This window comes from Phoenix dactylifera, chromosome 3 (genome assembly GCF_051530095.1).
Source record: "Phoenix dactylifera cultivar Ajwa chromosome 3, Ajwa_hap1_PhDact_Kaust_v1.1, whole genome shotgun sequence".
Taxonomy (NCBI): Eukaryota; Viridiplantae; Streptophyta; class Magnoliopsida; order Arecales; family Arecaceae; genus Phoenix; species Phoenix dactylifera.
In genome coordinates, this window is record NC_143192.1 from 13,932,484 (window position 1) to 14,004,572 (window position 72,089).

The 72,089-nt window shown below is 37.6% G+C and overlaps 4 protein-coding genes across 8 annotated transcripts in view; 1 reads left to right on the forward strand and 3 right to left on the reverse strand.

Annotated features, from left to right (window-relative positions):
- YLS8 (mRNA splicing factor, thioredoxin-like U5 snRNP) overlaps nt 1-571 on the reverse strand; it is an 8,078-nt gene extending 7,507 nt beyond the window's left edge. Inside the window, exon 1 of one of the 3 annotated variants that reach the window (XM_039120260.3) lies at nt 298-571. In XM_039120260.3, the coding sequence (XP_038976188.1) occupies nt 298-417 (120 nt within the window). In that variant the 5' untranslated portion in view covers nt 418-571. The remainder of the gene's footprint in view (nt 1-297) is intronic. The other 2 variants (XM_088717814.2, XM_039120261.3) reach the window with 2 other exon arrangements.
- A 15,261-nt stretch (nt 572-15,832) lies between these two features.
- LOC103697359 (nicotinamidase 2-like) lies at nt 15,833-40,323 on the forward strand. Of its 3 annotated transcripts, none has more exons than XR_015976149.1 (3): nt 15,833-16,545; nt 31,930-33,458; nt 40,046-40,323. XR_015976149.1 is itself a non-coding variant. In XM_039120262.2 (2 exons), the coding sequence occupies exon 1, from the start codon at nt 15,942-15,944 to the stop codon at nt 16,542-16,544; it is 603 nt and encodes a 200-aa protein (XP_038976190.2). In that variant the 5' UTR covers nt 15,837-15,941; the 3' UTR covers nt 16,545; nt 40,046-40,323. The 3 variants fall into 3 exon arrangements, 1 of the variants encoding a protein (XP_038976190.2); XR_015976148.1 differs by having other exon boundaries at nt 33,380-33,458; XM_039120262.2 differs by lacking the exon at nt 31,930-33,458 and having other exon boundaries at nt 15,837-16,545.
- Nucleotides 40,324-50,098: 9,775 nt separating this feature from the next.
- On the reverse strand, nt 50,099-55,953 carry LOC103711936 (serine carboxypeptidase-like 34). The gene is made up of 10 exons (XM_008798260.5): nt 55,512-55,953; nt 53,233-53,340; nt 53,008-53,103; nt 52,807-52,899; nt 52,630-52,718; nt 52,163-52,468; nt 51,854-51,990; nt 51,498-51,590; nt 50,602-50,707; nt 50,099-50,517 (listed from the first exon to the last, which is right to left on the reverse strand). Exons 1-10 carry the CDS (start codon nt 55,783-55,785, stop codon nt 50,368-50,370), a joined length of 1,452 nt encoding a protein of 483 aa, XP_008796482.1. The 5' UTR covers nt 55,786-55,953; the 3' UTR covers nt 50,099-50,367.
- Nucleotides 55,954-67,062: 11,109 nt separating this feature from the next.
- LOC103711937 (uncharacterized) overlaps nt 67,063-72,089 on the reverse strand; it is an 18,726-nt gene continuing 13,699 nt past the window's right edge. The window contains exon 4 of the mRNA XM_008798261.5: nt 67,063-68,050. Within this exon, the coding sequence (XP_008796483.3) occupies nt 67,233-68,050 (818 nt within the window). The 3' untranslated portion in view covers nt 67,063-67,232. The remainder of the gene's footprint in view (nt 68,051-72,089) is intronic.

Genomic DNA, 72,089 nt, shown 5'->3' on the forward strand with positions numbered 1-72,089 from the left:
AAAAGAAACACAAATCATACCAAGAAGGGATCGATGCCAGAAAACAAAATCGGGCAGAGTAACCATTTCCATTGCTATAAGTTCCCAGCCGATGAAATCATAAAACCCCTAATCCAAATATCAAGCCCCTTAAAACCCTAATTTCGTGCGAGAGAGAACCGGTAGCAAGGAAGAGGACAAATCAAAAGGAGACTATATCTATAATAATACAACACGAATCCAGGAAATAAAATTAGTAAGAAATTAAGGAAGAAGAGAAGCGGTAGAGGAAGGAAAGGTTGAGAGAGAGAGAGAGACCTGCATGCAAGTTTCGTCCCAGTCGTGGCCGAAGCGGATGATGACGAGGCGCTCCTCCTCGGCCAGGATGGCCTGATCCACTGCCCACCCTGAGTGCAGATGCGGCAGAAGGTACGACATCTTCTCTCTCTCACGCACACACCCAGCAACCGCTAATGTCGCTCTCTTCTCTCGCCGCAAGGCAAACGGGGAGGACGGGGAAGGAAAGAACGAAATATGGTATGGGCGTGGACGGGAGAATAGAATAGGCTAGAATAGACTGAATAGTAGATCGTTGATGATTGGATGGATGAAAACGCCTGTGACTCGTTCGCTTATATTTTTTCTGTAGAATAATTTTTCAGACTAACCGATTTCTTAAAGCTACAAATAAATAGGCCCGATTGACCCGGTCTAGCCTGCTTAGATCCTATTCGATTTATTTTGGAGGATATGTTTTATCTTACAGATCAAATCTGGATTTTCTGAATTCAGATCTAACCCAATCTGACTCAATTCATTTGAAACTTGAATAATTTTGGATTGCCTATCATACGAACCAATCCGATCCGATCCGAATATGTAAAATTATTTAGGCCCATGAGGGTGCAAATAAGTTCTAAAGCCATGGATGAGTTGACACGAACTAGACCTGCATTTTTTTGGATTGGGTCTGAGTTACACATGAATCCGACCTGACCCGAATGACCCGTTAGGTCAAAATTATAGCAGTGGATCCTATCCGACCCAATTTTTCATCCGATTGGGTTTGGGTCCAAAATTAGCAAATGCTCACTCATGACCTGACCAGTCCCATCCCGACCCATTTGCACCCCTACCGATGTCTGAGCAAATGATGTCTAAAAAAATAATTTTTATATATTTTCTTGGTTATAATAAAAAATAATATATTTCTAATATTTGGCTGGATATTTATTTTTAAAAAAAATATGTAAAAATATTTATTATATTTTAATAAATAATAAGATTTTTTCTTAGTAGAAAATAGGAGGGGAGGGGGAGGGACAAGCCCACCCGCGTAGCAGCCCCCACTGGGCCCTCCTTCCACCACGGAATGTTCAATACAGGTCGCAGGTTTCGCGTACCTTCCTCGACCTATGGGCTCACCCCACTTGGCTCATCGTGTCACGTGTGGATATGTCACCCCAGCGCCACTTTGGTACAAGTGGAAGGAAAGTATAACCGCCAGCAAATCATCACGGGCGTGGAGCATCCAGTTTCTTAATTTAATCGACGCCCGCGCGTTTCGAACCCGAGCAACTTGGGCGAAATATCGCCCCCTTACCACCAGGCTACCATTTTGGTAAAAACAAAAAAATCTTAACATATTCTATCTAAAAGCTTAAGGTTATTTTTGGGAAAAAAAATTACCCTAATTCCTATCTGATGGAAATTAAATATTTTCATGTCTCATATAAATTTTTCTTATAAAATTAAAAAAAATTATTTACATAGAAAACCTATTTTTGTATTTTTTTTTCTTTTTTTCTTTGAAAACTTTAATGGAACATGATGCACCTCTTCATTTTTCGGTTGACTCCACCTTCCATCTTTTCTCCATGGACTAAAAGAGTCCTACCCGTTACCATAATCAATAAAGTGACCAACCACGTAAAACCCGAACCTAAAAATAGAGGCTGGTTTGGAATCTACGAACTGGAGTCAGGCTTGATCATGACTAGCCACGATGAGCACATACTAGGCTAGGTTCGAGCCGAACGATTTCTTTTAACATCCGGGCATAAAATGTTAGCCTAGATGCACAAATATAATTGATAAATTAAATATTTCTAATATTCAAAAATAATAATTAAGAAGAATAAACTAGCAAATAATTAACTTGACAATATAATAATAAAATGAAGAAAGAGAAAGAAGATGGCCTGTGGATCGAAGCACGCTGATGCACTGTCCCAGGAAAGTTTATGCCCTCACGCACGGATCTGCTGGCACAGATCTCCTAGAGATACGACGATCCAATACAGAACCACGTCTTCCCCGTCAGTGCGCCTCCAGGGAAGAAAGTAGAGCATGTTCACACTTGCAGATACCTCAAAAGAAACTTAAAAAAAATTATGAAGAAAAGAAAAATTTTCTTTATTTCTTTTCTCCCCAATGATCCCTAGAGCCCTTTTTATCTAGACTCTTGGAATTGGGAGAAGAGAAAATTTTGATTGTCTTTTGAAATGATCCCTAGAGCCCCTTATATAGGCTCAGGCGTGTCAAAAGAAGAAAATTCCTCTTCCGCGGATTGATGACGTGTCTTCTTGTGCTCTTTTGATCCTTCGACTTATTGCATCTTGGTCATCCACGTTTTCTTCCTTCTTCGAGGGGCCTTTCCATGCTTGCTCTTGCGCTGGATGCATGACATTTGTCATGGTTTGCTTTCTTTGGGAATTTTTCCATATTTGCTCTTGCGCTGGATGCTTGCCACTTGGTCGTTGACTAATTTAGTTTTCAAAATTTTAAAATATTTAATTTAATTCAACAATCCCCCACATAAATTAAATATTTTAAAAAAAATTAAAATCAAAATAAAATAAATAAATAATAAAAAAAATAAAAATAAAATGCTGAGTATCTTATATTATGTAATAGGTGTAGGTACCTTTCGGTTTGAACCTTCACTTAGTGACAATTGATTACCTTTGTAGAGCCAGGTGGACTATGCCTTGAACCTTGGTCCATGGCTCAGATTTCATCAACAGCACACATAATATAGCGTGAACATGCTCGAAGCGGGTTTGCGCTTTACGGCCATGCGCAGGTATCTCTTCATGTGTATTATTAGGGAACATCCCACTTCCCACAGTCGCGGCCTCACGACTACACGCATATATGTGAATCTAAAAAGGGTACGAGCAAGTAGGTACCCTGCCTCATGGGTCTCGGATTCATTAAGAGTAAAAACTCAACCTAACTATTGCTTTTTATGAGCACTGTTGCCCTAGGGATGGAAAAAATAAATAGTGCTACTTATTAGTCACCTATCTAGCTTGTTTCTACCCATTGAACCTTTTCAGGTTGGGTTACCACCGTGGTGACTTTACTTATGGGCTTAACCCCATCCCCCTCGACAACTCTAGAACCACTGTTCTAGACAATCCTTTGGTAAGCTGATCAGCTAGATTTCTTTCGGATCTTACAAAATTTAGTGCAATCAAGTTATTCTTTAATTTATATCTTAATGATTTATGGCGCACTTTCAAGTGCCTATTCATTTTCACATTTGCATTTTATTGACTGCATTTATCTATAGTAGATCTGCAGTCACAATGAATAGATATAGAAGGTAATGGTGAAGTCTCAAGAGGTAAATCTATCAGTAGATCTCTAAGCCACTCGACCTCAATGCTAGTGGTATCTAGGGCAATCATTTCAGATTCCATGGTGCTCCTAGCCACTACAGTTTGTTTGGTAGACTTTCATGATACAGCTGCACCTCCTAAAAGAAAGATAAAACCAATGGTAGATTTAGTATCAACTGTATCACCGATCCAGTTGGCATCACTATAGCCTTCCAGAACAGCAGGATAACCACAATAGTGTAATCCTAGAGATATGGTACCCTTAAGGTACCTGAGAATTCTTTCTAGAGCAGTCCAATGATTATTATTAGGATTGTGAGTATATCTACTCAGTCGTTTCACAGAGTATGCAATATCAGGTCTGATATAATTTGCAAGAAATCCTAAAGAACCAATGATCTGGGCATACAAGCTTTGATTGACTGGATCACCTAAGCTCTTCTTTAGATGAAGAGATGGATTATAAGGAGTAGATACAGGATGACAATCAGAGTAGTGAAACTTTTTAAGAATTTTCTCCACATAGTGGCTTTGGGACAAAGTTATTCCATTTTCATTCCTCATAATTTTAGTATTAAGGATTAGGTCTGCTTCTCCTAAATCTTTCATGTCAAATTTTAGAGATAAAAATTGTTTTACTTCATTAATAATTTCTAAGTCTGTTCCAAAAATTAGGATATCATCTACATATAAACATAAGATTATAATTTTGTTATTCTTCTTTTTATAATATACACATTCATCTGTGTTATTAATTTTAAATCCATTAGTTAGGATTATTTCATCAAATTTAAGGTGCCATTGTTTGGGGGCTTGTTTTAGACCATAAAGAGATCTAATCAACCAACATACCTTTTTCTTTTGACCTGGGACAATGAAACCTTCGGGTTGGTTTATGTAAATCTCTTCATCTAGGTCTCCATTCAAGAAAGTGGTTTTAACATCCATTTGACGTATAACCAGCTTATAAATGGAAGCCAATGCAACAAGAATCCTAATGGTAGTGATTCTAGCTACAAGGGCATAAATATCAAAGAAGTCAATCCCAGATTTTTAAGTAAAACCTTTGGCTACTAACCTAGCCTTATATTTGTCTACAGTTCCATCTGGCCTAAGTTTTTTTTTCTTAAAGATCCATTTACACCCTATGGGTTTACTTCCTAGGGGTAGGTCTGCCAATTCCCAAGTATGGTTTTGGATTATGGATTGCATTTTATTATCTATTCCTTCTTTCCAGAAGGGGGCATCTAGAGATTTTAAGGCATCCTCTAAAGAAGTAGGAGAGTCTTCTATTAGGAATGTGTAGTAGTCTTCTTCAAAGTTCTTTTCAACTCTAGTTATTTTACTTCTTCTAGGTTCAGTTTCTTCTTCTTCTTCTTGAGTCACATATATCACTATGTATGAGTTTAAGAAGATCAGAATCTCTACTTACAGAGTGGAAGGGTCTTTTGAAAGTGAATCCTAGGTTCTTCGGTGTTAAGCATGCTGATTTTTTTTTTTTTTTGAAAACCGTGGCTGAACCTGATCGGGTTGCCTACGTACCCCTTCATAAGGGGGATCAAGCCATACGTAGTTCTTTTTAAGTTTTAAAACGCAGCGGAAAAATCGAATCAAACAATTTAATTCATGCATGCTTACAAGATCAAATCTAGAAATCAGCACCTTAAGAACACAGGATTATGCCGGAATCGTTTAAACAATTATGCTAAAACTTTCATGCATGATTAACTATCAGATCTGAAACTTAAGAACTCTATTCCGATTAATCTCCGAATATCCATTGAATGGATTCTGGAGATATCTCCGTGAGGAGCCCCAAAAGAGGGTAAAACCTCGGGAAATCAGACCTAGATCTTGACACCATAATAAAAGATTAATGTAGGATTAATACCTTTTATGATGGATGAAACTTGTGGATCTGATCCTCGACTTCGCAGCCACGCACACGAATGGCCTCTGTGAGAAGTCCACGCGAAGTTCCTGAAGAGATCCAATCCTGCGGAAGTGCTAGCTTGCGCAGAATTTCTTGAGGCTGAAATTTGATCTTCCAAACGCTATCAACTTTTGATCCGCCTTCTTGGAAGAACTTGGAGGAAAGGTTTAAAGGGATTGAAGAGGACTTAGATCTGATCTAAAGACTCTTATCAGGGACCCCTAACACTAATGGCGCGATGGACTTAGAGGAGGAAGAAGTCAGCTAGATTGAATGCAGAATTTTTCCATGCATGAACTAGGGTTCCTCTCTTTTCTTTTCCCTTTTTTCTTCTTCTTTTTCTCTCTTTTTTCCTTGAATTCGACCACCAGCTGATGGAGGTCCTTTTAATGTTGCTCTCCCACCTAACTTCATGCCAACCATCCCATATTTGTGGAGGATTTTGTGGGGTTTTGAATTTTGAATTCAAAATTCAAGTTCATGTGCCATTACATGATGAAGCTTGATCTAATCTAAACCATTCATCATGTTGCCACTTCCCTCTTTCAATTTCGAAATTCCCATGCCCCCAATCAGATTAGAGGGTCACGTGGTGATTTTGTGGTGATTAAATTCGAAATTCAACCTTAATTAGAAGTGAGATAAAGATAAGGATGACATATGTCATGAAGAGAGAGAATTTGATCTTATCCAATTCTTTTCATGAATTTATCTCTCCATTTCGACCCATCTAATGATGAAAGAGGTCCCTGATGTTGCCAAGTGTCCCATGGCACCATTAAATAAATTAAATTAATTTTTAATCATATTAAAAATCAATTTATGGCGCCATGCATGGATATGTGACAAGTGGATTTCAAGATCCGAACAGTTTCAGATCAAACCCATTTAATTTAATTAAATCCTAACAATTAGAATGATTCAATTACCATGGGTTGAACCTAATCCAATTAGGTCAATCCCTAATTAAGCACAAATTCAATCTAATTTAATTTGGTCAACCTAAGTCCTCTTGATTCAGACCTAATCCAATCAGGTCAAAAACCCTGATTGAGCCCAGAATTGAATCTAATTCAATTTGGCTCATCCTTAGTCTAATTACTCAATCCAATTGAGTTCATTAGCAATCTAATTACTAATTAATCCTCTAATAATTACTTTAATTATTTTATAAGATAATTTGCCAATCGAATTGACCAAATTATCCCTGAATGATTCTTAATCATTCATCAGCCTTCTTGATCAATCAGGAATCTTCTATGCGTGTGACCTCATAGGTTCGAACCTAAGCCGGTAGTATAGGAACGACTTTCTACACTAATCGATGTGACCATCTAGCAATGGTACCCGATGTCCGAATAGGCCGAATATATGCGAAGCAAATATTCTGGAATCCTGAACTATGGTTACTGTATAATTCAATCCCTTTGACTCTTAATGCCAGGATGACTTAGAGCTCACTGTCAACCCTATAATTAGTACATCCATTATGTGATTAACTTTAGATATCCCGTGACTCCTCACTGGGATTACTCTGGCCAAGGTTTTGCTAAATTAATCACAAGACATTATCTCCTGTTTCCAGGAGGGGTCAATTCCATCTCGACTCACAACTGACTCGCAAGTACTTGACTGCACCCAGTGACCTTCCGTCACTGAATTAGAAATCCAGGTAGTCCGGTACCAAAGTACAATGAGTTGCTTGCTAGTCACAAGTTGCGGTCTCAGGTTAGAAGGCCAAACTTATACCCATATCCACTCGGAACATCTCTTGACAGTAGAGCGTTCCGGAATTGGTCACGTTCAGTGAAATATACTCCTACACTTCACCTGTGTGGCATACCAGTGTCTCCACACTCCTTGGTTAAGAGAACAACCAACGTATATATCACACAACGACCTAATCTTGATAATGCTGTCGTCCTTGTAACAACATATCATTTGGTCGCGAACTAGTTTAAGGACTCGAAGATAAATCCTTCTTTATCATTAATAAGTCCTAAGGACTTCATCATATAAGAGTTCATTTGAAGATGTAAAATGATAAATAATGCCAAAAAATACTTTATTGATTTGTCAATTCATTTAATCATCAACATGCTGACGATTGATATTTAGGATACAATTCCCAACAACTCCCACTTAGCCTAAAGCCAATCGGCACAGTATCTAATACCCATCTTCGACTTGTGTTCGTTGAACTCTTTAATGCCGAGGACTTTGGTAAATGGGTCAGCCAGATTTTCTTTTGTGTCAATCTTCTGAAGATCAATATCACCTCGTTCTATAATCTCTCGAACCAGATGACAGCGTCGCAGAATATGCTTGGTCCGCTGATGTGCTTTAGGTTCCTTTGCCAGAGCTATGGCTCCAGTGTTATCACAAAATATAGGAACTGGACCATCAATGGAAGGTGCCACTCCCAGCTCGGTGATAAACTTGCGCAACCATACGGCTTCCTTGGCTGCATCAGATGCTGCGATGTATTCTGCTTCACATGTAGAATCTGCCACTGTATGCTGCTTGGAACTCTTCCAGCAGATGGCCCTACCCTTAAGAGTGAAGATATATCCCGACACACTCTTGCTATCATCTTGATCTGACTGAAAACTTGAATCGGTATATCCCTCAAGTTTTAAGTCAGAATCACCGTAGACAAGCCACTGATCTTTAGTATTTCTCAAATACTTAAGGATGGTTTTTACAACCTTCCAGTGGTTGCTACCTGGATCAGACTGGTATCTACTCACTACTCCTAGTGAGTATGCCACGTCTGGTCTAGTACATGTCATGGCATACGTTATAGATCCCACTGCCGAAGCATATGGAATTCTATCAATACTCTCTCTTTCTTGAGAGGTTGTCGGACAATCCCTTTTAGAGAGGTTAATTCCATGGCCCATTGGAAGATAGCCTTTCTTAGAATTAATCATACTGAACCTTTTCAGTATAGTATCAATGTATGTGGATTGGGATAATCCAAGCAATCTTTTAGATCTATCTCTATAGATCTTCATCCCTAGGATGTAAGATGCTTCTCCCAAATCCTTCATGGCAAATTGAGATGATAGCCAAACCTTTATTCCTTGTAATGTAGGAATGTCATTCCCGATTAAAAGAATGTCATCCACATACAAAACAAGAAATATAATAACTGAACCATTTGCCCATTTATAAATGCAAGGTTCCTCTTCATTCTTAATGAAGCCATATGATTTGATCACCTTATCAAATCGTATGTTCCAACTCCGTGAAGCTTGCTTTAATCCATAAATGGATTTTTGAAGCTTGCACACCTTAGACTCATCTGCAGATATAAAACCTTCAGGTTGCATCATATACACCTCCTCTTCTAAATCTCCATTTAGAAAAGCGGTTTTAACATCCATCTGCCAGATCTCATAATCTAAGTGTGCTGCTATCGCAAGCATAATCCGAATGGATTTGAGCATTGCCACAGGAGAAAACGTCTCATCATAGTCAATACCATAATGTTGACGATATCCCTTGGCCACCAGACGGGCTTTATAGGTCTCTACTTTTCTGTCTGCGCCCCGTTTTCTTTTGAAAATCCACTTACACCCTATGGGTTTAATCCCTTCGGGTGGGTCAACTAATCAACTAATGTCCATACATCATTGACCTTCATGGATTCCATTTCAGATTGCATGGCTCCAAGCCATGTATCAGAGTCATGCCTCTGCATAGCATCCATATAGGTGATCGGATCCTCATCGTTTTCATCAAGTTCGACAGGATCCCCGTCCTGGACCAAGAAACCGTAGTATCTGTCCGGCTGACGTGGTACTCTACCTGATCGCCTTAATGGTGCATCTAAGATGGGTTCTGGATCTGATCTAATCAAATCCGACTCAACTAGTTCAGTAGATGGTGTCGGATCTTCTACATGTTGAACTTCCCTAAGCTCAACATTAGAGCTTTTAGTTCCTTCACTAAGGAATTCTTTCTCTAAGAAAACAGCTCTATTGCTTACGAACAACTTTTGTTCTTTAGCAAAGTAGAAGTAATATCCTTTAGTTTCTTTAGGATAACCAACAAAGAAACATTTATCAGACTTGGGTTCAAGTTTGTCTGTCTTCAAACGTTTGACGTATGCCGGACACCCCCAAACCCTAAGGTGAGAGAGCATCGGCTTACGTCCAGTCCACATCTCATGTAGTATTTTATTTACAGACTTACTTGGAACCTTATTTAGAATGTAGCAGGCTGACTCAAGAGCATATCTCCAAAAGAATATGGGCAGATCAGCAAACCCCATCATGGATCGAACCATGTCTAACAGAGTTCGATTTTTTCTTTCTGATACACCGTTATACTGTGGTGTACCAGGAGGAGTCCATTGAGAGAGAATCCCATTTTCTCCTAGATATGTCAAAAACTCACTGGTGAGGTATTCACCTCCTCGATCTGATCGAAGAGTTTTAATACTCTTTTCAGTTTGTTTTTCTACTTCATTACGATATAATTTGAACATTTCAAATGATTCAGATTTATGTCTCATTAAATAGACATAACCATACCTAGAAAGGTCGTCTGTAAACGTAATGAAATATGAATACCTACCTCTAGCATTTGTGCTCATTGGCCCACATACATCAGAATGTACAAGGGTCAATAAGTCACTGGCTCGTTCACCTTTTTCGGTAAAAGGTGATTTGGTCATCTTACCAAGAAGACATGACTCACAGGTTGTCAATGATTCACAATCATTAACATTGAGGATTTCCTCTTTACTTAACCTGTTCATCCTGTTCTTGTTAATATGACCTAGCCTATGATGCCAAAGGTAGACATCCGTGACATTATCTATTCTAAGACGCTTACTTGACGTGTACATTACATTAACAGGTTGTGATAACAAGTAGATGTCATTGCTCAATTGTCCATTCATTACAGTAACACCATTCATAATGATATCACAAGAATATTTCTTCATTGAAATTTCATAACCGTTCATGGCCAAAAGGCCTACGGAAATTACATTCAATAAGAATGTAGGACAATAGTGACAATCACTCAAGACAACTACATGAGAATTGAAAACAAGTTTGAGATTTCCTAAAGCTAGAACTGGAACAGATCTTCCATCTCCAACATTCAGGAATCTCTCGCTGTTTTCAAATCTCTCATTGACTTGAAGTCCTTGCAACGAATTGCATATATTAAACGGACTTCCAGTATCTAATACCCAGGTCGAATTATCACATATAGAGAAATTACAAGGTGTTATCATATAAATACCTTGATCAGCAACTGATTGCCCTTTTCTCTTGCTTAGCCTGTTCGGGTCAAGTGAGGTAAGGTACTGAGGACAATTCCTCTTCCAATGCCCCTGCTTCTTACAATAGAAGCATTCTGCCTGACTTTGGTCATCCTTAATCCTTTTGGTCTGACTATGCTGAGTTTTCAGCTTTCTATATCAATTATTGAAGTTGGGACCAGTCAACTTGTCATTATCCAATAATGAGCGAAGTGACAAACTTGTGGCCATTTCTACATAAAAGAAAATTTGGCTATTAGTATATGAATTGACTAAACACAGTAGACTTGGACTTTAGTCTAAAGATACTCCCACTATTTTATACAAATTGGTAGCCTCTACCTCCAATTCGAAAAATTACTCCTAATTCTTTAGTGGGCACTAGAACCCAATAGATCGCATATAGGCCCGAGTGTGGCTCGGCTAACCCATATGCACCTATTGGTAGGTTCTAAACCAGTTGCTTCACCAAGCAACTTCTAGTGATAATTTTGCCCTAGGTTCTTCGGCAGGCGTGTGGCGCCTCCACCGAATACCCTAGTCAGGTCCAACCATTAAATGATAGGGTTAAGTCTAATCAACTAATAGACGACCAAGCCCGAGTGTGGCTCGGCTCACCTGACCGCCTATTGAAGGTACACTTAACTCATCATATATTGAATGACAATTCCAATGCTTGATAAGTACCAGGCGTGTCGCGCCTCCAATAATTATCAAAACATTGGACCCATTATCACCCAACTTAATGGGAGGCTATGACCTAGTTATCCCCATAACCATTTCATTTTAAGGACCTAATAATTTTAGAGGATTTCATAATTAGGATAGATGAGAAGATCCGGTTAGTCTAATTTCTCCCACTGACTTCACCAAATCAGATTAGACTCAAACCGGTTAAGGAGACACCTAAATCAGTCAAACTGATTTTCCTTATAGGCATGGGCTAACTCGAATCATTAAGTGATCCAATCAAAATGTGATTGACCATGTCGGCCAGGTAAGTGAGATCGGTGGAAGGGATATGCCATTAACTCGGCAAAGACGAATCAGTGCGAGTAGCTCCCAATTAAAAACCACCGGTCAAAACTGCCAAACTTACCTTAGACACCGACTGGTTAATCAATTTCGATTTGATTACTCAAATGACTCGGGCTACACCTCTGAGCCTAAATCAAGTTCCATCTTGGTCTAATCAAAGACACGGAGTTGATCCATCTACAACTATTGTAAATTGACCTAGAATTTTCTTGACCTAATCTAGTTACTACTTAATTAGATTTGATCAATTAATTCTATTTGTCCATGTATGATTCTAACCTTAGGTCTAACCCAATCCTAGGAACTTGATTCAAGCTAACCCATATGCCCAAATAATTATGCAATGTCAATTAATTGAGTTACAATTCTATTTCATAACACTTAATTCTCAATTAAGTTTAGACTTATGAAAGTTTTGATCATTGCATATTTCTTTTTAATTACATATTAATTACAATCTTTCAGTTCTTAAAACATATTTTCAGATCTGAGTTTTTGTAATTAATCACATGTAATCAGATTTAATTCATGTTTAAGTCATTATATTTAATGTTCATGCATCACATATACATAACAACATGAATATTGCAATCTAAAATCTAGTGCTAACAGTACATAAACTTTTCTGGATTGTTAGCCTAGATGCACAAATATAATTAATAAATTAAATATTTCTAATATTCAAAAACAATAATTAAGAAGAATAAACTAGCAAATAATTAACTTGACAATATAATAATAAAATGAAGAAAGAGAGAGAAGATGGCCTGTGGATCGAAGCACGCTGATGCGCTGTTCCTGGAAAGTTTATGCCTCCACGCAAGGATTTGCTAGCACAGATCTCCTAGAGATACGACGACCCAATACAGAACCACGTCTTTCCCGTCAGTGCGCCTCCAGGGAAGAAAGTAGAGCACGTTCACACTTGCAGATACCTCAAAAGAAACTTAAAAAAAAATTATGAAGAGAAGAAAAATTTTCTTTATTTCTTTTCTCTCCAATGATCCGTAGAGCCCTTTTTATCTAGACTCTTGGAATTGGGAGAAGAGAAAATTTTGATTGTCTTTTGAAATGATCCCTAGAGCCCTTTATATAGGCTCAGGCGTGTCAAAAGAAGAAGATTCCTCTCCCGCGGATTGATGACGTGTCTTCTTGTACTCCTTTGATCCTTGGACTTATTGCATCTTGGCCATCCACGTTTTCTTCTTTCTTCGAGGGGCCTTTCTATGCTTGCTCTTGCGCTGGATGCATGATACTTGTCATGGTTTGCTTTCTTTGGAAATTTTTCCATATTTGCTCTTGCTCTGGATGCTTGCCACTTGGCCGTTAACTAATTTAGTTTTCAAAATTTTAAAATATTTAATTTAATTCAACATAAAATGCATATTATCTATGTAACATGTTGTCCAGAGTTCCAGCCATTTATTTCATTTGGGGTTACTAAATCACATGGATTTGTACGATAAAGTATTTTTATTGTTATATCTTAAACTTTTCTTTGAAAACGGGGAAAAAAGGATATGTGAAACATTGTGCTCCATCCCCGTTTATCTGCAGTACTCTAGGTCTCAGCACAAACAAATACAACGGAGTATCATGAATTGATTGCATTTTAAATAAGAAATACAAAAGAAAAGCATAAAAGGTTAATAATAGATAGATGTTTGTAGAAATTTGTAATATCTATGTATGCCTTTGTTTTTCATTTTTGTGTTCAAAAACTAATGAAGACAAATGTATTGAACCGTATAATCCACACGACAAAACTTTATGTATTTTTTATTTTAAAATTATTCATAAAATCTTCAACTATGCAAGCAAAGATTTAATATTGTGGAACATGAGCAAGAAATGAAGCAAGGAGTAGCATGATACATGCAAAAAGTAATTTTCACCAGAAATGGTTAAAGTAACATATCAAAAATTTAAATTAGATATTCACCAAAGGCATATTACAGCATGTGGCTCTAACTTTAGGCTTTATTATTTGCTTAAGAGCATTAGGACTCTATAAGCTAGGTCAAACCAAGTAACTAATTTGTCAATAATACTTCAAATACAAATTATGTATATGACAATATATTTAAAGTTTTAAAATATTTGAAATATGGTATAGTGAAAATCTGTTCTTTCTTGTTTGGCCAAATTCATATCGATGTCATTTGCGGTAGTCTTTTAAGAAAAGAAGAAAAAATATATTTGAAATATATTAGTTGACAGCCTATGGGACCTTGGATGCAGTAGTCTAGTAGATTAGAGCATGCCTCATCATATTAGATCCATTAATTCAATTAGTATCCATGGGTAAATTTGTAAACCTTAGTAGTAAAGTTAGATTTATGCTTAAATTAGGTTTAAATTCTTCTGAAAAGAACATTGTTGGTCAACTTATGCATAGCAAAAATAATTTAGACATCTTCATCCAAAAACAGAAAAAGATCATACATCCAAAGGACATGTTTACCATGCTTGTTGTCCCAACTAACAATCCTAATATTGTACCAGCCAACTTAAAACCTTTGTGAGTTGACCAGTGGGGCCCCCATGGCTATGCCCCAACAACTCTAATATTATATCTGATGCAGCTGCAACTTTTTGTGCTTGCAGTTTTTTCCCCATGATAGCATGCTTCTGCCCTGCAATATGGTACTCGAACACTTTCTCACTGTTGACCACAATATTGCAAATAGTGCAAACCTTGACACCCTCAGCAGTTCTCCCATCTTTCAAAACTCTCCTTTTTTTTTTTGGCTTCCAGCTCCTCTACCAATGATGGAACTCCCTTCTGTTTTGCTTTCTCACCTACAACTTTGCTTTTCTCAGCATCTGGGATTTCCTTCCTCTTAACTGCAGCTTTTGGAGCTTTAGAATGATTTGCTGTAATAGACTCCTAAAGTTCCTACAACGTTTTTAGAATGGGTTTGAGAAGTTGGCTAACCGAGTTAGAATGATAATTCATATTATCATGTCACATGATCTCATGTTAATATCAACTCTTATAGAATGAACCATATTGTTATTATAAAATTCTTACCTCAAAAACAAACAATAACTCAACATTTACAAATTACTAAAAAATATTTTACTAATTAAGCATTTATAATTAATTTAAATAGGATATGCTTTAATATTTTAAAAATAATGAAGAATATGTAGATATTATAAATTCAATAATGATAATTATCTCAAATCAAATGGAGAATAGCATTACCAAAATAATCACCTAATATTTCAACTTGATCGAGTCATAATCTTAAAAATAAAAATTAACAATGTGGCTCATTTTTTTTTGATTTATCGATCCAACTGAATCACAAAATACTTAGCAAATTTCAGCCAAATTTTGATCTTTTTTTAATAGATTTTTTAAATGTATACCCTTATAGATAGGAAAAATTATATGAATACTCTCGTAAAGTTATTATTTGCATGTATACTCTTATAATGTTTTTTTGTATATCTACTCATAAGGGTATTTCAGTTATTTTAGTTTTAAGCCGTTTATTTTTTAACATCGTTAAATGGTAAGGTACATATGCAAGAGTAAAAAAAAAGAATAATATTCATGCAAATAGTAATTTTATGAAGATATTAATGTAATTTTATATATTTAGGAGAGTATACATACAAAAAATTCTACATACCTAGGCATCCAAATAAGAAAACTATTTCATATTTGCAACTTGAGCTACATCTCGTTTTATTTATAGGACTCAAAAGGGATTTAAAAGATTTGGTGATCATGCCCTTTTTGTCTTTCAACCAAAAATTATTTGATCTATCAACTTGCTAACGTATAGAGCATTAGGGGTTCTCAAACTCTCCTATTCTATGGTTATTATGAGAAGTCTCTCGAACTCTTTTTTTTTTTTGCCCTTTGTAGTAGGGATAGGGAATGGCTGTAGGGACCATTAATCCGTTTTTGTACTTATCTCAGAGTGGAGCGAGTGGGGCTAAACGGGGCGAATCGAATAAAATTATAAACATTATTTTTAATACACAAACACCACTGAACTTAATCCGACCTGTACTCCGTAGTTCGATCTCCGCCATTCTAGGCTCTCTCTCCGCCGTCCAGCCAGCCATGGCAGCCTTCACCGCCGCCTCCTACTCCAAGTACGAGATCCGGCGGCGAGACCCCAATCCGAAGGCCGCCGCCCTCCTCGTCATCGACATGCAGAACTACTTCGCCTCCACGGCCGCCCCCATCCTCCCCGCCCTCCGCACCACCGTCGCCCTCTGCCGCGCCGCTGGCGTCCCCGTTCTCTTCACCCGTCACCGCCACCGCTCCCCCGCCGACTACGGCATGCTCGGCGAGTGGTGGGCCGGCAACCTCATCTTCGACGGCACCCCAGAGTCCGAGCTCCTCCCGGACCTGGGCCGCCATCCCGGCGACCGGGTGGTCGAGAAAAGCACCTACAGCGCATTCGCCGGGACCGATCTGGAGGAAATTTTGCGCGGGATGGGCGTGGAGGAGGTGATCGTCACCGGGGTGATGACGAACCTCTGCTGCGAGACCACGGCCAGGGAGGCCTTCGTCAGGGGTTTCCGGGTCTTCTTCTCCACGGATGCCACCGCGACATCAAACAGAGACCTCCACGAGGCCACCCTCAAGAACATGGCCTACGGGTTCGCCTATCTGGTGGACTGCAACAGGCTCGAGGCGGCTCTTGGCCGCAAGGCCTGAGGTTAGAAAGCCTGACCATCTCAGTCTCCTTTCGAAAGTTGTACTTTTGGAGTATGTAATTCGAGTTTCAGTTGGTGCTTTGCTGGACATAAAATCTAATGCCTACTTTGTATGGAAGAGCAATAGAGAGTAGATATTTTGGTGGTGCCAATATGCCGTATGCTGATTTTGTTCCTGCTTTCTCTTATAAATGTATTTGATTTCAAAGATGTGTCTAAGTTTTGGATTTTTTTCTTGGGAATTATTACCGATGCATTCTTAGGTGGGTTATACAACTAAGTTGAATTTTTTTGCAATCATTGGTTGAGCAATTTATCGTACTTTTTCATAATTTTATGCCACTTGATCAAAATATACTATTTATGTGGAGTATATGCCACAATTAATTGCATTGATGAGTATATGGAATTTACTTCAAGTTTCTTATAACTGTTTGTTAAAGTCATTTTCTAGAAAGCAAAATAGCCATATTGTTGTTTTCATTTTTTATGAAAACTTTATGATTTTAGCTTCTTCATTCCACCAATTTACCACACGAACTCTCTTCCATTCTATTCTTTAACTGCTTAATAGTGCACTTTCTCTATATCTGAGCATTCCAATCATGTGTTCTAAATGTTGGATCATTTATGATTTCAGCAATCCCTATCTATCCAACAGAATTGTAATATGACTAAATGTTTTGATCATTAAACCATTGCTTTAGTTAAATCCTATTTATAAACTTAGATTAGGAGAGGAACTAAGATTTCTTGAAGAAAAAATACAAATTACTTGTCTCACAGTTCAAAGTGGGTGGTTTGAAACTTTCGAAGTTGGTCTGCTAACAAAGCCTTGAATTTTGTATGAGATGCATTATTTGAGACACTAAAGCAATTATCTGTAATCAACCCAGACATATTTGGGTATACTTACGTTAGTATAAGATTTCTACATGATATTAAACTTAGTTAATTGATTAAGAAGATCAAGGGAGAACCCAGACTCCGGTTTGTTATTTCTTAAATATGTCATAGCTAGGGACAAGGTTGCATACTCCCTTCGTATGGCTACTACCTGAGGATGATGACCTTATCATCACTTGGGTGTGTCAAACATGTCTAGTAGAAACCACATTTTAGGATTGATGATGTTCTCCTTGTATGATATATCTTGCATATTGTTTGACCTTATCTATCCATATGAACTAGCATCGGTCTAGTTACTTTTATGTTTAGGTCATGTAAACCAAGATAGGTTTTTAATTCTGTAGGTACTTGGGGCTAAAATTGAGGATTTATGAGATGTTTATCAGGGAAACCCCTACCTGAAATAGGAGAAATCACACTGTTAGGATTGATGATGTTCTCAGTATGTGATATGTCTTGCATATTGCTTAATCTAATCATATGATCTGTATTGCATGTTGCTCGACTTTTCAGATCCATATGAACTAGCATGGGCTTAGCTTATTTATATTCAGGTTGTGTAGACCAAGAATATGTGGGCTTATTAGGTATTTGAGATGAAAATTGAGGATCTATGAGATATTTAACAAGGAATCCCCTACCTTAAATAGGAGAATAACTAGTTCAGCCAGAAAGGATTAATTAGACAAAATAAATCCATAAATAAAACTGTATTGTTAAGCTTATATTTGCATATTTGATAAATATAAATTAAGTATATTTGTTATTTTGCAAATGATTTTGGGGAAAATAATTAATCCAGTGTCTGATTAATCTTTTGGACCAAATGAATGCATGTCAAGCTATACCTTAAAGGTTCTATGGTGTTATATTATTTTCCTAAGGACAAACATCATGAGTTACTGGTTATAATGATGGGAAACAAGCATAAATGGTTGAACTATGATGTATAGGGTTCACATCTTACAATGCTCCGACCTTAGAAGTTCGCCATAGCACCATTTTTGAGGTCACTTGTAACCTAAATCATCCATGTTACTTGAGATATTCTGATAGGTTGGATTGCTCAAGTGTTGATAAACCATACATTTCTAAGTCTTCGATTGGAATCTTAAATCTGGTATACTGATGTAGCCCCACATGTTTTACATGTGATTTTGTTTATTCGAAATTATGCACATGCACTTTGGTGGGATCTTAAAGTGCCTGCGTAAGTCCAAACTCCCTAATTTTTGTATCTCGGAGTTGTGAAGGACATTTATTGGTCTTATTTGGGCTACGGAGGAGCTTATTTATCCCTATCTTAAGATATAAAAGAGTCAAGCTCTATTAGTTGCTTATCATGGTAAAGGCTTGAGCTTTGGTCAAGGTTTTGAATAGGATATCTCTAGTAGCAACTTTTTCACATATAAGTTATTTTTACTTTTTCAGTTCAAATCTTTACTTGTGGTCCAATCTGAGTAATCTCACTCCCTTATAAGCATTGAGATGTCATTTATAAAAAGGAAAGTTACAAATGTGCACATAAGTATACATATACGTATTTATATACATGTATACATAAGATGCCATTTATAAAAAGAAAAGTTACAAATGTGCACATAAGCATACATATAATATACGTATTTATATACATGCATACATACATATGTGTATGTATGCACGCGTGTGTGCATGCACACATGCATGCATACTAGAGATATTATGGATAGATGCAATTCTAAAATCTGAGTTTATTATTTATGTCATATGATAAATAGACACCCCTTTTGAAAGGCTTAGTCGCTCTATACCATTGTATCAAAATAACAACTGAATATAATATATAAAGATCTGAATGGTTATAGCCATGGTCGGCGGAACCGTCCCGAACCGTTCGATTTGGAACATTTTGAGCTGTACTGGCGGCAGACCGGGACAGTTCCGGCAAAAAAACTAAGATGTCGTTGCCGGAGGGGGAGCAGGAGAAGAAAAAAGAGGAAGGCCTCTCTCTTCCTTCCTCTCCCTCTTCCTTTCTCCCTCCCGCGCTCTCTCTCTCTTCCTCTCTCTCGTTCTCCCTCTCCCCCGTTTCTACTGTGTCGGTACTGGGCCATCACGGCATGGTACGGCACGGCACGGGGCCATACCGACCCGTGGCACCAAGCAACCGGTACAGGGCCCAGTTCCGGCACAACAGACATTGGTTATAACTGTGTAGATATCGATAACCACACAACTTGGAGCCTCATAGATGACACTCTAGAATTTGGATTTAGTATTGCTAGAATGTTCAATGTGCAATGCATGTGGTGTGGAGGTGGATGACCCTTTGACTGGAGCTCCACACACCACTCAAGAGTTTGCCTGCCTTTCATAGTCAAAAAGATCGTACACTCTCACACACACTCTTTTGCATTTTCATAAGACATCTTGACAGGGATAGAGCTAGGATTTTACCAATGGAGGAGGGGCCAAGATTCCATTGTGAAAACCTGATATACCTATTTATGCTAATGATTTTTATACCTTTCGTTACAATATTCTCGCAATTTTCACAACATTATGATGAAGCCTAATTCAATATTACCATGTTTAAATGGTTGATTTGTTGAAATTTTTTTTAATTAGTGTTGTTGCTATGATAAAAATAAAGTCTGTGATAATTTTTGAAGTAAATTTCACCATATCTACAAAGTAGATATTGTCAGACTCAAATTTTAATGATCGTTCTTTTTTCAAAAAATATGACAAAATACAAAATAAGCTCTGTCTAATTACCAACAGTTAAATCATTAATTACAAGCAAAGCAAAATCTATCCAGAGCACTATTTCTGATATTATGATAATAGTTGAAGCATACATTCTTCATAATTCAAATGGATGTTCTCAGACAATATACAAAAAGAGAAAATACTTGATATTTATGAATTGATTATAGCAGAGCAGAACATTCAATTGAAACTGACAACCAACCACATAAATTAATATTTATTATAGCTAATTAAGTTTGAAGAAGAAAAGAAAACATTATACTTGTTGTGAGGAGAATATCTTGTTCACCAAATAGGACTGAAAATTAGAAATGTCTACACAGAGGGACCTCTCTCTCTCACAATAACTGGAGGGGAGAGAGAGTTGGCAGGGGATGATTTTTTGGTTGGAGTTATGGAGACAAGCAGGTATTGCGCTAGTTTGTTTATTTTCCTTTCTTTATTTAATTAGATAAAGTGAGACTGGAAAAGAATTTTTTTAGGTTTGAATTGAGATATTAGAGACTCGAAGAGTGATTCTAGGAAAACTAGTTAGGGTTATTGGCTGGTAGTTTAATGGAACCCACGTTTTCCGGTCTTAGCTTGACTGTTTCACTCAATTGATACCACTGCCTTGCGTTGTGTGGACTTCCCTTCCCCAATCCAGAACTAGTCGTCCTTTCATCACAAATTGAAGACGAGGAGTGAACAAGTGAGATTCAACGAAACGAATAGGAGTTGAAGTACTTGTGTGATAAAGATGAGAGTGGTTAGGAGGGCCCAATTTTCTCATAGTAGAAGGATGAGATGACAACTTTTTCTCATACATTTAGAAAGAGAAAAGGGTTTCGTTTTTTTCAGTAGGGGTGGGTGAGGGATCTGGAAATAGCAGTATTTAAGGGTAGTCACCGCAAGGGAATTGCAAAGAAATTGTAAAAGTTTAGTGCATGCCGCCATGGCCCCTTGAGACCCCTGGCTCCATCTTGAGCTATGTTTATTACTAAGTTCCTAGTTGACTTCCTATAAGAACTATGGAATACATTAGGGCTTTACATAAATCAATCTGACTATTATTGAATGCTGATATTTTAATGGATATTGTGCTTAATACTTTGATTTGTTGGAGCAACCTTTCAGCTTGCGAAAGCCAAAAGTACATAACTAGGATCGAGTAATTGGCTACCACTTCAAAGTGTTTCATTTTGTAGAACAATCACATTATTAAGGTTTGTCCATTTTCTATGTATTATATTATCTTTAAGTCCTTAATTCATGATGCTGATACTTCTCAAAAGAAAAATGGTGCTAAAGTTTTTTCAAGGATTCAAAAATGACTTTGTATAAAGAGTTTGGAGCCTATGGGCTAAAGGAATTTATCTTGTAAAATGGGATATAGTGTGTATGGCTAAGAGATAAGGGGTAGTAGGAGTGCCAATGTTCGAACAGTTAAGGTAGGAAATGGCTGTAGCTATAAGCAAGTAGGCAGATGCACGGATTGGAAGAGCTAGCAGTGTTAAAATTGACAATAAGTGGGGCATGTAGGTAGTTGGTTCTGGTTTTGATGGTAGCCAAAACTATTTTCGTAGATTAGGTTTTTAAGGACCATTCTTGGTAATGCCCGAGCATTCTTAATTGCATCTTTTTTGTAATATTTTTACATCTACCTTTACTCATTGTGCAAGGTTTCTGACGGAGGACCATCCTATAAGATACCTAGGCACACTACTGTTAGGCGCAAATATAGAAATTAGAAAATTTTATTTTATTTGGGTTAATTTTATTTTATTTGAAAATTAGAGAAATTTAATTTTATTAGGACTAGAGTTTTGTAAGGACTTCAGTATTTTATTTCTATACAGACTCTTATTAGGATTTTGGGTCTATAATTACCCACTAATATGTAATTGAAAAGATAAATTTTGAATTATTTAGAATATTGAGTTGCTTCTTCTTCATATTTTTTCTCCTTCTGCCTCTCTTTTCTTCCCTCGTCTTTTTCCTTTTCTTCCCTCTCCTTCTCCCTGTCTTGCGTCAGTTGGTATCAAAGCAAATTTCGATTCTCCACCATAGCCTAGTCCACTCACAGCTTCACCTTGAGATTCTCGCTCTCCAATCTAGGCAATCTTGATGTCTCATGGCACACCTTCATTGGATCCTTCCCAAGGTCGGGAGAAAAAAAAAAGAAAAGAGAGGAGGGACGATTCCCTTGTTCACCGCCCCCCATTTTTCGCTTCTCTCCTTCCCTTATCTCCATCACCCACCGGCAGCCCGCTCTGATCGTCAAAATAGAAGAGAGAAATGTTTAGGGACTTAGAGGTTTTATTGGGAGGAGTTTTCGTACACTTATGTGACTCTCTGTTACAAGGTCTACTCCTTACTACAGAGGCTATCTCTTCCCTTGAACTCTCAAACTCCTCTCACAAGCTCTCTCTCTCCCAAGCTCTCTCTCTCTGTTTCAGAAGCTCCTTCTTTACAAAGGCTAACACTCCTTTTTTTCTTCCTCCCTCACTAGTCTCCTCAGACTAGTTAAAGGCCGGGGACTTAACGAAGCTTTCCCACAATCCTACGAACCCGATGTGGACAACTTCCTCTGAAGTGGGCAAGACGTGGAGGGGTTATGCGGTGCAAGCACATGGGACGAAGAGACTGGCTCCCCATTCTACTCCCCACATCCCATGTTCTCCCCAATAGCCATGCATGGCTTAGAGGTACTTCAAAGCCTCCCGAGTCCCACGTTGCATGAGACTATGCATGGCTTGGAAACACCTCAAAGTCCCCTGTGTCCCACATTGCATGAGACCCATGCCATGCAACAAAACTCGTGCCTCACGCGGGTTAGTTCGGAAAACTTCTTCCGTCCGTTGTGCATAGTTCTTGAGGTGGGACCCAGGCGCGGACGCGTGATGGCTCTGAAGTAGGCTTGGAAAACGCGTCCCACGCTCCTCACGTCCCATGTCCATGCAATGATTCCCGTGCGTGATGCGGGATGGCTCGAAAAAGGCTCGAACTTCCTCCTGCTTGGCGAATGTGTGGGACTCACCATCGTCTTCACGTCGGGATGGTTCTCCTCGCATGGAACTCAGAACGCACGTCGGGATGGTTCTCTTCCTCGCATGGAACTCAGAACGCACGTCGGGTATGGTTCTTCTCGCATGGAACTCGGAACGCGCTTCCTCCCGCGCGTCGTGTGGTTCCTCTGGCGTGGGACTGAGACAACCGAGACGCTCGTAAGTGCTAGAGATCGTCCTGGATCAAAGAGGCGACTCCTGAAGAGGATGAGTCAACCCTTAAGGTTAAAGAGTCGACCCTTTGAAGTTACAACAGCAAGAGCCGTTTCAATATCTTGAAGTGCCAACCCAGGATAAATATGAGTCGACACCTGAGTTACATAAATCGACCCCTATACTGCTGGGATCACAACGGGAAGCTTGTAATAACTTTTGTCTTCTTCTGTAACAGAAAAGATTTCCATCAGAACGGAAAGAAAGAAATTCAAATTCCTCTGATGAACTCGTCTATAAATTGAAGGGAACCTCAGAAAGAAAAGATAACGAGGAAAGAAATATAATCAAAGAGAAGAAAAAGAGCTGAAAAGTTCATCATCCTCACCGGTTGTTTGTGAACCCGGGAAAACAAACGGTGTAAAGTTTTTGGTTGGTTTGTTTGAAAACCAGCCGGGTTGTTTGTGAGCCTGGAAAAACAAACGGTGATAGATTTTCGGTTGGTTGCCTGGAAAAACCAACTGGGTTTTTGATTGTGAGCCCGGAAAACAATCAGGCTATAATCTGCTAGATTATAGTAAAATCTCAAGCGTGGCTTGGGGAGTGGATGTAAGTGCTAGGAGTGCACCGAACCACTATATATCCTTGTGTTTGTGTGTGACTTGCTTCTCCTCTTCCACTACATATTTCTAACTACAATCCTCATCTCAATTCACTAATTTATTTGTGCAACTTTAATTCCGCTGCTAAATCTCTAAGTTACTAGAAGATTTCAGTAATTCATTCACATCACGTTATTAATTTTAAAAGATCCAATTCACCCCTCCTCTTAGGCTGCACCTTTGGGCAACAAGTGGTATCAGAGCCTGGTATTCACGGTAACTTATTGATCTAACAATCAAGAGTTAAAGGTCATGACAACCTCTATGGGAACTTCTATTTCCGAAGGGCAATCTACCAACAGACCACCTCTTTTCAATGGCACAAACTTATTGGAAAGCACGTATGCGTATTTTTATTCAAGCACTTCACTATGATTTATGGACTGTTATTGTCAATAGACCTCACATACCAACTAAGATTATTGATGGCATCACCTTATTCAAACTTGAAATTGAATGGGATGACCATGATAAAAGAATGGCTCAGCTGAATGTAAAAGCCATGAATATTGTTTACTATTCTTTAGATGCAAATGAGTTTAATCGTATATCTATTTGCATGACTGCTAAAGAAATCTGGGATAGGCTGGAAGTTACACATGAAGGCACTAACCAGGTCAAAGAATCTAAAATCAGTATGCTAGTGCATAAATATGAATTATTTAAAATGGAAAACAGTGAGTCTATAACTGAAATGTTTACTATATTCACTGATATTATAAACGACTTAAAAAGCCTTGGTAGATCTTACTCTAACAGTGATCTTGTTCGAAAAATTCTTAGGTCTTTTCCTAGAGCATGGGAAGCAAAGGTACTACCATCCAAGAACCCAAAGATCTCAACTCTCTCCCACTAGAAGAACTGCTGGGTTCCTTAATAACTCATGAGCTTTCAATGAAACAGAACCTTGAGAAGGACGAACCCAAGAAGCGTAGAACCATTGCTCTTAAGTCCACTCTACATAAAGATGAGAGCGAGGATTCTGAATCTGACAACAGTGAGGAAATGGCCCTGATTACAAGAAGGTTCGGAAAGTTTTTCAGAAGAATAGAGAAAAATTCAAGAAAAGGCCTGTAATCAAGGAGGAGCAAAGCAAGGAAAATAATAATAAGGAGCAATATGTTTGCTGAGTGCAAAAGCCAGAACACTTCAGAATTGACTATCCCTTATTAAAAAAGGTTTCGAAAAGATTGAAGAAGAAAGCTATGCTGGCTACTTGAAGTGTCAGTGATGACTCCAGCTCTGGATAAGAAGAACAGCAACAAGAAGCTGCAAATCTATGTCTAATGGCATACGAAAATGAGGTATACTTAGATACTAAATATGATTTTACTTTTGATGAACTTCAAGATGCTTTTTCTAAGCTAATGATTGAATATAAAAAACTTAGCTTAAAGAATAAGGAACTGAAAATTAAGAATCAATCCTTAGAAAAAGAAAATGCTCTGCTTCTGAAAAATGAAAAGGAACTACATGAAGAAAATCAAAATCTAGCTAAAGAAGTTGATAAACTAAAATCGATAGTAGATAAATTCATCCTAAGTTCTAAGAAATTAAATTTACTTTTTGAAAGTCAGAGAGCTGTCTTTGACAAGGCTGGATTAGGATATAATCCTTAGAGAAAACATAAATCACTGAAAAACATGTTTGTAAAACCAACTTATGCTCAACCAAAATCTGCACTAATTAAGTTAGACAAACTGAAGCAGAAATACACTGCATGCAATCCTAAAAGCCAGAATCTTGTAAGTAATGTTTCAATTAAAAAAATATGGATTCCAAAAGGAAGTATTATTGCAAACCTGCAAGGACCCAAAAAAGCTTGGATACCTAAGATAAAAGCCTAAATTCTGTTTTGCAGAAGTGTCTAGCATCCCATGAATCAAACAGAAGATGGTATTTGGACAGTGGGTGCTTTAGAAACATGACAGGGGATGAATCTCAATTCATGTCCCTCAAAAAGAAAGATGGAGGAATGGTTACCTTTGGTGACAAGGTTCGAGGTACCGATGGTACCGACGTACCGGTCGGCTCCGGTAACGGTACGGTATCGGTGCCGAACCGAGCCGAACCGGTACCGTACCGATAGGGCACATTCGGCCTGGTTTCGACCCCATCGTCATTTTTTTTTGGAGTTCTTTCACTTTTGGATTTTTTTTGATGTTTTTATGTTTAGGTTTAAGGTTAAAACTGGATGATGCAACTTATTACTTCCAAATGATTCAAATAATGAGATGAAGAACATAAAATATTTTCAAATTAAGATACAATCAATTACATACATTTAAAGCACTCTCGGATATCTAAAATCGGGTTGAGTGGCGATGCTTCTCGTCAATATTTGGATCATCAGCATAATATGGAGGCAGATCAACCCATCCCTCTAACCAAGCAGCATTGTAGTCTTGTATGCTCAATCCTCGAGGAATGCGCATCGGGTCATAAGAACTCTCGGATCTCTCGCTGAAGCTCTGGCTCTGAGAGGTGTCTTGATAAGGGGCCCATCCGAATATGCCGGCACCAAAATTCGACCCGTAAGACCCTCCGGGCTGCGCAGGATAGTAGCCACCGGAAGATGACTCCGATGCACCATATCCATAGGCTGGCTGAGGCCGCGGATAATAGGAAGACTCGGAACTTGATACATCAATGGATCCGACTCCACATGGGAGGTCATCTGCAGCTGCATCCTGGCCTCTTGAACGACCTCGAGGAGCTCTTCTTCGATATGCAATGGTATCCGACCGGCTTATATCAGACGGCCTACCGTGGTCCGTATCTTGTGTAGCATGCGTAAACTGAGACTCATCGGTGTATCGAAAACCTTCCTCCGGCTGTGTCTCATAAGTAGTACCATACTGTCCTCTATTTCCTCCATGGCTAGTAGATCCATCACCACCAGAACCTTCATCGCTGCTGGTCCAAGTCTCCTCCTCGACACTCTCTATTGGGGCCCTTTCCTTTCCTTTTCTTCTTTGCTGGGATTGACGCCCTCCTGATCGAGTCGACTGGGTACTAGAGCATCCTCGTCCTCGCATGAGAGGATCATCTCTCTGAACGGGAGCATCGTACCAGTCATGCGGTGACTGGCTCCCCTCTAGCCACGTCATATCAGCTGTAGGAGTGCGTGGAATGTTGCGCTCAGCCCATTGCTGTGGATCGACCATAGCCTCGGTGGCTATGATGCTGGCTGGTCGTCGAGACGATCCTGGCTCATCAAGCTCGGGCTCGTGCTGCTGGGCCGCAAGCCAGTCGAGCATAGGATTATCATCATCATCTGTAAAAGTCCTATAGATGGGATCTGTATACTTGAGCTCCACTTCCTCCTGAATGCATTTTAGCCTCAACCGCAGATTGTAGTGCACATAAACTAGGTCGTTGAGGCGCTTTTATGTCAAACCGTTCCTCTGTTTGCTGTGGATGAGGCCGAAGGTGGACCAGTTGCGCTCACAGCCACTCGAGGAGACCGTTTGGGAGAGGATCCGGATAGCTATCCGCTTAAGATTTTTTGCGGATCCGCCAAAATGAATCCACCATTCAGCTGCAAAAATATTGAAGATAATTACATTTTACATATATGATGGCCTCATAGTTGAAGATAATTCAGATGCAGAGGTGTCTTGCAGATTTGTATTGTACCTCGATTCATAGTTGTCTTGCTCACGACAGCCGGTCGCTGTCCAAAGCTATGGCTGCCCTCTCTAAATAATTTGGTCTGTGGAAAGAAGTTTGTTGCAGTATGTCAATAATATAAGATCCGATATATTTATATATGTTACTAAATCATAGTTACCTCTTCTATACATGACGCGGCGACTTCTGGATCAGGCTTCATCTTATAAATAACATTACGCAGAGCATGAAGAAGTTCATCATCCATACCAATTCCACTCTCGTACTGAAACCGGAGATTCAGATAGTATGCTGCACATAGATGACACCATCTTAGTATAATTATACAAATATATCAATCAGTATAATTATCAATATTATCGCTTACCTGCTAGATGCAATTTCCTACCCATTTGGGCACCCCACTGCTGCTCAATGATGTCGATGTACTCCTGGGCATGGGCTACATCTGCCTCCATGATCTGAGCCTTTGCTTTCTCCATCATGTGATACAAAAAGCCCATCTGGGGGTACCTCTCGCTATCCACGGCCCGCAGCACTTGATATAATGGTTTGATAGCCTTGACTATCGCATTGGCCCGCTGCCAGAATGACTGCTTGTTTACCAAGTCTTCCATTCTGCTTCCTTCAGTGCTGGCCTGGGCATATCTACTTTCCTGTCACTCGGGACTGACAAACATCTGACGTAGGGCTCCTTTCTTCTCGATAAGGCTATGAAGTGCAATGTAATTCGTAGCAAACCGTGTGACTCCTGGTCTAAGAATTTCTCCTCCTGCATACTTTCTCATTAATGAAAGAACCCAAATATGGCTATAAATATACCTGGTGATGCGTTGGGCTATCTCCACCGTATGTTGCACCCTACGGATCTTTCCAATGTCCATCAGGATGAGGTCGATGCAATGTGCAGCACATGGGGTCCAGAAAATTTGTGATCGCCGCTCCATCAAGACCTGCCCGGCCAACTTATATTGCGGCCCGTTATCAGTGACGACCTGCACGATATTCTCCTCTCCAATCTGATCAATCACCTCCTCCATAAGTCTGAGGATGTATGAGGCGTTGTGCACCTTATCTGAAGAATCAACTGACTTGTGGAAGAAGGTCTTCGTATCACAGTATGTCAGAAAGTTGATGGTCCGCTTTGTCGGACCGGTCCAACCATCACACATCAGAGTGAGCTCATATGTGGGCCACTTGCTCTTATATGAGCCAATCCAATTCTCTAGCTCCTCTTTATTATTGTCAAGAAGCTCACCGTAGATGTCCCTCGGGCCTGGAGGATCGACACCGAGACCAGCAGACTGTATGGCAGAAATGGCAGACTTGTAGTATGTATTGTCTGCAGCATTCGCTGGAATGTGGCTGAAGTGGAACCAGGATCCAATAGCTCGCCACATATCCTTCTTCTTCTCCTTCCACATTGTGTCTACCCTTTGCTGCTTCGAATCTCTCCTGGGGAAGGCATGCGGATCTACATCATGGATTGACGCACCTGGTGGAATCCCTCCAGAAGACTTCTTTCGGCCACCAAAACCACCCAGGATAGATGCAATCCGGCTACGTCCTCTGCCCTCGCCCTCCCTGACTGAGGTTGTCCTTTGAAACTCTGGATCTTGTCTGTTTCCACCAGAACCGGCGCCCGACTCGAAAAACGAGGGCCCAAATCGAGCTCGATGCCTCGCCACCTCCTTCTGCTGCCACCGATCATCCAGACTCGCTCGCATGGCAGCCTGGATCTGTGCCTCCTCATCTGGACCCTCGATCTCCTGTGACTCCATCAAGTGATAGAAAGGTGCTTCTGCAGCTTGGCGTTCCATCTCCGCTTTCTGCTTGGCAACTCTCTCCTTGGCTGCTTTGATCTCAGCGAGGTTTTTCCTCATCAGCTGACGGGTGCTCGGTGGGCACTCCGAGCATGCAGATATCTCACGAGAATTACCGGCTAAGTGCTGCTTTAATCTGCTTACTCCTCGTTTGAAGCACTTGTGGCAATAATTGCACTGAAACTGGTGCCGTTCACCGAGCATCTTCCCATGCTCCCAGCCAATATTACGCTCTTGGGGTTGCCCTCTCCTTGACGGCTCCATTCCTACAACCACATTAAATTTTTTCAATTTCTATTTTTTTGCAATTAAAAATTAATGTTTAAATTTTTTAATTAAATTTTAAATTATATAAATTCTGTAAAAACAAAAGTTAATGTCACCATTAACATCGTCCATATATCGACAACATATAAAAAATTCAAGACGAAATGGAATCATTGAATCATTTCCTATTTTTTGGCAATTTTTGACTTAATTTTTTTAAGCAATTTAAATGAAATATTAAAAAAACAATGTAGGGGAAAGAAATTTTACCTTATTTAGTTTTTGCTGGATTTTTCTTCAAGAAAAACGACGCTCTCCGACCTTTCTATTTTTTTTCATGCCTGTCTTTGCCTTTCTCTTCTTTTCCTCCTTTTTCTCTGCAAAATACTTCACCTAAGCTGATGGATTTCGCTTCAGCATTCGGTCGGCTTTTATAGCCAACCGTTGAGGGCTTGAGGCACTGTGGCACTTTGAAAAGTGCCACTGTGAGCCACAGCGCGGCACTTTCGAAGTGCCGCACCGGCACTTTCGATTGAAGTGCCACACCGGCACTTTCGATTGAAGTGCCGCACAAAGCGGCACTTTCGATTGAAGTGCCGCACAAAGCGACACTTTGAAAGTGCCGCACAAAGCGGCACTTTTAAAGTGCCTCTGGCCCACCAAAAATACCCGACCCGACCCGAACTGGTGCGAATCGGCTCGGTTCGCATCGGTTCAATCTCATACCGGTGCGAACCGAGCGGTTCGCACCGGTTCGAGTATATACCGGTGCGAACCGGCTCGGTTCGCACCGGTTTAACCATCAAACCGAACGGTTTCGACCCAATATGGGTCGGAACCGTTTTATAACTCGGAACCGGACCGGTGCCAGTCGGTACCGGTCTGGTTCGGGCTGAACCGACCGGTACAGACCCTGTTTGGTGATAATGGCAAAGGCAAAATCATTGGTATTGGTAACATTCGGATCACTCCAACAACTTTTATTGAAAATGTTTTATTAGTAGATGGATTAAAACATAATTTACTAAGCATTAGTCAATTCTGTGATGAATGATATGTTGTGACTTTTGAATCATCTATGTGTTTAGTTTCTAGTACTAATGACAGTGGTATAATATTTACTGGACATAGGCATGAAAATGTGCATTTGGTTGATTTAGATCAAATATTCATGAAAAACATGGATTGATTGGTAGCTATGAAAACCAAAAATAGTGAGACTAGCTGGTTATGGCATCGAAAATTAGCTCATGCAAGCATGAACTTAATTTCAAAGCTTATTCGAAAAGAACTTGTTTTTGGATTGCCTAAATTGATTTTTGAAAAAGACAAAATTTGTACTGCATGTCAATTAGGAAAACAAACCGGAACTTCTTTCAAATCTAAAAATGTTGTCTCCACAACTAGACCTTTAGAGCTTCTGCATAGAGACTTATTTGGACCAACTAGGACTGCAAGCCTAGGTGGAAAATATTATGGCTATGTTATTGTCGATGATTTTTCTAGATATACATGGGTTCTATTTTTAATACACAAAAATGAAGCATTTTCAGCATTCACTAAACTGTATAAAAAGATTTTAAATGAATATGGACTGCAAACTATCAAGATTAGAAGTGATCATGGAACTGAATTTGAAAATCATTACTTTGAAAATTTCTGCACAGAAAATGGTATTGATCATAACTTTTCTGCACTAAGAACACCACAGCAGAATGGAGTTGTAGAAAGAAAGAACAAAACTCTTATTGAAATGGCTAGGACAATGCTATGTGAAAGCAACTTACCTAAGTACTTTCGGGCTGAAGCTATAAATACAGCCTGTCATGTTCTTAATAGAGTTACTATTAGATCTATTCTAAAGAAAATTCCTTATGAGATTTTGAAAAACAAGAAACCAAATCTGTCATACTTTCATGTTTTTGGTTGCAATTGTTTTGTTCTAAATAATGGTAAAGACAACTTGGGAAAGTTTGATTCCAAATCAGATGAAGCTATTTTTTTTGGATATTCTTTATCAAGTAAAGCATGTAGAATATTCAACAAGAGAACTCTAGTAGTTGAAGAATCAATACATGTTATTTTTGATGAATCTAATAACATTTCTTCAAGAAAGAATGTAAATCTCGATGATGATGCAGGAGAACTCAATAAAGAAATCAAACAATTAATCCTAAAGGATGTCTCTGCATCTGAAAATTCAGAACATGATGAAAATCAAGAAGAAGAACAAATGCTTAAAGGTAAAACTAGTCTACCAAAAGAATCGAGGTATGCACCCAGTCATCCTAGAGATTTAATAATTGGTGATCCTTCACATGGCATTAGGACTAGATCTTCTATTAGAGATGTTTGTAATCACCTTGTATTTGTTTCTCAAATAGAACCAAAATCTTTTGAAAAGTTAAAAAAGATAACAATTGGTTAATGGCTATGCAAGAAGAATTAAATCATTTTGAAAGAAATAATGTTTGGAATTTGGTTAGAAGATCTGAAAATATTTCTATAATTGGTACAAAATAGGTTTTCAGAAATAAATTAAATGAAGATGGCATTGTAATTAGAAATAAGGCTAGATTAGTTGCTAAAGGATACAATTAAGAAGAAGAAATTGATTTTGATGAAATCTTTGCACCCGTAGCTAGACTTGAAGTTATTAGGTTGTTACTTGCATTTGCATGTTTTATGGACTTCAAATTATTCCAAATGGATGTCAAAAGTACATTTCTAAATGGGTTTATAACCGAAGAAGTTTATGTAGAACAGCCACCCGGCTTTGAAAATCATAAACTTCCAAATCATGTTTTTAAATTGAACAAAGCACTTTATGGCTTGAAGCAAGCTCCTAGAGCTTGGTATGATAGATTAAGCAACTTTTTAATAAAGAGTAATTTTCAAGAGGAAATGTTGATAAAACTGTTTATTAAAAAGAAAAATGCTGCTATCCTGATTGTTCAAATATATGTTGATGATATTATATTTGGTGCTATTGATGAAAGTTTATGTGAAGAATTTGCTAAGCTCATGCAAAGTGAGTTCGAGATGAGTTTGATGGGTGAACTCAACTTCTTCTTTGGACTCCAAATCAAGCAAACAAGAGATGAAATCTTCATCTGCCAAAGCAAATACACAAAGAAAATCTTAAAAAAGTTTGGTATGGAAGATTTAAAACCATTAGGTACTCCTATAAGCCTCTCTTGTAAATTAGAAAAAGATGAGCATGGTAAATCTTTTGATTCAAAGCTGTATAGAGGAATAATTGGTTCTCTACTTTATCTTACAGCAAGTAGACATGATATAATGCATAGTATTTGCATGTGTGCAATATATCAAGTAAATCCTAAAGAATCACACTTTATTGCTGTTAAAAGAATACTAAGATATTTACAAAGAACTCAACATTTAGGTTTATGGTATTCTAAAGCATCTATAATTGACTTAATTGGATATTCAGATTTGCTGGTTGTAGATTAGACAGAAAAAGTACAAGTGGAACTTGTCAATTTCTTGGAACAAACTTAATCTCTTGGTTTAGCAGGAAGCAAAATTCTGTAGCACTATCTACAGCTGAGGCTGAATATATTGTTGCAGGAAGTTGCTGTGGCCAAATCTTATGGATTAAGCAACAACTCGAGGACTATGGCGTAAAACAAAATAAAATTTCTATAAGGTATGACAACACTGGTGCCATAAATCTGACTAAAAATCTCATACAACACTCAAGATCTAAACATAGAAATCAGATATCATTTTATAAGAGATCATGCTTAAAATGGGAATATAAAAATGGAATTTATAAATACTGATAAACAAATTGCAGATATTTTCACTAAATCTCTTAATGAAGAAGTCTTTTGTAAATTTAGAGGTGAATTATGCATTTGTGATCCATTTTGATGACTGATTATGAATGTTAAATTGCATATTTTGATTGATTATTATTGGTTGAATTTTAGTTGATTTGATATGTGGGTTGCAATCGATTTTTAAATCTTATTTAAAAATATTTTGTCTCTTGAACTATTTGAGGAGACGACTCATGTGAATGAGGAGTCGACTCATGTAGTAAGGGACGACTCATAAGTTAAAAGAGTCGACCCCTAATCTACAGGAGACGACTCATAAGTTAAATGAGTCGACTAAAATAGTACTATTTGAAACGGATTTTAAGAACGTTCTCTCTCTGAAACGTTGAACCTGAAACGTCTCATTTCCTTTAAAACGTTTTCAGCCTTCAAACATTCTTTCAAACAAAAAACCTCTAAAACCCTAGAAATCCTTTCCGAAGTCCCGATTGATCTTCCAATGGTGAGAAGAAAGCAACTCATATCCGAACCAAAGAGGAAGAGTATCACTCCGCAAACTGAGAGGAGAACAAAAGCTAGGGCAAAGAAAGCCGTGAATCCACAAAGACAAGAAATGCCACCACCTCAGCCCGATTCGGCCCCTCTGTCACCTCCGTCTTTGGTTTCAATGCAAGGTCCTCTCTCCATAAGAACCGTCTCCACCGGAAGAAGAGTGGATTTTGAGTTTTTGGAGGAGAATTTTCCACTAGGTCAAAATCTAAAGGAGATGGGTTGGGAGTATTTGTGTTCACTGAATGTGTCGACCTACCCAGACTTGGTACGAGAGTTCTACAACAATGCAAGATTTGGGCAAGGTCAGATCTCATATAAGGTTAAAGATATTTCTATCTTAATTTCTGAAGAAATTCTTAGGGATGCTCTTCGGATTCCCAATGATAGAGAGAATGGAGATCATTTAGAGAATAGAAAAGAAGGAATAAGCACCATTCTGAATAGAGAACTCATAGAAGATTGGACTGAAGTCAGTGCCAATCAATTGAATGCAGAGATGCGTCTGTTGCATCACATGATCAACAAGATGCTATTCCCGAAGACAGAAAAATTTGATCATGTCTCAGAAAAAGACATACTAGTTATGCATCATGTGATTCAAGGATTCCCACTGAACCTACCCTGCATGATGATTAGATACATGGAGACACAAGGACAGAGAAAGGGAGCTTCACTTCCCTATGGTATGGTTCTGACATTAGTCTTCATTTACTTCAATATGAATTTAGAAGGGGAGACCAAGAAAGAACTTCTATATTCAGATGTCTACAATGACAAATCACTGAAAAGAATGAGATTTGTCAAAACTGAGGGCAAATGGATTCATAAAGGGAAAGAAATTCAAGATGAAAGTTGTCAAGACACTCCAACACCACTGAAAGGCAAAAGAATTCCTACTGAAGCACCTCCAAAAGAGTCTCCAGTTGGTCAACCTCCTCCAATGCAAAGACCTTCAGATCCTCCACTAAGACTTAAGAAGTGATAGTTAAAATTTATTGGAGATAACATCATGAAAACACTATTCAATTCTGGAGTCTGCTGGAATTCAGTGATTGATCTCACTGACTTGGTAAAAGAAGTAAAAGTTGAACTTCAAGGATTGAGACAACTGGCAGCTAATCAACAGAGGAGAATTACTGAAATTGAAGAACACTTGAAAAAACAAAGAAATTCTCTTCAAGGTTCTCTACAAGAACTGAAAGAAGAGCACACTCAGCTTTCAACCTCTCTCTGCACTGAACAACATCAGTCTGGACCTTCATCTTCAAAACCTTCAACCTAGACTGAACCTCATGTTTTCAAAACATAACTTTGTATTAAGCTTCGTTTCTTTTTTTTTTTGGCACACTTGTATGTTGACTCAACATGATACCAATTGTATTTTGATTTATCAAGTGTACTTCATTTATCAATTGCAATGAATACTTATCTTTCTTGAAATATACGTTTTCTTGAATTGTATGTTGCTCTGATACATTAAAAATATATTGAGTCTGATACCTTCTCTCATTAACACAACTGTTAATTGATCCTTAATGCTTAAGCTCACAAAAAGAGGAAAATTGAAATCATTTTTTTCCCTTCCTTTTGTTGATGACAAAAAGGGGGAGATATGTGAAAAGAATTCCAAACTGAGATGAGAAAAGAAGAAAAGAATTCCAAAGTATATATGACATTAATGGTAATATATAGGGGGAGATTTAAATGGTAATATATATATATGGTAATGGTACTGCCAAGAAAAATCTTAAGAAAAGAAGAAGAAAAAGAACTCTGCATAATTTAAATGTTTGTAACTGATAGGGGAAGATTTTCTCCTCAACTTGTTGAAATTATACTTATATCTCTGAATGTCATCTTTGCTCTGAACTTCATTACAAAATTCTTATAATTGCTCTGAAATTTATTGTTAAATTCTTTTAGACTCAATGGTTTTGTTATTATCAAAAAGGGGGAGATTGTCAATCCTAAAGGATGAATTTTGATGATTGCAAAACACTTGAGATAATGTTGTGTACTAATGATGTTGGCTTAATTGTGAAGTTCTATAAGTCAAGAAAAATCAGAAGAAATGAAGCACTGCAAAATCATTATCCTTAATTCTTTATAAACAGTTTATTGGATATGTTCTAAAAGGAAAATGATCTTAATCCAATCCATGGAGATCAAAGATGAAGTCTAAAGTTTTCTGTTTGAAAAACTTGAGTCGACCCCTAAGCAAAAAGGACAAGTTTGAGTTGACTCTGGCACGTTTTCTTCAAGTGGCACAGTCAATGAGTCGACCCTCGCTAAACATGAGTCGACCCTTGTGTAGTTCAAAGTAAACAAAGAGCTTTTACTGTCTGAGACAAGATTTGAAGAGTCGACCCTTGTTCCAAATGAGTCGACCCCCGACATTGAAGAGTCGACCCTTGTGTTTGAAGAGTTGACCCTAGTTCAGTCTCAGCATTGGCCAAAAAATTATTGGATGAGTCGACCCTTGTGTTTAAAGAGGCGACTCTTGAAGAGGATGAGTCGACTCTTTGAAGTTACAATAACAAGAGCTGTCTCAATATCTTGAAGTGCCGACCTAGGATAAATATTAGTCGACCCCTGTACTGTTGGGACCACAACGAGAAGCTTGTAACAACTTTTGTCTTCTTCTGTAACAGAAAAAATTTCCATCGGAACAGAAAGAAAGAAATTCAAATCCCTCTGATGAACTCGTCTATAAATTGAAGGGAACCTCAGAAAGAAAAGACAATGAGGAAAAAAACATAATCAAAAAGAAGAGACCACAATAATCAAAAAGAGAGAAGAAAAAGAGCTGAAAAGTTCATCATCCTCACCGACATTTTTCAGAAATATTTTCCTATGAGGAAATCGGTCGAAACTTCTCATTACATCAAGAAGAGCTGGTGTTCAAGATTGAGACACTCTTCTACAGCCAATCTCTTCATCAGCTTCAGCTTTTATTTCTATTGATTTATTTTATATTTTCTGAAGTTTTGAGTTTTCTGGTTACAACAATCATTTATTTGGATTATCTGTTGCTGTAACAGTTTCACTGTCTGAAACTTGTAAAGGCTCTTCCAAGCCTTGATTGGAAGTTGCTGAATCGAGAGTATTCAGCAAGGAAAAAAGTTTTTGGTTGGTTTGTCTGAAAACCAACTGGATTGTTTGTGAGCCCGGAAAAACAAACGGTGTAAAGTTTTTGGTTGGTTTGTTTGAAAAGTAATTGGGTTGTTTGTGAGCCCGGAAAAACAAACGGTGATAGGTTTTCGGTTGGTTGCCTGGAAAAACCAAATGGGTTTTTGATTGTGAGCCCGGAAAACAATCAGACTGCAATCTGCTGGATTATAGTGAAATCTCAATCGTGGCTTTGGGAGTGGATGTAGGTACTGGGAGTGCACCGAACCACTATATATCCTTGTGTTTGTGTGTGACTTGCTTCTCCTCTTCTACTGCATATTTCTAACTGCATTCCTTATCTTAATTCACTAATTTATTTGTGCAACTTTAATTCCGCTGCTAAATCTCTAAGTTATTAGAAGATTTCAGTAACTCATTCATATCACGTTATTAATTTTAAAAGACCCAATTCACCCCCTCTCTTGGGCTGCACCTCTGGGCAACAGGTATCAAAGCAAACTTCGATTCTCCACCATAGCCTAGTCCACTCACAGCTTCACCTTAAGATTCTCGCTCTCCAATCTGGGCAATCTTGATGTCTCATGGGACACCTTCATTGGATCCTTCCCAAGGTCGGGAGAAAAAAAAAAAGAAAAGAGAGGAGGGACGATTCCCTTGTTCACCACCCCCCATTTTTCGCTTCTCTCCTTCCCCTGTCTCCATCACCCACCGGCAGCCCACTATCCCTTCGTCGAAGCCCTGCCGCTCCCTCACAACCGCATCGGTGCCAGACTCCGCATCCTCTGCCAGTCGCATCATCCTCCGTGAAGAGATTAATCACCGAATCTCGTGAGCCGCCATCGACCACCCATGCCTAGCCATCTGGTTCCTTTGCCTTGGCATTGGATCTCCTACTCCGTCGCTTTGTTGGATGAAATCATATACGAGAAGGCTTCTTGCTATGAGTCGACCTTGTTTGTGGCATCTCCAGCTCAGTCCACCCATCTCCTCAACTTCATCATTGTATTGCCGTCGCCGAGTCGTCTTCGGCCCTTGCCATCAACCTCAATCTCCCTCACTGTCGAACCGAGTCTATCGTCATTTGGCCGAGGACCTCTACCGCACGCGTAAGGACTTCGGATCGAAGCCCTTACGAGGAAGAAGGGGTCGCGAATTTAGGTCTAACCTAGATCTGATCCAAACCCGGTAAGTGCCCTGTGGATCCGGGTCTAATTCACACCAACCCACCGACACAATTAATTTTTGCTACATCATCAAATTTACCACATCATCAGCTAGACAGCAGTAAATGTTAGCAAACCTTAACACATCATCATAGCCATGCAGCTTGTTGATGTCATCAGCCATGTCAGCACCACGTTACCTGCCACATCAGCATTAGAAACCTGTCCTAGCTAATTTTGACGTGCTAATTCCATTTTTGATGTTCGCTTCTGCTGATTCTGCTTCTACAATGAGTTTTTTTTGTCTAGAAGGTGAAATAGTGGTTTAAATTACTTTTTATGAGGTAACATCTTTCCCTTTGAAAGCTTCCTTAATATTTATTTGATTAGGTAAATTGCCTTAGTCCAAGTTTAACCTTATTCCTTTCTTCCACCAATAAAAAAACACCATATTCTTGCATCTAACTTTTATTTGCATCCATCCTAGTTTTTGCACTTTGACATATCATCTACAGTAGACTTGTTAGTTTTACTATGTGCATCATAGTAGTTTAAAAATCTAAATTACTTATTATAATTTTTAGTCTATCTCTATATACTTTCATTGCCCTATACTTAAGTGCATCACACTATGACTAGGAACAAACAGAGTCACCACCCATCTACTATGGTTCAAATGACCACAAATCTCATTCCCTCTACTTCTATACCACCATTTGACCCTCGAGCCTTTATAAACTCTGTAGATCGGAAAAGTGAATGAATGAGAAAAGTTCTGCATTATAAAGATTTGAGAATATTTTGTTGCTTCTCCGTCTTATTCTTGTCCTTTTTCTTCTCTTTTCTTCCCTCCTTTTCTTTTTTCTCTTCTTCCCTCTCCTTCTTCTCCCTATGTCCTGCATCAGTTTCTTATGCTTTTAATCAGGATATGAATTCAGTTCTTGTTTGGAATTGAAGTTTTAGTAGAATTTTGTGGTAGAGTATTCATGTTTCCTTGTTAAATTTTTTTTACAAGCTCGTTCTATCTCTCAGGACTTTTAAGCATCACTTATTGCCAAAACCTTTTGCTTTCACATGGCTGTCTCTGTTGGTTGTGAAAAATGCACTTTGTGCATTTTTTATCTTGGAAAGTGTTTTTTGACCCCTTCAAAAAGATTGTGCCACCTAGGTACAAGTTCATTTAAGAAGGCACGCAAGTATTTAGTACGCAGGAGCGGCCTAATGCATTTGGGGACCTAAGGCGAACTCACTAAGATGGCCTTTTTCTTTTCTGTTTTATCTTTGAGGCCTTCCCTGCAGTGGGGGGCCTAAGACGAACTCACTAAGAGGGGTCTTTTTTTTTTCTGTTTTATCTTTGAGGCCTTCCTTGTGGTGGGCTTTCTTTAGGCTGGGGCCTTAGACGACCGCCTTAGTCGTCTAAGGGTTGGGCCAACCCTGTTAATACGAGGACATTTATAAAGGTTACAAGTTTTTATAAGTCATGCTATATTTTTGCTTGCTACATCCTTATTAATTAGTATTTTGAAATATTGATTTTTCTCGTAAAACCACTACTTCCGTTATATTTATGTTCTGATTTTTGTATTTTTCATAATAATTTTCAGGTCTGGGATTTTGGACATCATGAGTGTGGATTACGGATATGGTCAGTCCCAGGCATATCATGGGTGTATATTGTTGGATGTAATAGTTGCGTGAGGTAAAACTTCTATTGTAAATGAAGATCTGGGGTGTATGATGTTAATTGTAAATAGCTTGAGGTGAAAAATACAAGTCCTTTTCCTTAAATGATGTAGATATCTTCACCAAAAATGTAAATGTTGTGTTTCTTGTCTGTTTATTCTTTATGGAATACCATGCTTCTGTTTTCACCTTGTGATAAGTCTTAGTGTGCCATTTCTTTTTGCTGGTTGGTCAGTCTCTGTGCTTGTTACTGCATGTTTAGTGCTATTTGCAAAATAATGTTTTTGGCTACTCAACATGTATTGCACTCTACAGCTGAAAGCCACAGATTTAAATTGGTCGTAACTTTCAAAAAGATTATGCTGCTTATCATTTTATTGTTCTCTAGAAGTATCAAAGAACTTGACTACTTCATCTTGAGATTCTGTTCTGTTCTTGGTATCATGATGCTTATTTTAGAAGGGATGTGACAATAACCCTGTAGAGGAGTTAGAAGATTCTACCTTGGGTAAAAGTGCTGAAGAATTGGTTTGCTTGGGCCAAATGAGTTTATTTTGTTAGTCCTGGTTCAAGTTCCAAAATCTTGATAAAAAAAGAAACATAAAAAAGTTGGAAAATAATACATGTTAGAGAAAAGAGATTACACAAAAATTTTAAAGTGACAGATTTTAGTTGGTAATAATTTCATACACCAAATAAAACTCATTCTTATCAAAATAATATCAATTTTCACACACACACACACACACACATCCCACATGTATAGGCTTTAAAGGCTGATATCTCAACTATCTTGACCAGCACCAACATTGAATAGGATATTGATTTATCTCCTCTGATTGAACTAGATACTGAATGAGGTTAAAAATGGTTTTAGGCACTATGTCCAATTATCTACCCACCCATAGTTATCTCTAATTGATTTTATTTCATTTCATCTTTATCTCTTAAACTCATTTGGGTTGTTGATAAATCTCAAATATTTTGTTCGACATCTATATGTGCATGTGCATCATCATCTAAACTTAAGAAGATCTTAATCCTGTAACCAGAGCAACCTATCTTGTTCTTGTTGTGCACTGCACATGCCTAGTGGTGCCATGCATACAAAATATGAAACTGATCAAGATGTGCAAGATGCTTTTTACTTTTAAATTGCATCGAAACAAGACTATAGATTGAATGCAAAAAGGATCTAGATCCTATTAAGACAACAGTACCTTGCCTGTCAGGTCAGTTCTTCAATATTAGTAAGTTTTCGATCTTTTGGGAAAGGAGTTTCTGGCAATAGACGGAGTCCTTGACATAACAAGTTTTCATCTAGAGAAAAAAGAGAAGAATAGAACAGAAATAAAAACAGAGGATGAGAGATCATATTTGTTTTGGTTTATGTGGATCTGTTCTATATAAGTTTGAGTAACTTTAAATCTTTAATCATGTCTAGGGTTGCTATTATTTCTAATTACCAGTTTGGATAGTTAGCAATCATAAGCTTGCAATCAGTTGTCCTAATTAGCGAAATTATGGCTGGGAAATCATGGTTGTCCTTGGAATTAACCTTTCCTCCGTGTATATATTAGCAATCAGCTTGTAAGAGTGAGGTAAGTCTGACTTTACCAGCAACCTCATAAAAGCCCTGTAGGAATCCTCGAACTCATTTAACCAATTCTGTTCCATGTATCATCTCTGCTGTCCCCGTTGGAGTTGGATTTCTCAATCTTTTGTTAAATATTGGCAGGATGTGCCTTAGATTTAGGTGACTCAATCAGTTTGCGATTGTCAACTCTACTTAATCAGTTCTAGATCATTAACACTGCTATGGTTGATAACAAGCACTTTAGGTTCTCAATCTGTTAAGTGAACCAATGGAACTTCATGATGAAACGTGCTTTTTTGGAAATTTATTTCGCAATGCCTCGCATTTGTTGCATATATCAAGTTCTCAAGCATATAGTTTTAAGTGCATAAATACTGTACTCTTTGTAACATTGTGTTACAGAGGTGCCTACATGGTTAACATTTCAGGAATTAACAACGTCAGGTATTGCCAAACCTAATAAAAAAAACCCAATAACCTAAATTACAAGATTCGTAAGGGGGTGAAAGAGTAGGCACTAGGATTACTGCTGAAAGGGTGACCGACAACAAGCTTCTGAAGCTGAAGAGTGGCATTGTAACATCAGTTGAAAAAAAAAAGTTAAGCTACAGCTCGTTTTGAAGTATAACTTTCTATGAAGATTTTAAGATTAACAGCTTTGCGTGTGTCCTACGAAAAAGAGATTCCTCAACTTTGCTTGTGAAATCCAAGAAAAAATAACTTTCTAGAGATGAAAGCATTACCTATATCAACTGATAGTAATTCAATTATCAGTCCATCGTAAATGACTTCGGGTGACATTGTTAAGCTAGATGGAGAAAACTAGATTGAAGTAATGCACCCTGTCGTTATCCCGAAGAACCAACCTTTTCCGAACCTTGGAATGATAAGAGTCTAAAGGGCAAATGACAAATAGAAAAAATTTAGTGAAGTCCCTCAATATATATTGTTCTATTGTGAGAGAGAATGCAAGAAGGCTATTGACAGGAACAGCCTTAACATAAAATATTGGGAGTGAGCTAGATCTGCATCCAAATACTTCTTATCTCTTATGGTCCTGCAACGAGTCTGCCAATATAAATTATGGAAATACAGCTTGGGACCATTTGGACAATTTATAAACAATACTCTATCTTCCAACTTGGAGCCCACTATATAGTGGTCTTTCAAATAAATGGTACAGATTTTAGCTATGCCCCTAATAATTTTCCTTTTTTTTTCCTTTTGTCGATTCCAAGCTTTCAGCTACTAGAGTTTTACGGGAAACAAAACAAAAGAAAACAAAAAGGAACCTTAGACAAAGGCACTAGGAATGATTCCCCAAGAGGCTAATAGGGCCTTCTCATGGAAATTAGGCTTCAGATAAGACAGTCAAAGCCTCTAAACCAGGGGCTAGATGCATTCAGGTTCAACATATCTTCTTGGTTTTTTTAGGAGCACTTCAGTTTCAAGTGTGCAATTGCCCAAAGTCCAAACACGTTTTTGTTGATGGTGATATTTGGAAGGAACCTGTAGGAAGGATCCAAAAGTTAACCGGCTTTATTGTTGTCCAATTTGGCTTGCGCTGACCGGTAGTCCTAGTCCATATTTGAGCAAGTGAGTTGGAGAGAACCCATCATCAATTTTTAGTGTAAACAAGGTGATGTTTGCTTATCTTGTATCAAATAAATCCATCGTTAATCATCATAATTGAAGGGAATATATGGGCCAATGGGTTAGAAAAATCATACATAACGGCTTATGTGTTTGGATGAACATAATAGAGTTCTTCTCCTTGATTAGGGTTTTGGACATTTGCACCACAAACTCTTTTTCACCCCCCCCTTTTTTTTATAGGTGGGATCATTATTTGAGGTCCTATTGCCCAATGCAAACATGTCTGTTTGTCGATGGTGATTTGCTTCTCAATAAATATAATTAGCATGAGAGCCTTCGTAATCAGGCAGGTATCAACCACCAGCACTTAAGACGATGCCGTCTAGCAATGACCTTTGCATCTTATACTCTAAATCCTATCTTATAGGTCCAAGACAAACTATCCTTGTCTGCTTTTAAATTTAAACGATTAAGGTCTTTCACTCCAATTCATGAACTTATCAGGAAAACTAATAGGCACAGCCTCATGATAGAATATTGTCATGTCTAATCTTAGATGAGAGGAATGAATGATCCATATAGGTAAATTAACAAAGCTTAGAGAAAAGTGAACCACCAAAAGTGAATTACAAGTGCTTCATGTAAATGTTCATCCAGCAGCTATAATGTATTGGATGAGAAGATGATAGATAAAGAGCACGGCATGGAAACAAGGAAGATGTTCCTCGATTTAGCAGGCCCCAAACAATCATTGGTAGGACACAAGAACTAATTCAACTTAAATATACCATTCTCTAATAAATCTTATTTTATCTTAATAAATCTAACAAGTCCATTGCTACATTCTCTAACCTTTTCTCTGCCCTATGAACTCTATACCAACTCGTGCTTCTACTTTCCATTATCTTATCTGTCTTCTTCTTACTCCACATGGAAATAAACCACTACTAGTAATATATCTGGGTTAGGAATTCCTCACTCTTTCCCCCCCCCCCCCAAAAAAAAAAAATAGTTTGACCAAGAATCAAGCATATATTTTGAACTGTAGAAATGTTTCTCTTCCTAAAATTGTGTTATAAAGAAGCCTGTCCACCATTGTTAAACATCACGAGCTAAAAGTATCAGGTATTAACAAACTACTTAACAAAAAAGGGTTGATTATTTCATATTCTTGGTTAAATTAAAAGAGTCATTAGGAGATCAAAGAGGAAGCACTTGGTGGACTATGTGATAAAAGAGTGACTGAGGATAATGTTCTCGGGAGTGAAACTAGAGTAGCACTGTAACTCTCTTTCAACAAAGGTATTTGATAGTATTTTGGATTTTCCATAGATATTTTAGGATTATCTGCTTTGAATGTATTCTATATGATAATGAGATTTCTCAAGTCTCCAACTTTGTTTAAAAAGGAAATATAACTCTTGACAGGCAAAATCTTGACCAAATCATCTGATAGCGATTCAGTTGCCTGTCTTCAGACCATCTCCATCAATCCATAGCTCATCAAAGTTTGTCTGCAGATGACAATGTTGCAAGGGCAAAAGTAATTAGGCCAAGTGATGTACCATATTAATTATCCCAAAGAACCACCCTCTTCAGACCTTAAAGTGACAGTAAATCAATGAGGCAATGGGCTGAACCAAAGGATGGTCCTGGCTCAGTAAGATCAAGTGCAAACTCCCACAAGTCTGGTGTCCAAACTAGAAAAAGTCTAGCATTAATTATTTAGTAATAGTTGATGTTTTGGAACAGTGGAAACTGTTGAAAAAAAATGCTGTAATTAGCGGCGAATAATGCAGTGGCAAGAACAGCCAACTAGAGAAGTTTGAGAGTGGACCAATTTAGGGCCAATCTGTATCCAAAAAAATCATGGCCTTGTGGTCCTTCAGTGGGTCTGTCAATATAGATTATTCAACAGAGCTTGGGGACCATTTTAACCATCTGGGGTGGTCCTATAATTAATCAATTGTTCATAAAACTTTAGGGATTGAAAACAGAACAAAACAAAATGAATAAACCTTCAACTAGATGACGATGCCATGAATAATTCTTGAAAAGGATAATAGAGCCTTCTCATGCAAGTTGAGCTTCAGATGAGATGGTCAAGGGTCCAAAACCAAATTCAAAGGGAGCAGATATATTCAGAATCTATTTTTCTTTTTGTCTTGGGTTTATGGTTGCATGGATGCTTGTGTTTAAAGTCCAAAATGAGGATTGTTGATGGTGATATTGGAAGGCGACCTGTGGCAGAATATTATAGTTAGCCATCTTGATGTAGTCCAATTTGGCCTGCTCTATGACTTATGTAGTCCAAGTCTCAGTGCATTAGTTGGAGAGAACTTAATCAAACATCGCTGCTATTTAGTCTAAACACAGTTACCCTTGGCTGCTATATGCTGAATTTATTTGTTGTTGATTGTGATACTTGAAGTAATGCACGAGCCAATAGGTTATACAAGTCAGAGTTGATGTCTTATGTGTCGCGATCGATAAACATGTGTTATTTTTACTGCTTCACCACCCTTCTAGAGAATGCACACACCACAATTTTCTTTTCTTCTTCTTCTTCTTATTTTTTTTGGTAATTCCCCTTGTTGCTTTCTTCAGTAATAGTTGGCTGGGCTTCACTAGTGATCTTTCATTTGTAGTTTTATTTATTTTATTTCTTTGAGAGAACATGTTACTGATGATTTGTTTCTCTGAAAATATTACATGCACGGGATCCTTTCGCATTACGCCGTTCATCAGCCACATAGACCTCAGCTAAAGTTATATAGCATCAATCTAAACCTTTTTAAGACTCAACGAAAGCGATATTGTTCCCATTACTTATGTCCGAAAGAAAATTTCCAATCTTTGTTTTTATATGGACAATCTCTTTCTCTATAGTCAGTGAATTGAACAAGACTTTATATTAAGCACAGCTGGCTCTTTGGTTGTAGTCACGTCTCATCTTAGATTAGAACAATGAATGGTTATATTGTTGGTCAATTAAAGCTTATATAAAAGTGGGGAGCTACCAAAACTCCATCTTGGATGTTCACCAGTCACTTTCATTTGTTGAGAAGAAAATAGACAGGAGAGGGTGGAGAGAGAGCTTATGTACAAAAATTAATTCAACTCAAAAATACCATTCCACTTACAAATCCTAATTTGCTATCTCATCCTACAATAGAGACAAGCATTAACCACTTCTAAGTAAAAGCCTGAAAGTATCAACCCTTGTGTATACTATAGTCATTAATTACTTTACCTCCTAACTTTTTCTATGCAAGAAATAACTATTAAGGATTATGCATCAATTTTTAGTTGGTGCTTATAATAATTGGTTTTCTGTTTTACCAACTGTGTGGAGAAACTTTGATCTAGGGAATAATTTTATAACCACATACACTACCTTATAATTGAAACATAAAACTTTTCAACCATTGTCATAGAGCAGAATCTACCATTTTATGTTCTACATCTCTAGATAATGAACAAAACATGGGCTTCAAAGGATCTTCAGACTCGTCACAATCAAATGCACAATTGTAATCCTCTCAAGAAGAAAAGAGAACATAACTATACACAAATTATTTGGCATCAATGTAACTCTAGATGCCAGTCCCAAAAAAGATAAAAAGTGGCACATCTTTGTTATTAAATTGATATCTCATGGTAAAAATTAAAATTAATGATGTTAATACTTAACTGTTTTATCCGTTTAATTTGATTCAATTTGTTAAAGGTCGGGTTAGATTACCTATTTAAAGAAATAGTCAGGTTTAAGTCTGAATTTTTAACCTACTTAATAAATAAGTCATATTGGAGTTGATAAATTTTTAATCTATTTTGTATCCGATCCAACCCAGTTGCCGATCCTAATTGGAATGCATCCTAATATCAGTTTTCTAATGTTGAAGGAAATTTTGTAATCAACTAATAGTGGCAGAAGTGTTGGGTTTTGTTAGGATGTGGCACATGCTAGCCATTTAATGCAAGTCCCTCCAGAGGAGCCCTCCCTTGACTTCTTGCACCAATGGAGTTCTTCAATGGGACTAGAAATGCTCGAGACGGAGGCCAGAAGAGAGAGGTCGGGTTAAAGGAACATTCAGAGCAACCATTGATCTAATATTGAGAGTCATAGTATCAAAAGACGAGCTCATCGTTAGAATACTCTGATGACACATAGGTCACCATTGGAAGGGTTCCTTTAGAAGCAGACTAACAGACCTCGTCCACATCTCAAAGATTAAGACCGTCCAAATAAGTTAGATAGAAATATGACAACCATTTGAGTCATTCGAAGTAGTCCCCATAAAGAATTGGAAGGCTAGAAGGATTCGAAGGTAGGAAGCTTACTTTCAGAAGGTTTTGATAGAAGTCACATACAAAGGTTCATGATAAGAAAGAACAAGGCTGTTGTTTCAAAAAGATGGTGAACCCTGTCCCACAACTATAGATTTTTCTTTCCGATGCTTATGATGTTCATGCTTCAGTGCCTAACTAGACAGAGCTGCAGTTTAACAATAATTAAAATGGGATTCAATTACATGCTTATAGGAAAATCAATGTATGGAATGTTAAGCCTGAAGAGATTGATAATGGTACTGAGCTTGTCTATACTGGAAAAACTAATTCGAGATAAAGTACCAAAATTAGATAAGGGTATGAAATACAAAAGAGAGTAGATTATGTATATGTTAGTAAGAGAGTAAAAAACAATGAATTAGTTAAAAAGGAGGAAAGTATAGTGTTATGTTATACACCAAATGAAAGACAAAAATAAAAAAAATAAACCATGTAGTTCGACAAGAAGAAAAATTATTAGGAGTGGCTTTTATAGTGATATGGTTCTCAGTAATAGGATAAGTGAACTATAGGATGGACAATAGTTATTATAACAAATTTAGAATTAAGATCAGAAAAGATATTGAATTACTTTATAGGCTAATCAATTGTGTTTTCAATAAATTTAACAAGATCAATGGTATATTAAGAGTAAGGATGGCAATTGATTCGGATCAAACATGATACAAGTGTTGCCGCTCTTTTCATCTTGTTTTGCATGAACCAGGGAACTCGAGATCCCAGAGAACTCAGTCGGTTGGGGAGAAAGTGCTTGTCAAGCTTGCTTGGGCAAGAGGTAGATGCATATGCGGGCATAACACCGACATTGGACTAGCCAGATAGATGTAGATCAAAGGAAGGGTAGAGAGTAGTATGAGTTCAGGTGCGTTGATCTTCAAAAATTTTTACTATCGTCATACCACAGAGGCGTAGCGCTGGGCTACGGTAAAGGCATAGCGTTGGGCTACATTAAAGATGTAGTGCTAGGCAATAATAAGGATGTAGCACTGGGCTATGGTAGAAATTCTAAGTTACACCTACTCCTAGAATAAAATACTAAGATAAAGATAAAAATAATTTGATTGGATTGATTGTCAAAGAGTTACTTTTCAGAGTACAATTCTAATATTTATATTAGTACATGATAACTGCCCACTTTTGACAATTGTAAACACGTCTACTTCTACATCAGCAGTTCTGGTTTCTGTTCCTAGTCGGTTTTCGGTACACACATCCTTCAGCATGATCATTCTGCACCAATAATTAGACTGATAACGATACTTGATGGACCAAATTTCTTGCCATATCTCTGTTCGGCCTATCTACATCAACTTTCTTTTGGCCATTCCGCATATTTGGCCTATAGTGAGATGCTTTTAATCAGCTCTTATCTAGTCATGCATTCGGTCTTATCCCTTAGGATCTGCCTTTGATGCATGTTGTACCTATTCTCTTCTTACCACAATAGCCATTTCGGTGCATCTCTTGTGTGTCCATTCCAGCACGGATATGGTGTAAACACCAGATTGGTTCAAATACGACATAGGTCAAAAAAATTTCGACCTGAACCCAACTTTTTATTAAGTGGGTCAAAAATGCAAACTTGAACCTAATCATTTTATTAAACAGATAACCTAATTTAATTTAAAGTGGGTTGAATCAAGTTAAATGGGTTAAGCATTGATACCCCTAATTAGGCGAGGTGTGAACTACATAACATAAACTAGTGTTTCATAGATGTATGAACCATCAAAAATAAAACTCATAATACCCCCTTAAGTACAGTAGGAAAAAAAATGAGGCTTTTTTGGACTAATTTGTGAATGAAGAAAGTAGGAACTTAAAAATTGATTTGAACAATTTTGTGAGTTTAAATGACATAATACGAAGAAAAGCTTGCCAATTAGCCCTTGTGACATTGATAGTATTCACTCCTGTCCGACATTAAGCAGAAGCTTGACACCATTTCCCTATATATTAGGAACCAATTATAAAAGTTTCTTAAATTTGTTTACCTTTATTCTTAAATTGGCCTCATATGGATGAGATATTGGTTGTTCTTTGAAGTTTAGATTATGATTCATCTCTGTGGTTTCCTTTAGGGCTTAGGAAAACAAAAGTTCAGCAATGTCTTGGCATCTGTTAATTTAGCACTCCATAATTTAAAGATCAATGGATGATCAAAGATAAGATACACTAATTAAAGACATTATGTTAATAGAGGAGAGGGGATATCATGGTTAGTGGTTCTACCAAGGGATATATTTAGACTAGAATTTTCAAAAGGCCAGAAAAAGGGGATGTTCATGCAAGGACCACAAGCAATCAGCACAATTCATCTAAAGTATTCTAAATATTTATAATATGAACTATCCTTCTGATACAGACAGGTTTTCATTAAAGATATAAATTATTATACTAATATTAATAGGGGGGAGACAGCAAATCATTAAGTAGGGAAACAAAAGTTCCATGATGAAAATAAATAACTACATGACTGGTCTCAAGGATCATCCCTGAGTTCTTCATTAAATTAATCTTCATTCCAAATTCCTTACAACAGAATTGGATGACTGAATCATTGCGAAATCAATCTGATTGGAAATATGGCTTGCACCTATTCCCAAACATCCTTTTATTATTTGGGTTTGGCTTGCACCTATTCTGCTCAAAAGCTTGAAATGGAAGGCTTGATAGAAATGCTGTTGGGATGGGTTGCTAGAATGCTGAAGAAGGCAATTGCTGGTTAGCCAAGAAGTGTCTGATAAGCTGCCGTGCTTGCCTAGGAGCAAATTCTGGAACTTCGTGGCCGGCGCCCCGGATGGTAACAAAGGTAAGTCCCTCAAAGATAATTGTCCACCCACCAACCTTAATAACCACAAGGAAGTATCAGCATACTCATTTTAAGGTGATGATGAAGTGAGTTATGGGGCTTTAGAAAATAATCATTACCTGTTGATGATTGTACCATGGCTTCCACTTCTGAATAGTTTTGAGACCAAGCTTGTTCAATGTGTATCTTGTTGAGGTGACTGGAATTCTTCCATCAGTGTCTCCACTGTATAAATGGATGGACAAATAGAAAAAATTCAGTTGAAAAACAAAGACTAATTGTAATCACTGGATCAAATCAATCAATATATATGATTGATGTCATATTATCCTTCCTCTGGTTGCATGAACCCATTAAATACATTTTTCGAGCTACTTTAAGATTGTAGCCTATATATATGAGCAGTGCCCGTAGTTTTAATTGCTATTCCAAGGACAGAATTCATAAAAAATATCAACTTAGAAAACAAATGATGATTTACAGCTTGCATCAAAAGTTGGTTGACATAAAATGCTGAAGTGTATACACTATGTCAAAGATTATAAGCAGCATATGAATATATATTACTTGCTGACCGCATTATTTTTTTTAATCTGGTGCTAAGGTAAGGGAAAGTTGAATAATAGTTACTCAACAAGATTCTTTTGGACTAGCTGTTATATATTTTTATCTATGGTTTATATTTTTATGAGCATTGCTGGGACATATAAAAATCTAGACTAGGCTATTACATGCAACTGTGTTGTTAACACACTTTTTTGTCATTAAATTATAGAAATAACACATATTATATTCTCTGAAGAAATAACTGTTGGTTGACTAAATTTCAGTTTGGTCTGATCCCTCTGCAAACAAGCAAATGAAATGTTTCTCAGAACACTGACTGGCATTGCATTTTCCAATTTACCTACCACAAACTCTTGCATATATGCGACATTCTATATAATTTGGCATTATTTATGGCTAAATATTGATCGCAACAGTTACATAGGGTCTTACTCATAAAGAAATTCACCTGTAAACCCACACTCTGAGGCCGCCATTAATGAGTTTACGAATGACTGGGAGCATGGTCATTGGCGAATCATTCCATTTGGTAATCGCATTACTGTCATAACAAGTACCAAATAATTAAAATCCATCATAATTTCATATGTTTTCTTTCAAATGGAAAATCATTGATCCTTTGTGATCTTCCAAATCGATGAAGGAAACATAGGTAAGAATCTTTAGAATTTTTTGTAAAGAAAAATTATTGGTGATGGATAATTTTTATAGACTATAAGAAAGATGAAAGCTCCTTTTGAAGAACCAACACCACATCATAAGTTTAAAGCCTTCCTCCAAATCATAATCAACAAACTAACTTACCTGCAGTGAGTCCAGTTGTACACAAGCTTTGTAACATTGGCATGCAGAGCTTCTTGAACATCTCGACGATTAAAGTATACTTCACTGTAGTGTGATACACAGGGATCATAGCCTGCTGGTTTCTGATGCCACCCTCTCTACAAAAAAAAAAAAAAAAAAACACCATGTCCTCAAGGACTTGTCTTTGCCTAGCCTTGGTTGCTCAAGTGCAACTCCTCAATAACCATGGAGTTATAATTTCTGAAGTAGATTCTCCTGGTTAGCACAAAAATGCAGAGAGAGAGAGAGAGAGAGAGAGAGAGAGCTTACATATTTGGAGAAGAGCTTAGGAGCAGCGCCTTCAATCCAAAAGGATTTTCTCATAGAACTTGAAGTATTTTGAACACAAATAGGGGAATACAAGCTGTACATGTCGATGATATTATAAACGGCGAAGTATTCATTCAATGCATCATTGCAAGCCTTGGTAGGAGGGCTCCCAATAACAGGCACCTCGCTGAAATTACAGCTCATCTTGACATCATGGTACACTTGATCAGAGATGACCGCGTGATCCCACGCATAGTCAATCATCCCCGTCTGATCGGTGTCATCGTCCAACAACGCATTTCCGATCTGATTTATTGCAGATGGTGGATAACTAACAGCTTAAATGTTTAAGATGTAGTTATAAAAGATGGAAATTAAAGTGACACAAGTAACAAGCCATAACTATTTCCAAGTGTTTAATTTAGAAAGTTTATACTGGTGATTGGCGTTTCAGACAAGAGCTCTACCATGAATCCTTTGAAATTTACACGGTCCTCCTCCGCGACATTTTTATTTTCATCAAAGATTTTCTCCGCAAGTTGTGGAACATAATGCCCTAGAAAGAATGTGATAAGTAAGTGTAAATATATTCCACTTCATTAGTTAAATTAATATGATGGCAATTAGGAGAAGCTAATCTTTACCTCCATAACTTTCTCCAGCAATGTAGAAGTCATGGGACTTGTACTGTGGGAATCTCTCGAACCAATTAACAAGGAACGTATATGCATCGATGGCTTTTAATGATAATTAAAAACAGGGTGTCAATAAATATTCATAAAATGTTTAGAAATTCTACCAAGATTGACCATTATTAAATCAATAATATGTATTTCTGAGCTTACCAGTGATCTTGTCCCCAAGTTGCTGCAAGTCAGAGCTTGTATTTGTGTAGGAGAACCCCACACCAACAGGGGACTCCAGAAATAGCAAATTGGCCTCTGAATAATAGATAAGAACCATTAGAGTTTTATATTATTTGTTGTTCATGTTCTCTTGAAGGATCCAAACAAAAGTTTTAAGTTACCACATTATAAATGCAGTTATAGGTGAGTGATGAGTCGCCTTGCCTTTGTTCCAAGAATGCTTGTTGAATTTGAGCTCTGGCACACCTTTTTGCATTAAGAAAGGTCCAAGCTCCTCTGCCTCTCCATAGCCAATAGAAGAACAACCAGGCCCTGAATTCAAATGCATTAGACAAGTTATTTGTTTGATGTTTGCAATTAAAAATCATATTAGGTAAACATATAATTCTGCGGTCAGTAATAGCCTTCTATCACCATGTTCATGATGGGAAAGAGAGAGCATGCAGCCACTTGTACGATTTGCGCCTATCAACACAAATAGTTCAATCACTGAGTTATTCATAGCATGGGCCCTGGCTCAAATTTTTCTGTGGACTTCTTTGTGCCAAACTCTTCCGATCACCATTAGAAAGGATTGGTTCACACTGGCTGAGAGTGACATCAGTCTATGGTGGATAACTACAGCCTTGTATCTTGCTCATCATTTTTATTCCATAGAACACGTTACATAGTTTCATTTCCGCCATGAAAATTAATAGTAGTAAGTCCAACAATGGTTAAAAGAAAGTAGAAGAGTAACATCATTCCCTCCCCCCCCCCCCCCCCCCCACCCCACACACACACACACTTTTTTCTCTTGGTATTATGGAGATCAATATATAGGAGACCCTTCCTACTTCTGAAATAGTTAAGCTGACCGAAGCTTGGTCTACAGGGGGGCCGAAGCTGGTGCACCGGTGTGAAAGAGAGCAATGCATCTTCCTTGTGATGCTTGTGTGCGCCCTCATGGTCAAAGTCACCATTGCTCTAGTCCTCTCAACCTATTCCAACTTCCTCCCACTTACGTCTTGCTTCTTTGATTTAGACTCTCTCCTTTGAGGAGCGGGTGTTTCTCTCAACTACCTATCTTTTGCTTGAAACCGCCATATCAACCTATTGGTTGATTTAGCCTTGTGGGTTACCCCATGGAAATTAAGATACGCCATAGCAGGTATGGGTATCTTTCAATGTATATTTCATCATGAATATGCGAGCTTGATCAACTAAATCATGTATCCAAGTTAAAGCAGATGTCTCCTATATGTATATAAAGAAAATTATTAGTGAAACAAAACTCATGTCTTCACATCTCAAAAATCTAAAGTTAAACACAACCCGTATTATAGTGAAAAGAGAATGCGTACAATGGATACAATGGTCAATGGTTAAAAAAAAACAAGAAAGCTTTGCGTAAGTTGTGGACAAAACTTGGCAGATCCCGGAAAGGATATTGGAATAGAAAGTGAAATAGTTAGGCACTCGAAGAATAATAGCTTAACCTAAGTACCTGTTGACATCTCAATAACAAAGTAGAAGAGGTGGTCTATCTTTCTCGTTTGGGTTATATGTTAATAATGGAGGGGCCCCATGGACCACAAGCAACCCTAGTGAAAAAACAAGCCATCTGTTGATAGGCCCAGATGCGCCATGAACACCAATGAAGTATCTTCAAGAGATGGATCATTTCATTTTGGAAGCATTCAAGAAAGCATTCATGAATCTAATGGTATAATTCTATTGATTACGGTCTGTATGATTTTGTCTGGGGTGCTGGCCTTTCTGGACCACTTTGACCATTAGGAAAATGGGAGCAGATTTATGGATTTTATGGTGAGAGTTGAGCCAAACCTTGGGCTACCAATATATCAGTCTTCTAGTTTTTAACATAAAAGAAACAGCAAGTTTAGCAAGTTATGTTAGAGGTTCCTTTAACCTAAGGCAAGAGACAAGCCAGAATTGAAGGAGAAAACATGATGCGTATAAACTTTTAATAATTAAGAGCAGACTGCATGTAGCTTGAAGAACTGAAGATACTATACACTGTTTTCCAGCATTCAGTTCCTGCCATAATATATATATACAAAGAGTGACCTCTTCCCATCTTCCATCCTCAAGTCAAATTAAGCACAAACTTCTAAAACTTCCATTTTAAAAGTAAAAACAAATCAAAAAACGAAAATAAAATAAAAAAAGGAATAGAATTGTCTTAATTCTTTCTCGATCACTTCAGAAAGTCTAGGTCAGGAATCTCCACCATCATAGACACAATCCATTTTGTAGGCTAATCACTATCTGTACTTGTGAGGAAAAAAGAATGGAATTAAACCACAGCTAGCTAGTAGTAGCTTTCCTAGAGCACTTTGAAAGGAGAATGCAACAGAAGGTAGAAAGAATTGAACATAAAGCACGCACATATAAGCATAACTTTAGGCTCTTTTTTTGAGAAAGTTATTAAGTATAAGCACATATAAGTATAATTCTATGCTCATACGTAACATGTATACCTCCATTGAGCCATAGGAGAAGAGGCTTCTTCTCGACGTCGTGAGTGGCCTCGAAGAACCAATAGAAGAGAGCCCTCCCATGGCTCTGGTTGACGGTAACGTAGCCAGCAAACTGCCGAAAACTCACCGGCGGCTGGCCGGGAAGGCAGTCCACGCGGTCGGCCTCTTGTTGCATTAAGACCCCATGATCTAATCCGGTCGACTTGACAAGAGTTGAGGAGTGGAGGAAGAGCAGGAGGGAAAGGAAGAGAGAAGGGAAGGAGGAGACACCCATTTGGTGAATTGTTGGTAGAGAGGCCTGGAGCTCTAGGTTCGTATATATAATGGATTCAATGTCTATAGTGCTTTTTTAAAACATTTCTTCAACATTTCTTACACAGAGGGAGGAAGGCTGTGTTTTTGGCCAGGACGACGACGTCAGGCGAATGAGCAGATTTTTCTCTTGGGTTGTTTTAATTTTGGATGCACCAGCTACTGATATGTACAGAGTGGATACGGCAGGCCATACCGTATACAGAGATATTTTCCTTTACGAGGGAAGGGATTAACTAATGTTGATATTGTTGCACCAAAAAAAAAAAAAAAAAAAAAAACTAATGTTGATATTGGAACGTGGCACACATCAAAGCCACGCATGGCGCTCTGGTGTGTTTCACACACCTTCAAAGAAAATTCAAAATCGAACTTTTCAGTTTTCACTTGATAAAGCAATTTTTGAAGTGTTTTTTTTGACTATCTTTATATAATGAGTCATGTCAACTGATATTGCCAGGATATTCCATTAGAATAATGCTCATCATATCTTAGGTAATATGTCTATCATCTGGTTAGGGGCTTAGAATTTTCTTCCTTCAAAGTTGGTAAGGATGGAGGAAACCTTATTGTCAAAGAAACTGTAGTACAAAATCATGTATAACAAAAAAAAGTTGGAGGATATCCTATATATTCAAATTAGCATATGGTTAATAGTTTTCCTCGAAGAAGATATCACCAATATTTTTATTAATATGTTAAATATATTTTATTATGCATTTGCAGAATGCTTAGCATTCAAATTTTAGCCCTTCAAACTTCATATCTAGAGTATTTTTGAAGTATTAGACTTTCTAAGTTAATTGTTGTTGACCCTAATGTGATTTTGATATTTACAAAGCCATTAAGGTCACATTGTTGTACTAATGCTTTTAAATTAAATATTTCAGATGATTTAGTATATAAGTGTTTAAGGAAGAAAGAATTGAAATGTTCTTGATAAGTTTTGTTGTTTAATTAGAAGAACTTGCAAGAACTCAACAAAAGGTTTAATTATTGGATGAACTTGAGGAAAGGCCTAAATTTCAGATTGATAGACTTAAGAGTCAAGTTTCCTTGGTTGTAGTATAATTATATCTTTTCCAAGATTAAAGAAATGAAAAATTCATGTGTCAAGGATCCTAAGTGAAAAGAAATGATTTGCTATGATTCTAGTTTAAGAAGTTCAGTTATAAATGCAAATCTAACTTAAAGAGGCAAAGAATCTGTGTTAGAGTCGACCCAAGAGTTTCTGGAGCCAACCCTAGCACGATTTGGCATTTGGAACAGGTTTTGAGTCAACCCCAAAAGGTTTGGAGCCGACCACGGCACGCCCTGAACACTGGCACGCCCTGAACAATGGCACGAATTTGAGTCGACCCAACCAGAAGTTCGAGTCGACCCCACCAGTCATGACAAAAAGCTTGTTCGTCTGTAACCATTGATCGAGCCGATCCCAGATCTGCTCGAGTTGACCCCAGCTCGTCTGACAGCCTAACGACTAGTTGTGCAGAAACTTTTTTGAAGGCTCCAACGGCTATAAACGGTTATTTTCTTTAATCCAGCGGCTAGTAACAGCTATTTAGAGGCTGGAGAGGTATTTAAGAGCCACTATTCATCTAAGAGAAAAATCTTTTTGAAATATTAAGCGTGCATTCAAGAGAAAAAGCTTGCAAACCAAGAGTTTATTCATTGCTTCAATTAAGGCCAAAAAGAAGAGTGTGGAGCAGAGATTCCAGGTGCATTCAAGAGCTCAACCAACCCATTAAAGCGTAAAGCAATCTCAGCAAGGAAGAAAAGCAAAGCGCCTTCAAGCGACATCAGTCTTTTCCTTCTTCTTTAGAGCATAATAGTTTTGTTTGCACATTTAAGGAGCTTTAAATTTTTGAACTATTTATTCTCTTTGTAAGGGTTGTTGGTGAGCCTTGAAACCAACGGAGTTGTAAGTTTTGTTGGTGAGCTTGAAAAACCAACAGTGTGGGTTTTTGGATTGTGAGTTTGGTAAAACAATCCAGCTGTAATCCGCGGGATTATAGTGAATTTATAAAGGGATTCATAAGGTAGGTGCCTTGGAGTGCACCGAACCACTATATTTATTGGTGTTTGGATTGTATTCTTTTGTGCACCTTGCTTTACTTACCTTCTTGCATCGTGTAGTTGCTCTAGTTTAATTTCTTGCTTGTTTACTTGAGGTTGCCTACAGTTTATATAAATTCCACTGCATTTACACCTTTCACATATGTTAAATTGTGCACATATCTATAAAAAAATTTAGGATCATAAATTTTACAAAAACCAATTCCCCCCCCCCCCCCCCTTCCCTCTTTCCTTGGGTTGTCACCTTGGACAACAATTGTAATATTTTATATTATAATGACATACCGCAAATTTGGGATATAATATAGCCATGCTATTGAAGGATATTGTTCACGATAACACGAAGCCAATAATCATAATCCGTATAGAAATTTGTCTCAAATAAAATATAACAAAAGAATCCAAATCCATTATCCATTAAATAAATAAATATGTATTGGTTCAGAGTGACTAAATTCAAATTTAGATACCAAAAATCATAATTTCAAAATTCAAAAAATCATCAACTATAAATTTTATAGTCAATTAGAGAATTAAAATTCTGCTACAAAATCGCCAAACTTGCTAGTGTGAATTCAAAGGCCAATCGATTCTTCATTCCTAGCATTCTTCATCCCTAGTGACCATATTCCTTTGAAAAAAAATATAAAGAGATATGAGCTATGCAGATTAGTAAATAAACTTTATATTGTCTTACCAGATCAAGCATAAGTTTTTACATACATCAAGAAATCATTTAGAGAAGATAACTACCATTAGAAATAAAATATTTTATAATAATAGTATAATGATAAATCAGTCATGCTCTTGCATATGCATAAAATATGCAAATGATATAAATATGGTTCCTAGTGCATAAACATAATCATAAATCATGTTTAACATTATAAAGTCATAAATCATTTATCATTTTACTATATCATAATTCATAATAATTCTCTTACACTAAATGCTAAGGTCACCATATACCCGTGATAAAGATGAAATCAATATCATGGCAACTATTATAACATGTTGGCAGGGTTGTATGCCAAGCTATTGTAATCTGCTAGTGAGTGCTATACAAAGCTATCTAAGAGCCCATAGTTATATTTCTTAAATCATATTTTCTTAAAACGTATATTTTTATATCATAAATAAATAAATAAGTTGAATGACATTAAATGGCTTGATAGAGTTAAAAGTTCATAAGTAAATCATTAATAGTGAAACAATTATGCAAATAGCCTTTTCATAACAAAAATGCAGATTTTATAAATATAGAATTCATAGTTTATAAACAAGTCATTAATACAGAAATATCAATGAAACTATACTTTTCATGACAATACACGATTTGCATAATATCATATGCTTGACTCTTATTTTAATAAAATACAGAATCATCAATGTCAAATATTATTTTTATATTTCATAAAGTTTTAATAAAATGATAATTCAAAAATTAGTAAGGAATGTCAGAGTTACTTACCTCTTTTGCCTTAGACCTTCATACTTCATGAAGCAAATAAGCAAAATCTATTGAAACATTAAAAGCAAAGTTAATTTTTATTCGATGACTTGAATAAAATTTAAAACAACAAGAACTAGAGGATGATTTGTTGGACAACGACATTTGGCGGCTCTAGGTGGATCAAGTCTAAATGACTCTATCAATAAATCATGAAATATAGACTCGATCAAGGTCAATATTGTTCGATGGGATTCATCAATAATGGGATTCAGAGGTACACAATAAGGCAAGGATGATTGATCCGATAGGCTGCTCGAGCACCATAGCGGTTTAGGGTCTCTTTGTAAGGATTAACTCAAAACTATAGGATAGAAAACCCTTTACTGAGGTCCACAAGTCTGTTAGAGAGAGAAAGAGGGATAAAAGAGAGAGAGAGAAGAGAGAGAGAAGAAGAGAGATGGGTCTTCTTTTTTTTCTTTTTTTTCTTCTTCTTTCTTGGCAAAAATAGAGGAAGGAGGGCAGATTTTGGCTATGGTCATGGTGGTTTAGCAAGGTAACAATCAGCCAGCTAAAATCAGCCCAAAAATAGGGCCGAACAAGGAGCTTTTTGCTCGATCATTCTTGGGTCCTAGCTCGCTCGCCGATGGCTAGGGTTCTAGCTCCAAAAAGGGCCCAATGCATGGGAGAGGCTAAGGCCATCAGCAATGAACGTTGGCGGCAAAGATTGCCGAAAGAAAAAGAAAAGAGAAAAATGGGGTGGAAACTAGGGTTTTCCATTAAATGATTCCAGCGGATTTCTCAACCAGCGATGAGCTCCATCAAAAGAAAAGATGAGGAGAAAAATAAGGGAGGAGATCGAACCTCTTACCTCGACTCTAGTGAGGCATGGAGGCCAGCAATGTGAGAGATCTCAATGACAAAAACTATGGGGATTCGATGATGAAACCGGTGGCAAATCTAGAAGTGATTGGCGGGCAGCTTGAGAGGGAGGTGGGATCTCTTAAATATAGGTGGAGGCTAGGGTCCTTTCTAGCTTCCGATGGCCTTTCCCAAGTCCAACTCCCACTGATAGTCCTTGAGGAAGAAGAGGGAGTCTTCTTCTAGGATTTTTTTTTTTGTTTTTTTGTTGTGGGGGTCTGGGCCTGTCTCAAAGATGGGTTGGGCTAGTGGACCAGGCTATCACATACAAAGCAGAACCTTGTTGAGGAAGAGCAAAACATATCATAATATGAATTAATTGCAATGGGCATTAGAATATAGGCAATCAGTAATTTAGGCAGGAGAATTTACAAAAGTTTAGCAAGAGAAATTATGTGAAGATATTTGATGCATCGAAAAAGCAAAATACACAATAAAACCTAAAACAACCTAGGACCTCATCCAAAAAGGCAATTTCGAAAGTGGTATATGGGTTTTTTGGCCTTGTATAAGTATTCAAGATCTGTCTAGTGCATAGCTAATGTAGGACTAAATATATATCCGCACGAGTTCTCACATGCTCTCCTCATTTAATCCATAGCATCCTCCCCAAGATAAGAGTCTAGACCTATTCGAATCTCTTCATAAGCACCACAAATCTAATCACATATATCATGATTAACAAGTATTTAGCCCAGATAACCCTATACTATAGTGTTCCCTAATCCACATAAGCTATAGATTGGATCTACTCTGATACCATTTGTAACAACCTAGGACCTCACAAAAAAGACTTGCTAGAAGGTGTTATTTGAATTTCTTAGCCCTATGTAAATATCCAAAATCTACCCAGTGCATAGCCGTTGTGGGACTAAATATACGCGTGAGTCCTTGCAAAACAACTAAATGAGATGTTCAACTGAAGAAAAATATCATTTGTCATTACTTAATGATGGGAGCAATCATCTCCGTGGTTATCCATCCAAAACATCCAATCAGTGTTTCATTGAAGTGATAGGTTTGTTCATCCTTGGTTTCACTTTTTTCAACACAACCATGATATTTGAGTATAGAATAAGAGTTTGTAGCATATTCAGCAAAAATAAGCTTTGCTACTCAACTTATCTTTTGGTAAATGCATCCTACAAATGGATCTGATTCAACTTCACCAAACTAGATAAACTAGTGGGATATTCCCTAACTTATGTATAAATATATTAGAGAAATTAGAAGAAATCCCTAATGTGTAATCTCTCATAAGTTCTTCTTGATTCCTTAGAATGTCCATGATTTTTCCACATATCTTGATAATGTTTTTGTTTCATTTTTCAGGACATTCTATGGACTTGCTTCTTTCTCGTCAAGGTTTACAAAAACATTGCTGATGACCATATAAGTCAGGTATCAGGTTCTCCAAATCCTAGATTTCATAAGAGATGTTAGTATAATTTTAGAGATCATGTAACAGCCTGTATTAGCCCATAATATTTTTCTTTGTTAGTGTGATTCTATATCAATCAATATATTTTTTTTGTTAGCATAATCTTGTTAGAGTAATTTTAGGGATCACATAACAACTTGTATCAGCGAGTAATATTTTTAGCCTATAATTTTTTTCTCGTGTTGAGTCTATACATGAGTATATATAATCTGTACTGAATATGATGGAATAGAAAAATAAAATCACTTTTCTCTCTCTCTTTCTTTTATTTTTCTCTTCTTTTGCAAATATTTTAATATGGTATCAGAGCTACTGATTACCTAATCTACTACCGCCATCTCTTTTACCTTTGTTATGGCCATCATTGCCATATCTAAAAGCTTTGAAGACTCCTATTGTCGATTTATCGATCTCTGTTTTCTAGTGAATCAACACCTAAAAATCTTCTATTTTTTGGTAGATTCGCAGATCCTCTGTTTTTCTTCAGATCTTTTATTTATTAGTGAATCAACATTCGAAGATCTCATATTCCTCAGTAGATCTGCATATCCTCTATTTTCGGTAAATTAACATCGAAGATCTTTCTAATGGATCTACAACTCCTCTCCTCCACTTTTCTCCTCAATTTTAGATCTTTAGTCATCTCTCCTCACCATCGCTTGGCCACTTTCTCTCCATCTTTGATTTTATTTGCTGCCTCTGACTCCTTCACCATCCAGTTCGAGGTCTCTTGCTATTTTTCTATGGTGCCTCCGTCTACGAGAATCGTCGACCTTCGGTTTCCTCATTTCTGAGCTTTGTCCTTACTGCAACTACTATCTTCTATATATCTTCTTGTTGCCACATTATCAGACAAGTCAATTAGCCACATTAGTAGATACGTTAGTCTGTGATGTCAATCAGACACATCAACAGACACACCAGTTTGCTATGTTGGTTAGTCATGTCAGTGGACTTATTAATCCACCACGTCAGTTAGCTACGTCGGTATTGCCAGACATATCAATTTGTTGTGTTGGCTTTTTGATCTACCGCATCAGATTTTAAGCTGTTATATCAGCTTCTATTCTACCATATCGAATTCTTTATTATCGCATCAACTTGATACATCTGTCTGCTATATCAGCTTTTGAGTAATTATGTCAACTCGTAATCTGCTATATCAGCCTTTGAGCTGCTATAACAGCTCGTGTTCTGCCACATTAGACTCTGTGTTGCCACGATATGTCAGTTTTTAGTTTATTACATCAGCTTCTGAACTACTACTTTAGCTCTTGAGAGAAGGGGCTTTAAAGTGAAGGGAGGTGTTACTTGTGGTTAATGATGCAAAGTAGTTAGTTAGACAAGGATAGTGGTCAATTAAAAAAGCTCTAACAACGAACGGTGAAGAGCCTCGATGGGTAGCGAGTGAGAGTGAGAGTGTGTGAGAGAGTGAGATCAAGAGATGTAGCAATTGAAGGTTGTGGCTTTTAAGGCGATTGGCTCGGCCCTCATCCATTAGGTGCCAATCATAACCAAGCCAAACTGGGAGGTCTTGCTCATTCTGGGCATGTTCCTATTAAGTCCCAAATCGACACCTTATATCGATTCACACCATTTCGATATGGTACCCAAACCGTGTAGTTTTGAGAACCTTGTCTCTTCTTGATTATATATTGTTTCCTAATTCAAACTTTTATTGCAGCAATTGTCGTCGATTTTATGAATACATAAATTGACACAGGAGTGATGGACCAACCATGCTAGTTCAACACATTTTGGATTAGTTTTTTAAAATGGTCTATTATTTAGTCAAGAAGTAAAATGTCTACCTAAATATTGATTAGTTATTAATCGTTGTTGGTTATGAACTCTAATTATATATTTATAAACATGGGTATCCGATAAAGTTTCTAGGCTGTATTAAAGATGGTTATACTTAGGATCTTTTAGAGGTGATAGAAGTACTTATTTTATTCATTTTTTAGAAAGTTTGATGTATGAATGTGTTGGAATTTGTAAGATCATCTTTGTATCTATATAAGCAGATATGTAGTAGTGAATGAATGTATAGTGAAGAATTTGTTGTTTTGGAAGAGAATTTAGCCTTCGGTTTTGGAGGAGTTCTCCTTGTTATCTTTTGCTCCTATTTACTTGGTGTATTACTAGTGGGGGAAGAGTGTTTGTCCGGTTCACTTGGGCCAGCTATCTCCGACTCGACGTTCGACTCCCTAGTTTCAGTGTCATAAACATGGGTAACATATACAATATTATATAGGAGACATATAGAACGTCAACTCACACATCCAAGAATCTGTCTTAATTTTCTTATATCATCATTCCAATTATACTCCAAAACAATTAATTCAATATAATTTTGCAATTTTTAGCAAATTAAATAATTAGGATTGAACTATATATGTATCTTGTTTCAAGGTCTCAAGAGTAGATCCTAATCCTAACTAATGTATGATTTTGCTAGTTATTTTGTTTGTTGGGTTGGATTAGATCCAATTCTAATCTATGTTTCAACGATGATCAATTCTAATCCCTGGATGTGGTTTTAGTTTAGAGTATTATCAATAAAACCTTAAATATATTATTGACCTGTTTCCCTTCAATTCATCAAGAAAGGAAGAATTCAAGTTTTAGAAAGCCCTCATGATTCATTTTTCTTTATATTGCCTTCATATTTGATTGGAAATTCTCTTTAAGAAACCTTTCCTTTTTTTCCATGAGAAAATGATGTAATTACATGAAAAAAAAAACAACTCTAAACTCTTTTCTTTGCCAGGAACCTTATCTTGGTTCAGAATTCTTTCCTAATGGCAGATCCAAAGTTCAAATCTTGGATATATTATTGAGAGAGAGACCCATGCTTCTCCATCTTGCCTCATTCGTCCAATTATTATAGTTCTCTCCATTAAATAAATAATGCAGCATATTCGAAACGTTCAATTCATTTTCTCATAATGATTTCTTCCCTTCTATATAATTTTCACGTCTTATTACGCAAGGATCATGAACTCAATATGCAATAGACATTACTCGTCTACTATCAAGCTACTAATGATGCAATATAATATTAAAATATATGCTTTCTTGCTCAAATTGATGCCCATAGGAAAGGTTTCAGAAAATAGAATTGTAGGCTCCGTCATTTGACACTTCCATGTTGGTTGATTCACTCAGATCATGGAGCAAACGAAGGCGTAGGAGCAACACTTGATATTCTCTCTTGTCGTGACAAGGATGCCATAGCAAGAGTGGCAGACAAATAAGATTCCAACTTTTCAACAAGACAATCATCGATTGCCAAAGTATGCCTAAGACCCAAGAATTCAAAGATAGAAAGAACCATGGGATTCCATGTCACAGATCACACCCTCTTTTATACCAAAGTTTGTATGCTGCATTTATGAAAATGGCAATGATATAATAGTGCGGCGCATTTGCACAAGGTATGCAAACTGCATTAAATGGTAAAGCTCATAAGTCTCTCTCCAGATCTCACAAGATTCTGAAATCCAAATTGAACTAGGTGACGCAGGGGGAGGAAGACTTCTTCTGCAAATGTTTAAGCTCAATGCTCAAGGTACATCTAAAATGGTTCCACAAGCATCAAGACATTTGGATCAATTGCAGCAACGTGATCATGGCTAAGAGAACAATACAAACGATCCACAACTTCCCAATGTATTGACCTCTTCATTATTGACAATTAAAATGGAAATAATCCATGTGAGTTCTTAAAGTTCAGACCATAAGCTTAAGCTGATAGGTAGATGGACCTGCTATATGAGAACTCAAGCCTGAGGAGGGGTAATATCTGAATTAGTGGGTGTGGAGGTACAAGAGGAATGGTGTTGTGCCTTCAAGACCATATTAAAATCCAACCCAAAGGTTTAAGCAAACTTTCTACCAATAGGAGCTCTAATGAACTGGTCCAAATCCATTATAAGACTTCCTGTACAGCCGGCAAAAAAGCAAGTGCCGAACTTTCTAGTAGCATTTTCAGTCTCACAATCTTGGAACTGACAAACAAGAAACCTTAATTTTCATATGTTTTTCATAAAACAAATAACACTTAACACCATAAGCTCCTAAGAACAAGGTCCAGTCTAAATGGTTCTGCAGGTATGAAATGTAAGTACCATTTGCAGCAACCTCATCATGGTTAGAGAAACCATGTACATAATCCTCAAACAACCTTGTCATCTGATACAACAAAGTGTTACTAGATTTGACCATCATGACAGATATGATGATGGTTTATTTGCCCAATCCAGACTGGGATAGGATCTCTTAAAAAAAATTGATGGTTATCAAAACTGTCACTAGCTCCTGTAATTAAAATAACGGGTAGCAGTAGCAAAATCAAGATGTTACAACACAAAATTAAATTTCATCCTGAAAATCAAGATGTCCATTATAGATATCATAACAGGGAGCCTCCAAACAGCTGTTACAACATTATGACAGTCATTAGTTTTAAACATGTTTCCGGGTCACACTCTGCCAGTGCAGAATACATTCCATGAAATTAAAAATAAAATGTCTTAAGATCAGTTAATGGAAGCATGTTGGGTGCCCGAACATAGAAGCGAGTCTGTTTAGAAAATAGTAAAAGAACACTCAGGAAGCGGGTGCAGGTATGAGTTTCAACAAGATTTGGAAGTACGTACACCACTTTAAATGGAGGATTCCTGCTATTAAGTTCTTAAGTAATCAAATGTATGGGAATGTGAGTCTAGCTAATTAATCATGTGACCTATTATGTGCTCGCTATAACATGAATCTGTAAATACTCTTACCAATACATTTTAGAAAGGCATGTATAGACATGGTCAACAATGATGAAAAGCCATTATAATAGCTGTTATAATGGTATCGTGGTCATTAATTTTGAGCATGCTTCCAGGTAACACTCTGCAAGGGTTGTTAAGGAAATAACTTGCTAGTATCGAATGCACTCCATGATATTAAAATGAGATGTGTCTTGAGTAATTTAACCTAGAGGGACAGAAAGGTAGTAAAACTAATATCTAATTCCACAAATTGTAATTAACTACCTATGATTGCCTCATTATATCATGAAAATGTCATTAAGCTCTTACAAGTAGAGTTCATTAAAAGCAATTGCAACCATGGGTGTACAATAGTCATTACAAAGTTGCTACCACAAGTTTTCACTATAATATTTTTGCCACTATCTGTATTACTTGGTCACACATAAATATTTTGAAAAAACTAGCAACTCAGAATTCAGCCAGGGAAAACTGTGACCACTACCCTGGATGGCTGTCTTGCTTGCTTATTTCTCATTTCAAATATTAAAAAAGCTCAGGCTGTGTCATGACGCCGCAGGAAAATTCTGTAATTGGTTCTTTCATTTGAGATGATTGGTTAGAAAAAAATGGGCCAGTTAGGTTCTTACCCACCTTTCTATGGAACTCCCTACAATTAAAACAAGCAATAAGATAAACCATACACAGCGTACTGTAGAGCAACATACCAGATCCAAAAAATAAATATCCTAAACTTAGCTCCATCTTCGCCGATCTTCTTCTTCATCAACTGGAGTATACCAAACTGGCCGTCTCTTTTGATTGCTCAGCCTGTAGTTCAAAAACAGTTCTTCATCACTTAAATCCCTTGTTGCCACCAGGACAATTGTCTTTAAGACAGCTATATCACCCTTGCAATCACCAGAACCACGAGATCTAAACCAAAAGGTTCCAAATCTCTTCATTGTAACATTCTCTTCACTTCCAAACACAAGGTTAGGAATATAGGGTCTCATCTCCTTCTCGGTTATTGGGAAATCATATGGGCAGAGCATGACATTTGGAATTGTTCCTTTCGGTGGATGGTTGGCAAAATGGCCAAAGGCAAGAGGGTTCCGACGCTCAACTACTTCATAATTTCCTTTGTAATTGCTTTCTAATGGCTTGCTAAGCATTCTCCAGAAACGGTCAGAGCGCTCCTCAATGTCTTTGGATGGATTTGGCCTGAATCCTGGCTGGTAAAAACCATCCCATACTTGTCGAGTTTCACCACCTATACCCCACGGCTGTGCGTTTATAACAATCCCATCATACCTTGTAATTAAGTAGGAGTTGGAAGCATCAATTCTCGGGTACCCAGGAATATTCTGATAATAAGCGGGTGAATATATTACCCCAGGGTAGAAGGCTATGACAGCTCCAACATCAGCTTCTCCAGTTATGAATAAACCTTGGCCAGCTTCCTCATGATGAATTTGAGATGGTTTGACTTCAAGAGTGTAACCAATGTGATCCTTCAGACGTCGTGATAATTCCAAGCGGGTGAGCGGTCGTGTTTCAGGCACAACCTGTGCTGCAAAACACTGGAAGTTAGTTTATGAAGCTATGACGTGTTTAAAATTTCTCCACCGTGGATAAATGGAAAAGAATCTAACCAAGAATAAAAAATGTACTTTTTGTTTGACTAGACTATAAGATTAATTCATACAATCTAACTATGCATTTAATTTCTAATTCAGTTAACAATGTTGTTGCAAGAGAAGACAAATTTCATTCAGCTTGAAGACTGCTTAGATTATAGAGGAATCATGATACAAATTGAGTAAGAATGGTTTTAATCTGACAGTTCATTTCTAGAACATCGTCATGACTACCATATGCATCTATACAAACAGAACCAAAACATGCACCCAAGTGACATGATGAACCGTGTAAATCATCACCTTGGATCACCCACCATGCAATTTGGCAGTAGGGCATCACTCATGCTTATTCTCTTGGAGCATAAACAAGAGTTCAACTAGAATCCTACCAGGTTAAGTTTAGCCCAAACATCAAACAAAGCAAATCACTTTATATGCTATTCAAATTAAAACTCCAAACAATTTATCGTAATCAACATCATTAAAGTATTAAACAATACAAAGCAAACATTTAATTGCAATTTGTTTGAATAATACAAATGACATAAAAGGTTCTAATAATAAAATCTTGCATTCATGAGCTAAGGTGTAAAGAACATTTCTTAAGCATCAACTGATCGAGATGTGTCAACTTTGTTTATACGAACCAAAACAGTATTTACAAAATTGATATACAATACATTTTATTTATCTTTTTGCGCAATCGGATGGCAAAAATCAGCTGGAAACAAGAATAAGAGGCTCTAATTTGATGGCAAGTTGAGCACAATAAAAAATTCAACATGGTAGATTGAAGGCCCAACCTGAAACAATAGAAAATCGAGTATATTTCTCTCATTATTAAAATCTTCATCATCACTTGTTCAAGCAAGAATATGAACCCTAATGAAGTTCTTGAAAGTCGAACAACTGAACAAGTTTAACACAACAATATCAACAAGAATATAAACCCAGACAAAATGAACAAAAGAAAAATCCAAGTACACTACACTTGAAGAGACAAATGTTAGAAAATTTGTATAGATCATCATCTTAATCGAGTGCCACATTGACAAGCCCTTTTCAAGAAAATAAGCCCAATCTAATTAATCGAACACAATTTGAAACCATTTTCCCTTTGTTTCAAAGACAATGCTAGCAAACACTGAGATCAAAGTATCAAAAATGATCCCTTTAGTTTGAACCCATCACCTTAGAAACATACTAAGGAAAAGCGTAGATCTATCCATCATTACAAAACCACAATACAAGAAATTGAAGCAAATAAAAGTTCTAGATTAACAAATCACTTTTTATTAAAAAAATGAAAAGGGTGTTACCGTGTTAGGTTGGGTCAGGTCCAAGTGTGGGTTATAAGGTCCATCCAGTCTTCAGGTTGGACTCAGGTATGTTAAAACCTGCACTCCACCCAATGGCGAGGTTGAATCTCTCAAAAGCATTTAGATACTAAGTACCTAGGAAGGAGGTTCTAGAGCTATACTTTTCAAAGAGATTCTAAAGCAGTCAAGGCACCCTAGGAGAATTTTTCTGCTACCAAAAGCCATTAAGGGCTTGTTTAGTTGGAGGTAATTTGGCATAGAAAAATAAATCCTATGTCAAATTCCCATATTTGGTATGAAAAGTGGATAAAAGAGATGGAAAAATAAATGATGGATCCCATGCCTATTTTTCTAAGAGAGAAGGTAAAACAAATACCACCAGAGGGTGGTATTTGTTTTTCCATGATGGATTACTAAACTGAGATAATCTAAAAATAACATTTCTTGATGAAATGCCCTAACTTATATTATATTAATATTATATTAATTATATTAATAAATTAATATATTAATATATTGATTAATATTTTATAAATAATATATTTTATATATTAATATATTTATTAATAAATATTAATTATTAATAAATAATTAAAAATCTTTATTAATTATCAATAAATCTAACATTGGATTTATTAACAATTAATATATTTATTTATATACCAAAACATACTAAAAATTTATTTACAATAAAAAATATATTTTCTAATATATGCATAATTAATTTAAAAATATACTCATGTAAATATATCTCAATATTCGAAATAGCCAATATTGACAGCATTTATATCATGGACTGCCGTACCGGCTGGTACGGGCCGGTACGTACCGGTCCGGAACTAGACCGGTACCGGAACCATGTTATTTCCGGTATCTCCCGGTTTTTTTAGCAGAACCGACCGGTACGGAGCCCGTACTGATCGGTACCGGCCGATACCGCTTGGTACCTGCCTCGTACCGGTGCGAACCGGCCGGAATGATTTTTTTTTATGAACCACAGCGCGAGGCGCTGTGGTTTTTGAAACCACTGCGGGGCGCGTGGGCCACTTCTTTGAAAAAAGCTGTACCTGTCGGCCACTTCTTTCTTTTCACAACACAAAAGAAGTGGCCTCTAGGCCACTTCTACTTCAGCCTTTTCAAAATAAATCTTGATGGCCAAGCCCGAGAAAGATTGGCTTGTCTGCACCTCGCCTTCCTCCTCACTCGTTCGGTTATAAAAACGAGAGGCTCTGTCCAGAGTAACTCAAATCGAGAGCATTCAGAGAGATTGGCTTGTCCAGAATAACTCAAATTCAGTGAGCCTCTGAAGAGTAATCAGAGACGAGATGATTTGAAAGATAGCCCACAAATTGAGAAGGAGGTCTTGCCCAAAAAATCCAGCGGAGACTATTTAAGGTGCGATTTTTTTGTCCTATGTTATTTCATTAATTTTGTTAATAAGTAACTTAAAAAAATAGTTTATAAATTACTTAAAAAATAAAATAATGCGAAAATTTACTTTATTAGCTTAATTTTTTGATAAGTTGTATATTTATGATAGAAATGAAGCCATCAAGAAAAACGAACCCTACAAAGCGTGATATTGGCTGGTCTTATGGGCGAAGACTTGGAAGAGAGGAGCAACGACACCAGTTTTAATGCAACTTTTGCGACAAGGTTTTCAAGGAAGGAGGGGTAAGCAGGTTGAAGCAACACTTAGCCGGAAATTCCGGTGAGGTTGCTACGTGCCCGAATTGTCCTAGCGAGATTCGTGTGCTGATGAGGCAGAATCTCGTTGAAATCAAAAAAGCGAAGGAGATGGCTTCCAAGAAGAGGGTGGAGGTCGATCGCCGAGCGGCAGAGCCACCTTCCTATGACTCTAGGGAGCCAAAGGAGGTTGAGGATCTAGATGAGGAGGAGGCAGATATTCAGGCGGCCATGCATGCAAGCCTGGATGATCAGTGGCAGCAGGAGGAGGTGGCCACACATAGGGCTCGATTTGGGCCCTCTGCATACGAGTCGGGCGGCGGTTTTGGGAGCACTAGCAAGATCCAGAGTTCTTGAGGACAACTTCAGTCGGGGAGGGCGTTGGCAAAGAACGTGGCCGGATTGCATCTATGTTGGGTAGTTTTGGTAGCCGAAAGAAGTCATCTAAAGGAATTCCACAAGGAGCGACAATTCATGATGTAGATCCGCATGCTCTCCCCAGCAGAGATTGAAGGCAGCAGAGGGTAGACACAATGTGGATGAAGGATAAGAAGAAAACTATGTGGCGAGCTATTGGATCCTGATTTCACTTCAGCCACATCCCAGCGAATGTGGCAGACAATACATAATACAGGTCTGCCATTGCCGCCATACAAGCTGCCGGTCCCGGTGTAGTTCCTCCAGGCCCGAAGGACATATACAGTGAGCTTCTTGACAACAATAAGGAGGAGCTGGAGAATTGGATTGATTCCTACAAAAGCAAGTGGCCCATATATGGACTAACCATCATGTGCGATGGTTGGACCGGTCCGACCAGGCGGAGCATCATCAACTTTCTGACATACTATGATGCGAAGATCTTCTTCCACAAGTCGGTTGATGCTTCGGCTTATGTGCACAACACCACGTACATGCTGAAACTTATGGAGGATGTGATTGATCTGGTAGAAGAGGAGAATGTCGT

Coding starts and splice junctions, on each gene's coding strand:
- LOC103711936 (XM_008798260.5), bottom strand. CDS start 55,785: ATGGGTGTCTCCTCCTTCCCTTCTCTCTTCCTTTCCCTCCTGCTCTTC. Junction 53,341..55,511: donor TCTCCTATGGCTCAATGGAG/GTATACATGTTA, acceptor ATTTGAATTCAG/GGCCTGGTTGTTCTTCTATT. Junction 53,104..53,232: donor CAAGCATTCTTGGAACAAAG/GCAAGGCGACTC, acceptor TCTATTATTCAG/AGGCCAATTTGCTATTTCTG.
- LOC103697359 (XM_039120262.2), top strand. CDS start 15,942: ATGGCAGCCTTCACCGCCGCCTCCTACTCCAAGTACGAGATCCGGCGG.